Source organism: Manis javanica, chromosome 17, assembly GCF_040802235.1.
Source record: "Manis javanica isolate MJ-LG chromosome 17, MJ_LKY, whole genome shotgun sequence".
Taxonomy (NCBI): Eukaryota; Metazoa; Chordata; class Mammalia; order Pholidota; family Manidae; genus Manis; species Manis javanica.
This window is the reverse complement of record NC_133172.1, coordinates 54894610-54966698: the sequence shown is the minus strand read 5'-3', so window position 1 is coordinate 54966698 and position 72089 is coordinate 54894610. Positions and strand designations below refer to the sequence as shown.

General features: G+C 40.1%; 1 long non-coding RNA gene across 1 annotated transcript; it reads right to left on the bottom strand.

Moving 5' to 3' along the window:
• Positions 1-31195: 31195 nt before the first annotated feature.
• Positions 31196-53504, bottom strand: LOC140847068 (uncharacterized). The gene is made up of 3 exons (XR_012126692.1): positions 53212-53504; positions 50638-50733; positions 31196-33078 (listed from the first exon to the last, which is right to left on the bottom strand). It is a non-coding gene; the product is annotated as an uncharacterized lncRNA (long non-coding RNA).
• Positions 53505-72089: the final 18585 nt, after the last annotated feature.

The following is a 72089-nucleotide window of genomic DNA, read 5'->3' as shown; positions in this document are numbered from 1 at the left end:
AATTGGCCTCCCAAATCCATTACTAGTTTCTTGAGTGAATTAGATGAATCTGTTTTCAATTTACATTGATAAAAGAGAAACAGTGGAACAATATTTAAAACTGAATCCAAACTAAAACTTGCTTTCCTATTCCTCTATGTAGCTTATAGTATATAGCTTAGAATATATTTCTGCAGTTTTTGAAAATTTCTTGCAGGTGTGTAGTATTCAGTCATTAATAACAATTGAAAACTTTACTTCTGTTTTATCTGAGAATATATGATATGGTGAGAACATTAATAATCCCTTATTTTAATTGCAGTTTATTTTGATTTTGAGAATTCTGCTATATCCTTCTTTTTCAATCCATAATCTTATAAATCATACAAGAGAAGGCTGGGGAGTTAGAATATTTTAGTATCACTACAAAACAGAATAATAAAAATTATAGGACTAAAAGAGATGCGAGGGAACATCTATTCCAATCTAATATGTTTCAGTGTGTCATCATTAATTCAAAGAAACCAAATTGACTGGTGGCAGAGTTTATTGGCTGAAACCATCAACCTATTTACTTTTGCAAAATTAAAAATAGAGAATATACAAATACATGCACATTACATACATACATGTATATTCATCTTAGGTATTGACTTATGTTGAGAGGTTGCATCTCTTTGTTACACAGCCGTTGTGCAGCAAATTCCATTTTAAGCTCTGATCATACCTGAGTTCTCTTATATATTGCATGTTTCATGTTAGTGGCTCTTATTTTAGTCTTGATTGGTTGTGTGTCTCTATTGTTGTAGTCAATTTGGTCCGCTGTAACAAATTACCATAGGCTGGGAGATAAAAACAAACATTTCTCACAGTTCTGGAGGCTGCAAAGTCCAAGATCAGGGTCCTGGCAGGTCCGCCGTCTTGTGAAGGCCCACTTCCTGGTTGGTCTTCGTGTTGTATCCTCACCTGGTGGCGAGGAGAGAGGGGAAGCGAGCGCTCCCCTGTCTGCCCCTAATGAATCCCATCATGAGAGCTCCACCCTCACGCCCTGATTAGCTCCCAAAGGCCCCAGTACTCCAACATTGGTGGTTAGAGTTTCAACATGTGCGTTTTGGCGGTGGCACAAACATTCAGTCCATAGCAAGTATCTTTTTAAAAAATGCTTTCAGCTCGAAACTATTTTTTCTGACAGTTCTACAAAATGACTATCCCCAGGCGTGGATTCCTGTTTAGAGTCCTGGTTGTGCCGACCATGTTTCTTAGCAATAAATTTCTTCATGTGGTTTTAGAATCTGGGTGTGGAGGCATATTTTGTATAGGAATTTTCATGTTTTGTTTCAGCTTTTTCCCTCCCTCTCACATTCCCACCCTTCTGTGGCACTCATCCTGTCTGCGGTGTTTGTGACCGACTCCTCCGGGCCCTTTCAGAGCCCTTTCCAAACCACTTACTTCATTGGTCATGTGGAGTTATTGTTTCAGAAGCCCCTGGAGTCCTGGGCAGCCCACCCTCAGGGCCAGAGAGTGGCTTCACTCCCATTGTGCCAGAGCCCCTGTCTTGTCATTGGCGTCCCTGTCCCAGACGGTGTTCAGCCTCCTTTAACAAGTGCTGGGTGTATTCATATCCTTTTGCTGCTACATAGATTCACACAGACATAAGGGCTTAGACAACAGAAATTAAGTATTTCACAGGTCTGGAGACCAGAAGTCCAACATGGGTCTTACCAAGCTAACATCAGGGTGTCAGCAGGGCATCATTCCTTTCTGGAGGGTGTAGGGGAGAATCTGTTTTCTTGCTTTTTCCCAACTCTGGAGGCTGCCTCCTTCCTTGGCTTGTGGCTCCTTCCGCATTCAGAGTCAGCAATGAATGGCCCAGCCGGGTCCTTCCATGTCACATCACTCTGACACCGACCCTTCTGCCTCTCTAGTCCACATTCAAGGACTCTCTTAATTACACGGAGCCCACTCAGACCATGCAGGACCATCTCCTTATTTTAAGGTGGCTGATTGGCAACCTTAATTCTATCTGCGTCTTTAATTCCCCTTTGCCATGTAACATACCCAGAGGTTCCAGGAATGCGGATGTGGATGTTTTTGAGAGGCCATTATTCTGCCTGCCACACTAGGGTACAGGGTCCTTTATTTATTTATCATTACCGGGGGTCCTGTAACCTACCCTGGCTTCAGCTGGGTGCCTGGTTCCAGTGATGCATCTCCTAAGGAGCAATGCTGGTCCCACTGGTCCCTCTGGCTGCTTTGGCCTCTGGAGACCAGCAAGCTGGGGTGCTCATCCTAGCGGTTTGGATCATGACTATCCTTGTGATTTTCTGTTTTCCTATTTGATCTTCCCTCCAAGTCTGGAGCACTGAGGATTGTGAAGTCTGTGTTTGCCTTGTCAGCCCGAGGTGGACGTCCTCTAAATTCTAATAGTAGCTCAGCCTGGAGCCCTCAGATGCATCCTCACAAAAATTTAAAATACTTGGCAATTGTCAGACAGGAGCAATGAATGTTGTATTAGTTTCCTGGGGCTACCAAAACAAAATAACACAAACTAGATCTCTTAAAACAAGACAAATCTATTATCTCTTCAGTTCTGGATGCCAGAAATCTAAAGTAAAGGTGTCAGCAGAGCTCCACTCTCTCTGAATGCTCTAGAGGAGAGTCCCTCCTTGGCTCTTCCAGCTTCAAGTGGCCGGTGGCATTCCCCGGCTTGAGGGCGCATCATCCAGTCTCTGCCTCTCTTCTCTCTCTGTGTCTCCCCTGTACCCCGTGTCCAAATCTCCCCCTCCTTTCTCTCATAAAGACACCAGTCATTGGATTTAGTACCCATCCTAATCCAGTATGATGTTATCTTAATTTGATTATATCTGCTAATACCCTCTTTCTAAATGAGGTTATATTCTGAATCCAGCGCCCATATATCAGGGGTTAGGAACTGAAGATGCCTGCTGGAGGAACATAACTCAGGCCGAAAGAGATGTATTTTTCTTTTTAGTTCATATGCCGTTTAAAGTTGCCATTTGTGCTGTGGGGGTGAGAAGTCTGACAAAGCCAGACCACCATCGGTGGGCCAGGCTTCTGAACTCCAGGGCCAGTGAGACCACCTCGGGTAGAACCAGCCTCTGTTTTATTCAGAGGCAGTTCCCAAGGTACCAGTGGGGTAGGGGAGGGATAATCACAGAAGTTGTGAAGTTGTGAAGGGAGTCCCTTACCCCTTCCCTGTCCTCCTCTCCCCACGCCAGTGTTTCCCAGAGAGTAGCTCAGTAAACACCTGCTGACCAACTGGGTGACTATCTGCCCTAATACGCAAGATGAGCTCAGTTTGTGAGGTGTTTCCTTTTGGCTTCCGAGATCTGCTCAAAGCAGAGGCGAAGTGGAGCTAGCAGTATTTGCTAAAGCAACCGTGTTTGTAGATTCACACTGCAATGAAATACTGTCTCAGAGGGAGGCTTTGTGGAGTGCAGCATGAAATAAAGGAAAGCACACAGAACGAGAAGATGTTCTGAAATTAAATAGAGTTGGCTCTACCGTTGGTGGGGAGGAGACATTTCTAAGCATGTTATTAAAGGTGAACACTGAAAAAAAAGTCTCAGTAGATTCGACTGCCTTTTTATACTTCATTGTGTCAAAGAAGATTATTATCGCAGTTAAAAAATAAAGGACAAGGCAGGGAAACAAAAGCAGCCGGGAGAACTGATGTCTCCTCAGCTCTGAGTGATGCAGTGATAAAATAAGCTCAGGAATTTTCCCAAAAGAGAACTATCAGTATTGCTGTAGCATGAAGGATGCTCATTTTAGTTTACTAAGACATGATGCTTCAATCTGATTTGGTGAAACTAAACTAGTAATGTTTTTTTTTTTTGTGATTGCAAATTTTATCTTATCTTTTAAAGCCAGGACTGTTTGAAAATCAAGACTGTTTCTGAAAATTATATATGTATGTGTGTAAAACCACCTTGAATTGAATTTTTATTAAGGTGAGATAAAACAATGAATAAATATTCTTATGGGAATGGAGAGATTAAATCACGTTTAAAAAGCTATTTAAGCTGACTTGATATAAATACATTTCACCATGTTTATAGAGCTGCTTTTCTTTAAAACAAAACTGCAAAGTAATTATTTCCTTTAGCTCAGTTTGTGCGGTGTTTCTTTTTGGCAGAGAAACTCACAATCCCTATGGAAAATTTCTCAGCCTGTTTGCCTCCCATCTGCACCCATCCCTCGTGCTTTTCCCTTCTTTTTTAATTTCTTGCCCAGCTGCTTCTCAAGGAGATGGTGCTGCATTTGCAAAGCTTGTTCTGAGGTCTCCTCCAGCCAGAGCTGGTGTTGGGATCCTCTGCTTACTGTCCCCTTTCATCCTTGTTTTATTAGCGCTGAGCTTCCGTACCCAGGAGTGGGTGAGAAGTCTGACAAAGCCAGACCACCATCGGTGGGCCAGGCTTCTGAACTCCAGGGCCAGTGAGACCACCTCGGGTAGAACCAGCCTCTGTTTTATTCAGAGGCAGTTCCCAAGGTACCAGTGGGGTAGGGGAGGGATAATCACAGAAGTTGTGAAGCATGGTATTGTACACAAGTTGTATACATCTTAAGACTCAATGGCACACAGAAATGCAATCAAGATGTTACTTTGCCCTTAATATCCAGTAGTTAGTGGTTACTGTTTTTTCTTTGTTTACCCCCGGAATGCTATCTTTACCAAGGGAAAAAATCCAGAACCTTGGGTCTCAAATGGAAATCAGGACAGCCTGTGGGGTACCCACTGGTCCAGGAAATGGGAGTGGCCATTTTTATTTTGAAGCAGGGATGGGGAAAACTTTCAGAAATATTCTGATTTCCAGTTATACCCTGAACTTTCTGTTAAAAATCACTGCATAGAGTTTGGTACTGTATTTCAGGCATGTCTGTGTGTAAGAACTGATGAGTGGGTGCAGTGAACGTGTGGGTACCCTTGTTGTGACACCCACTGATTTTGGCTCAGGAAGTCTGGATCATACTCGGGGATTGGCATGAACCATCTTATGAATGAGGTATGATTTCCATGAACCATCTTATGAATGAGGTATGATTTCCACTTCTCAGATAAGATAACCAAGGCTTAGTGAGATTCATTTATATGCCTAAAGTCACCTAAATGTCAAGAGGTAGAATGAAGATTTCCCTCCCCTTCTGATGCCAAAGCTTGTATTACTAGCCTGTGAAACCTCCACAGTGCATGTAGAATTTTCATGTAATTAGTTCAGAAAGCAAGTGTGGTCTACTAAAGGACTACTTTGGCTGAGCCTTTGACTCTTGTACGCCCCTGAGCATGGAGGATGAAGCCCTGGGATGACCAGTGGTCGGCCACTGGGAGAAGGAAACAGCTTTTGCCTCTCTGGAAAGTGGAGCAGAATCAGCAGAAAATGAGGTGGATGGTGAACATGGAACTGTCCGTGGTCTGGTCTCAGCTGTACTATTTGGATCCAATCTAACAAACTTAACGGATCAGAGCAGTTCCTAAAAGTCAGAAACAGACGTGAAGTCAAGCAGCTGGTGCATGTGTGCTCCACTGCAATCCTCCCACTGTAAACTGCCAAGCCTCCCACTCTTCCTTGGGAAATCTGTGAGATTTAATTTCAGAGTCATCTTTGGCTTGCCTGTGGTCTAGGGGACAGTCTGCACAGGGCCAGGTCTGCTTCATAATTCTGATACAAGAAGATACTGCTCGTGTTACAGAGTAATTGTTGTGGGGCACACTTTGAAATGTGGCTGCGTTAATTTGCCTGGTGAGTCACTGAGTCTCTGAGAGGCAGGCCGGAACCTGCAGGTTTGAGTCTGGCACTGCCCCCTGGGCCTGATTCCCGTGTGGATCCTGACCTGGCTGACAATACACCATCTGGCCCAGTGGGAAGAGAAAGTTTTGAGGTTCCTGAAAATTTTAGTGAGTCTAGTTTAATGTTTGAAGCTTAAACATTTTGTACTAAGTCAAGAAATTCTAATAGGTATTAAGTACTGCTCTGGCTGAGTAACTCAAATATATATGTAAGATATTTCACCTCTTTTTGGTAGCAACACTTAGGTGTAATAAGGGACCTTCCAGGGCATAGAAAAATGGCAAAAGACAGTTTTTTTGTGCTAGGGAAAGGCATGGAACTGAAAATGGGGGCTATTTTCTGAAGGCAGTGAGCAGAAACCTGAAGAAGATTGTACAGAAAGGGAGTGGTAGATAGGAGTGGCCGTAGAGCGTGGGACGATGGATGGCCCAAACCGTGAACTGACACAGGAACACAAACCCCTGCCAGGGATCCAGGCCCACGTGAACAGACATGTTCCCCGCTTTGACAAATAGCCTGAGTCTTATAAATGAGGATGCTGTGTTGTCCTAGTTCTATGAAATCCACAGAAACAATTGTTCTAACTGTGCAAAAACAACAAGAAGTACAGTAGTTAATTTACTCACGCCAGGCCCACGGGGATGAGCAAACAGGCCTGCTCCATCTGGCACCATAAAAGCCGCCCCTGAGTAACCGGGTGCTGTGATCTCCAATCTCCGGCTTCCTCCTGCACGGCTGTGGCTTTATGAGGTTATCTACTTGCGTTTCGAAGGCGGTATCTCGTTCCCTTGTGATTTGCACAGGAACAAATTAGAGTGTTTATTTGGAGCTCTAAATCTTTATCTTTTAACTTTATTTGGGATTGAAACTAAAGAATGGAAAAACCAATTATAAAAAACCAGAAAAACCTAAATATCAGTAATTGTGCTCTGCACAAAGAATAGTATTAGAAGAAAAACACTTTCATTGAAATAGGAATCTTAATTAAAAGATGAAGTAGTTATGAAGATACACTGTTTTTGGTACTTGGAAAAAATTGATGTATTCTTATGAATGGCTGGGTTTAATATGCGCCTTTAATGAATTGATGGAGATTACCCAGGGGGATGATTAGTACGAGTTGGATGAGAGATGAGAGTCGGTGTGTTTTTGAAAGTGATGGCTGGTAGATCACATGTAAAAATGGGGAGGCAGTAAAGAACAAGACTGAGCTTTCTGGAATCAAAATGCCTGTGTTGTGTTCTTGTCTAAGTTTTACCATAGCTGGCTACTAAAGTTAGTCAGTTTGAGCCTTGTTTTTTTTTTGTTTTTAATCCCTCAAATGGGAATAATAACCCTGGTCTTGCTAATAATACCACATGCTAGGTCCTGGGGGTGTAATGCTGAGGAAAATCACATACAACCCTTGCCATCATGCAGTTTATAGTGTAAAGGGGAGGGGAAGAAATATAATAACCAAATAATTTAATGAAGGACTACAACATGACAGCTGACTGTTTTATAATCACAGTCTATGTTTAAAATTCTGAAAATCAGGAAATTGAAGGCCATTTTAAACCTCTCTGGAAAACCAACATTATTTCTTTATAGAGGCATGACTTTTTAAGAGGACATCTAAAGAACATACTTAAAATGGATACAAGAATAATGGTTTAATGCCATAGAGACTATTTCGCCTTTGTTTCTGGTTGTTTCCTCCCTTCTTCAATTTAATACTATGAATTAGTAGATTGGTATAAATTTTTATTCAAGATACTCAGAACTCAGAGTCCAGACAGCCTGTCTTGTACTCAGATAACAACCATCAGAACAGGTCCCACCATTTCCTATTGCGTGAGAGAAAAAGTAGGCGGGGGTTGTCCCATGATCCTGGCATCTGAGGGCTGCCCCTTTGATGACTTACAGCGCCGCTCATGGACAGCACTGGGCAGCAATCAAGACCAAGGCAGGTATTGCTTCTAAGTCCTTTTTTAAATTGAGCAAATTGTTCAACAGAGAAGTTGAAACATGCAGAGCAAAGGATCAGAAAATGAAAGCCTGTTTGTTTTGGTGATTTATTTAACCTAGTTTTCTCTTCTGTTAATGCTGCAGTTTTTAGAGATCTTATGTGGCTTACCAGGCAGGGTTTCACCTTTATTGTATACTAATTGCTTTCCTCATATTTAGGGGACTATTTCCTTCTCATCATCATCACTAAGATACTAAAATATGTTTGACTTAGTGACTTTATTAGGACCTTCTGACAACAGGTGTTTCTTCTCAACCCTGTCAGAAGCCAGCTTTGCAAATCACAGTGTGTGTCATGGTCCTGCTACGTATATTTCCCAGCGACTCTTCCTTGCTAGGCAGACATTGACATCAATCAATAACTGACTAAATTTATGCATGTTATTGCTGGCAAAAATTTCCCCATTCATACTTTATAATAGTCTCACACCATTTCTTGCAAAAGCAAATAGATGACTAGTCTGGCCACATTACCAACTTTCAGAGCATGGAAATAAACATTTTTTTGAAAAGTGACTGCAAGAAAGAAAATTCTAAGGCACACTCTTATCTGAAAGGAACCAACTGCAAAATCATGGCAAGCCACATTTGTAGAAAACAAATTCAGTGTGTCACTGAACAAAGCTTGTAGGAATACTCAGATATGCCAAGGACTCTTCTCAGTTGTTCCTGCTCTCATTTAAAAATGTTCTCCATGGTTTATTTCAGGGACTGTTTTTCAGTACTTCAGGTAACCTACAACGTCATAAATTTTACCTGAATTTGTTTAAAGTTTCTGCATTGCAAAAAATAGACAGGGGCAACAGGATATTCTGGTTATAACTTAACCGGTTCACCTTTAAAAGTCTTCATACCCTTCTGTTACAGAGGTAAGAAAAATATCTCAGCAGTTTGTAGGAAATCACAGTGCTCCATTAGTCAGAAAGTGCTTCCTTTCCTTTCAGCAGAGACCTGAATGTCACTCATTCTTGGTCTTATCTTTTCTCACCTTTGGCACCTCATAGATCAGAAGCCCCCCAGATAACATGCATCAGCATGCCTGGGGGGAAGCAGTATGAGCCTCCTGGGAATTGGTGCATGGAGTCCTCCAGAAGGTTTCTGTGGGAAAGAAATACTGGCAAAAGACTTTGGCTCACACCACTTAAATATATTTCAGGTGGAGCTTCTCTTTCTGTCTTTTTTCCAGATGTTTTCCTTCTTATTTCTGCATAAAGAAAAGCAAGAGAAAGAATTTGCCTTTGTCTCTGCTTCACTGACTTTTCATACAGACTAAAGCTTTAGTATTTATTGATGCTTATTATTAAAACATCTGCTCCACAACTAAGCTCCAGATAAAATGTGGCCCTTTTGGAAGATGCAAGAATAAAACTTACAGAAGAAAGCATAGGAAAATAGCTTCATGACCTTGAGGTAAGCAAACATCTTCTATAATAGGACACAAAAAGCACTAGCTTTAAAGGAAAAAGTCACTCAATTGAATTACGTTAACAACTTCCATTCTTCAGAAAGCATCATTGAAAAAGTGAAAAGACAAGCAGTAGAGGAGACATTTGCAGTACATCTACCTGCCAAATGGCCTCTATTCAAACTACAAAAAGGATTCCTAGAAAACAGTTAGAAAAAGGAGACTCCCTAAAAGATGTGCAAGAAACTTCAGTACTTTATAAAATAAAGGATTTTATGTATTCAATATTTAATGGTTACATATTTAATATTCAAATGGCCAAAAGCATGTGAAAATAGGTTCAATATTTTTTATTCAGTGAGGAAAAAAGTAAGTGGAACCATAACATGGTATCACCATATGCTCACAGAATGGCTGAAATGAAAAAGACTGAAAAATTTCAGATGTTGGTGAGGAAATGGAGCAACCAGAATACTCATAACACTTATGGGAGGAATGGTACAATCTCTCTGGAAAAACTGACAATACCTGATAAAGATAAATATTTGCATCGTGGCCCAGCACTTCCACTCCAGATACGTATACCCGTCTTCACCAAAAGACATGGATAAGAATGTTCATATAAGCATTATTTGTGGTAGTCTCTATCTAAAAACAACACAAATGCATGTCAGTACTGTAATGGATAATTGTGGCGTATTTATTCAAAGGGACATTACACAGCAATGAAAAAGCACAGTGTGGATGGATTTCACATACATTGTGTTGAGTGAGCGACATCAGAGAAGAAAAGAATATCTAATTGTATGATTCTATTTACATGAAGTCCCAAATCAGGCTAACTTAATCCATTATGTTAGAGGTCAAGATAGCAGGTACTTGGTAGAGTGGTGACAGAGGGTCCAAGGGTTTTTGAGGTGTGATGTATGATAAACTTTCTGTTAATTCTGAAAAACTAAGAGAGGAGATAAAAGAAATCTTGAAGATAAAAACCATAATATTTTTGGAAATCCATGTAGGCTTAATAGAGGAAAAAAATGTCAACTACATATTTACATTTTTAAGAAGCTAATTAAATGAAGACTTTTCATTTTTTTATGAGAACAGAGGGAACACTTGGCTAGAAACAAACAGTTCATGATGGATTTGCCTGTAGTTTCTTGGAAAATTAGTGAAGTGGTGACCCAAGATCAACATCTGGGCCTTAAGCAAGAGACTCTGAGACTCTCAAATTCTATATTAGTTTTTCTTCTTCTAGATTAGTAGCCCATTAGATTTGTTGCTTTCTAGAATTCAGATATGTTAAAATTTCTTCTAATGCTTTAGGCCATTGTCTGCGTTCTGCACAGAGGGCCACTTTTCCAGCGTGTCCCTTGACAGACCTCAAGGTCTGCTTCTAGGCAAAGCTGTGGGGATGTAGCGGCTGATTGTCTATGGTGAGACAGAGAGAAGAGGCTAACATGACTCCTGGGTTTCTGGGCGAGTCATTCAGGTGGGTGGAGGTGTCATACACCAAGAGGGCAGGGAGAGGAGGAAAGGCTTGTGAGCTACATGAGTGTGGCATTAAGTGTACCAAGTGCCTGTGTCCAAGGGGGCCGAGAACAGAGGCATTTGGGTTGTGTTGCAGAATATAGAGTAATTTGTAAGGAGATAAGTATTAGTACTGCTGATGTGATGACATAATTTATAGTTTACACCTCCAAATTCTATTTTCCAAAATATTTCCTGTGGCAGTGGGTGAACTCTTAAGCTGGTCTCCCATGTTGACCTCTGAGCTACTCGAACTTTAGGTGAAAACTTTGAATTTTTCATTTATTGCAATGATAGTTGATTTGTGTTAGAAACATCTGAAACAGTACCTCTTTGTTCTACAAAATATACAGGAACCAAAAATTTGCTGGCAGTATAGTCAGCTTCATTAGACAGAATGAAACAACTGGCCTTAATGATGTATGCTACTTTTTTAGTTAAAAGTCCTGTCCTTTAAAAAAAAATTAAGAATATGTGAGAATTAGAATGACAGATTAAATATGTATTAATTTTACTGTACAAAAATGAGAGGGGACTATATTATTATCTCAGGTATTTGAGTATGTTTCAGGGGTATTTTAAATTTGCTATCAGGGAAATAAAGGTAAAAGTTAAAATTAGGATTTGTAAACTCAGAGAAGCTAAAATGCATGAAATTCCTTAATGCAAACCTGAGCATTTACATTTAATATTAATTCAGTGATTCCAGTACATTCACTGCAAATGGAGTTTCTCTTAATCATTTCAGGTGAGAAGTGGTGCTAGGTGACCCTGTTCCTCCTTGGCTAACCTTGCCCTGTACTCGTGGCTTCTCTTCTCTGGTTCACTAGGTGACAGGTCATTCTTCATGCTACTGTGACTTACACAAATACTTAATGAGATCCTTTTTCTTTTATTTTTTATTTTTTATTTTGCTATCATTAATGTACAATTACATGAACAACATTATGGTCACTAGACTCCCACTATTATCAAGTTCCCACCACATACCCATTACAGTCACTGTCCATCAGCATAGTAAGATGCTATAGAGTCACTACTTGTCTTCTCTGTACTATACTGTCTTCCCCATGTCCCCCCCTATACATTATACATGCTAATCATAATGACCCTTTTTCCCCCTTATCCCTCCCTTCCCACCCATCCTCCCCAGCCCCTTTCCCTTTGGTAACTCCTAGTCCATTCTTGGGTTCTGTGATTCTGCTGCTGTTTTGTTCCTTCAGTTTTTTTCTTTGTTCTTATATTCCACAGATGAGTGAAATCATTTGGTACTTGTCTTTCTCTGCCTGGCTTATTACACTGAGCATAATACCCTCTAGCTCCATCCATGTTGTTGCAAATGGTAAGATTTGTTTTCTTCTTATGGCTGAATAATATTCCATTATGCATATGTACCACATCTTCTTTATCCATTCATCTACTGATGGACAATTAGGTTGTTTCCATTTCTTGGCTATTGTAAATAGTGCTGCAATAAACATAGGGGTGCATATGTCTTTTTCAAACTGGGCTCTTGCATTCTTAGGGTAAATTCCTGAGAGTAGAATTCCTGGGTCAAATGCTATTTCTATTTTGAGTTTTCTGAGGAACCTCCATAATGCTTTCCACAATGGTTGAACTAATTTACATTCTCACCAGCAGTGTAGGAGGGTTTCCTTTTTCTCCACATCCTCACCCACATTTGTTGTTGTTTGTATTTTGGATGTTGGCCATCCTAACTGGTGTGAGGATATCTCATTGTGGTTTTATTTTGGATTTCTCTGATGATTAGTGATGTGGAGCATCTTTTCATGTGCCTGTTGGCCATCTGATTTTCTTCTTTGGAGAACTGTCTGTTCAGCTCCTCTGCCCATTTTTTAATTGGACATTTGCTTTTTGTTTGTTGAGGTGCATGAGCTCTTTATATAATTTGGATGTCAACCCCTTATCAAGTATGTCATTTATGAATATATTCTCCCATACTGTAGGATGTCTTTTTGTTCTCCTGATGGTGTCCTTTGCTGTACAGAAGCTTTTCAGCTTGATATAGTCCCACTTGTTCATTTTTGCTTTTGTTTCCCTTGCCTGGGGAGATATGTTCATGAAGAAGTTGCTCTGTTAATGTCCAAGAGATTTTTGCCTATGTTTTTTCTAAGAGTTTTATGGTTTCATGACTTACATTCAGGTCTTTGACCCATTTTGAGTTTACTTTTGTGTATGGAGTTAGGTAGGCAATAATCCAATTTTATTCTCTTGCATGTAGCTAGCTGTCCAGTTTTGCCAACACCAGTTGTTGAAGAGGCTGTCATTTCCCCATTGTATATCCATGGCTCCTTTATCATATATTAATTGACCATATATGCTTGGGGTTATATCTGGGCTCTGTATTCTGTTCCATTGATCTATGGGTCTGTTCTTGTGCCAGTACCAAATTGTCTTGATTACTGTGGCTTTGTAGTAGAGCTTGGAGTCAGGGAGGGTAATTCCCCCTGCTTTATTCTTCCTTCTCAGGATTACTTTGGCTATTTGGGGTCTTTTATGGTTCCACATGAATTTTTAGAACTATTTGCTCTAGTTCATTGAAGAATGCTGTTGGCATTTTGATAGGGATTGCATTGAATCTGTAGATTGCTTTAGGCAGGATGGCCATTTTGACAATATTAATTCTTCCTACCCATGATCATGGGATGTGTTTCCATTTACTGGTATCTTTAATTTCTCTCATGAATGTCTTGTAGTTTTCAGAGTATAGGTCTTTCACTTCCTTGCTTAGGTTTATTAGATCCTTTTTCTTTTAAAGTTGAAATCAAGGTGATAAGCTATAAAAGTGCAACTTTGAAAAATACCACAAATTCAAGTTTCAGAAGCTGCTGTTTCATAGGTACCCCTGCGAAGGACCATAGGTCATATTTTTAATGATGTATATTACTGTGAAGTGTTAGGCCTGCATTTATATTCCATCAAGATGCAGAATATTTGGTCACCATATTGTACAAGCATAATGTATTTCCGGTCACAATTGTATTTTATGGCAGCATCCCATTCCAATTTTGCATTTTCAGAAGATCCATTTTTCTCAGATGTTCCTTCTCTAAGCTACATAGCAGTAATTCATATAAAAATCATTCCCAGGCTGGTTTTGTTTTATACAATTCTATTGTCCTAGAATACTTTTGTATTCAGGATAAAATAATAGCAATTATAATGAAAGAATCTTGATCTGCAATCAGAAAGATTGTTAATTTCCTTTCTAAGTGACCCACTGATTTGAACCAGCAGTTCAAAACCTAAGTCTTGGGAAAAAATGTGCAAAATGGTTTTGGGTCTTTAAAAAGAAAACTATTTTAAAAAGAACAAACTGTGATTGATTGCACATTGATATAAACATGCACATGGGGCTAGTTCTGCCGTCCAGAGATGGAAAAATTCCTGTTGGAATCACAGAAAAATAGATGCATTTAAAGGGAGCCTGAGGCAGTGGATGCAAGAGGATTGAGGATTGGGGAAAGAGCCTGAATGAATTATTCGAATGTTATTAGAAGTGTGTGTCTGGGATGCCCTTTTGAGTAGTTTATTTTAAAGAAGTACAGCCTGTGGAATCTGAGTTTAAAGTCAGCAGGAATCAGTAGTGTGGCTCTGGCCTGGACCTCGCAGAGCTATGTGGGCTCAGAAATACGCCTGCATTCCTGGGAGTCCTGAAATAGGTGGGTGTTATTAGGTAAGAAGAGCACAGACCTGAGCAGCAAGACTGAGATCTAGTGCCACTCTGTCAGCAAGAGCTGGCTGGACTTGGGCAGGTCACTTCACCAATCTGGGCCTTATTTCCCTCTTAAAAATGAGAGGGGTCATTGCTATGTGGTCTCTAAGACAGCTTCCAATTCTGACATTGTGGGACCAGGTAGGGCTGACATTGACCTGGGAGGAATGGTTTTGTCAAGTGAGGTGTTCAAACAAAATCATAGGAAGATAGAATGTTAAGTAAATAACAATAGCAACAGAAATCTCCACGTGTCAAGGCCATCTGCAAACACCGTCCATTCATCTATTCATCAACAGATAGTCACTGGGCAGTCAGCATGCCGAGGACTGTGCTGGGTACGGGCCCTAGCTGGGTGGAGGCTGCACACAGTGGCTGCAGAGGTGAGAGCTGGACATGCGATTAGGTGGCTTGTTGTGAAAGGTTAGTGCAAGGTGCTCTCGGAGTTAGGAGGGATGTGGGAGCTGAGAGTAAGAGTAGGTGTTCCCCAAGGCGGGGTGGCCGTGGGTTGGTCATGAGGGTGTAGGCAAAGAAGATGTCTATGAAAGCCTAGAGGGGGAAGACACTGTGCTGAGGGCCAGGCACTCAGAACTAAGTTCATTGTGATGTAGGGAAGTGGTGAGAGATGAGAGCAGAAAGATAGACACGAGCAGATCTAAGACTTGGGGTTTGTCCCTGGGCTAGGGGAGGTGGTAGGTGTGTGGGGCAGGGACCTCGGCCCTGTGCTTGCCTCTCACTTCTGGCCCCTGGGGCACCCGGCATCTCTCCAGCCTCACTGTTGTTCCCTCCTGTGGGGGAGGGATGCCTGCCTTGGAGGGGTTTGCGTGAGGACGGGCAGCTGGAGCCAGGCAGGTGGAAGGGGTGGAGCCCAGCTGCCTGTTCCGCCCTGCGCTCTGGGGCCTGGAACAGAAGCCTTCAGGTTTGCAGCTCCCTGGAATCCCAACCTCAGTTCTACCAAAGTTAGGACCATACTTGGGGCATAGGAAGTGGGCTGGTGGATAAGCAGGAGTCCAGGAATCTAGAGCCCTCCATCTTGTTTTATTTTTAAAAGGAGCATATGGTAAGATGCCTGAAACATGTGTAAATGTGCTAAAGGGGAGCCAGAAAGATAATTTGAGGCTGTTCCGGGTTGAATTGTGCCTACCCCCAGTCCAGATGTTGAAATCTTAGCCTCCAGTACTTCACAACATGACCTTGTTTGGAAATTGGGTCATTGCGGATGTAAGTAAGTTAAGATGTGGCGACACTGGAGGAAGGTGGGCACCTACCCCAACGTAATTGACGTCTTTATAAAAAGTGGAAATTTGGGCACAGACACGCACATGGAGAATGCCATGTGAGATAGCAATGGTGCTTCCACATGCCAAGAAATGCCAGATTGCTGGCAAACCATGGAAAGGCTAGGAAAGAGACCTAGAACAGATCCCTCCCCTTAGCCTTCAAAATGAACCTACCTGCTAACACCTTGATCAGACTTCCAGCCTCCAAAAATGAGACTACATCATTTCACTTGTTTCAGCCACCCAGTTTGTGGTCCTTTGGTAAGACAGCCCTAACAAATGAATATAGGGGCAATTCACATAACTCAGAGGTTTACTGTTTTATGGGGTTATTTTTTGTCAAATTGCTTAAATGTACAATAAAAATATAAACATATGCCTCTGATGAGGGTGCTGAAGTGTTCTGGTTTTCCAGCTTTTATAAGAACATAAGATGGGATATTAATTTAATTCTTGGTGGGGGACCAATACTTGTATTGGTAGGATCAACGGGCACATAAATGTTAAATGTGAAATAAATATTAGCATGATTTTTGAGCTTGAAAATAGTGGTATCAGGGCTACTTCTTTGCACATTTAGAATTCATATTAGATAGATATAGATACGCCTGTTTATCCCTAGAGGAAACTACTAAGAAACCTTACTACCTACAAGTGATTTTGTTGATATTTTATTAAGTCTTTGGGAATATAATGGTGTGAAAATCAGCAGAACGAAAATTAAGTTTCCAGCTTTATTTTTGACTCATTAGTGACCTAAGGGCTCCCACTGAATTAATATGTTATACTCAGTTTCTCTAGATGCAAGCTAGAGATTTAAAATGACATGCTTTTTTTTTCTTTTGATTTTATCAAAAAGATCAAGGATGTCTTTTTTTCTTGATTGCAAAATGGTATCATTTTGTTTACACAGCATAATTCAAAAACAACATGTAGATATGGGGTGGTAGATGCCCAAAGAAGCAAAATGTGCCCGTATAACTTTGTGATAAATATCACAAACTAAGAGAAGTGAATCTAATTAGGCACTGCTGTGTGTTAAAGATGACATGTGTAATTATGACATGTTCCAAATAAGCTGGAATAATCACCCTTGAAATCATGAATGTAGAAGTAAATTCACTTATAAGATTGTTAAAATCAGATTAATTAGGGAGTATTTTACCTACAATAAAATGCACCAACAATATATACAATTCAATGAGTTTTGAAAAATGATATACCTATATAACCACTGCCAAAATCAAGACCCAGAATATTTCCATCACCCAAAAAAGTTCCTTTTTGTACCCTTACATCTTCCAGTTCTAAGAAATCACTGATGTGCTGTTACTATAGATTAATTTGGCTTCTTCTAGAATTTCATGTAAGTGGAATCGTATAGTATGAACTATTTTGTCTGGCTTCTTTCACTCAGCATGATGTTTTTGAGATTCATCCATTTTGCTGTGTATACCAGGAATTCCCATTTCATTATTGAGCCAATATTCCATGGTATAGACATGCCACATTTGTTTAGCAGTTCACCTATTGATAGAAATATTGGTCATTTCCAGTTATCCCACTTTATGTATAAAGATGTATGAACATTGTTGTATAAGCACTTTAATGTTTTCATTTCTCTTGAATGATACCTAAGAATGGAATGTTTTCAGTGTACCATTTTTAAACCTACTTCCCTACCTAGTTAAATTCAAATAAGTCTGTGAAAATTATTGATGACATGCTACCTGTCAATATATTAATATATATATAATATATATATGCAAAAATAAACAAGTGGGACTTGCAACATACCAAAAACCTTCTGCACAGCAAAGGAAGCCATCAGTAAAATGGAAAGGCAGCCTACTGAGTGGGAGAAGATATTTGCAAATGATATATTTGATAAGGGGCTAATATCTAAAATGTATAAAGAGCTCACACGACACTAAGAAAAAAATTAGCTAAAATAATCTGATTAAAAAATGGGCAGAGGACCTGAATAGACATTTTCACAAAGAAGACATAAAGATGGCCAACGGACACATGAGAAGGTGGTCAATGCCGCTACTCCTCAGGGAAATGCAGATTTAAACCACAGTGAGATGTCACCTCATACCAGTTAGGATGGCCAACATCCAAAAGACACCACAGTGAGACAGCCCCTCTCGCCAGCCAGAATGATTAATATCAACCAGACAAGAAGTAACACATGTTGGCAAAGATGCATTAGCTGATGAAAATCACATAGTTCTGGTAGAACTTTTGACTCCGATTGTTTATCCTCAGCCTGAATGCTGACACCTACCGCAGAGGCTGAACACCACAGCGAGGGGAAGGTATATAACTTCAATCTTACAGTTGACCTCAAATGGTGCCGTAGATTGAACAGTTTGCCTTGGGAGACTGACCAGCCCAGCACTTGGAGTTGGTACAAAGCTTTTTGTCTTTTCTTTTAAAAATTATCCCCAATTTTATCTTCTCTACACCAGGTGTTATTTTCCTGTTGCTCAGGTATTACTGATCTCTGCTAAACTGAGGGAACTTGGAAGATTCCAGGCCGGCACATGATTATATGAAAATAGACGATTCTGTCATTGCACACCCCTCTGGTCATAGCTCCTGCTGGAATAGGCATGGGCTAGCCCTTCGGGTCTTGGACTATGATTTGCCATAATTAGCCAACTTGGTTAAAGACAACAAATGTTAAATGTATCTTCAGCTAAGGTGAAAAACATTGACGGGATAGAGTCAAATTGTATTGAAAAAACAGGGAAGATTCCAGTTAGCTGAAAACAAATGCGTGTGTGGTAGGGAGAGGATGTGAAAGAATGAGAATGGTATGTGTGTTTGATTCATAGATTTGCTTTTTATTTTTTTCTATCACTTCACTTTTTGAATGCTATTGATTGTGATTCAGAAAATATAGATTTTTCTTTCCTTTCCAGAAATGACAGTAAAATAAGCAGCTGCCATAATGTATGTTTCATTAAGGTAAATGAGATTATTGATGTACGCTAAAGTAGCAAATCTCAAACTTTTGGTCTCAGGAAAAATTTATGGTTTTAAAAATTATTGAGGACCCTCAAAGAGTCTTTGGGGCTTATACAGTGTTGTTTATTATACTAGAAATTTGAACTAAGAAAATTAAAAAGTATATATATTCAGTAATTCATTTAAAATAATTAAATGAACCCATTGTTTGTAACATCAATTATATATCTTGTAAAAATAATTGTTTTTCAAAAATAAAAAAATAGAAAAATGTCAGCGTTTTAATTTTTGCAGATTGCTTTAATGACTAGTTTAATAGAAAATAGTTTGATTTCTATGCCTGCTTCTACACACAGTCTGTTGCGGTGTGTTTTGGCTGAAGTGTGTGAAGAAAATCTGACCTTGGAAAGATATGTATTTGGAAAGGATGGAGTATTTCAGTAGCCTTTCCAGATAATTGTGGACATTCTTTTTTAATACTATACCACACCAAAGCTTGACAAGTGGTAGTTTCTTGAGGGTTGCTTGTAATGTGGAATCTGAAAACACAATTAACTCTTTGTAGCTTGTTCCATTAAAACCCTTTGCGCTGTCTTACAAACTATCTTTTACTCATACACGTTTTTGTAACACCATACATCAGGCATCTTCGAAATCTGGGCCCATTTCATACAATACCAAAAAATCATGATTGTTAATGACATGACCATTCTCATCAAGAAGTCTTTAGTTTTTGCTAAGTTGTCAAGCCCATGGTATTAGACACGAGTTTTCTAAAGTTCTATTTTTTTGCTAGAGAGTTTAAATTTATCCTTGGTAACAGATACTGTTGTTTTCCTTAAAGTAACAGCTCACTTTATTCGTTTTCAAGAAAATATTGGCTAAACATTTATATTACTCACTTCTTTCAAGAAAAATGAGGTTTCATGAAAATGAAGCTACTTCACCGTGCAGTCACACAAGTGTTATTCTTTGGACAACCATCATATTTGGGCTTGCAACGTAAGTGCTTTATATGCAATTCCCATTTTGTCACAGAATTATAAAGAGTTGTGTACTCAAGGGTCAAAATTTAATAAAATGTAACTTCACTAAGTAAAATATATTGCCTCATCAGTGACATTCTTAAGTGAAGCTGGAGTTTTAAAAGCTTACTTCAAGTGTGTGGCATTGAAAAATTCCTATTGTTTGGTGCCCCCGCCTTGACTGGTGCTAAAACTCCAGAGGATTTACTTTTTTTTTTTTTTTTTTTATTGTCAGTGCCAATAACAACTTAGTGAAAAGTCAGGTAACATCTTTAGTGCAATAGTCTTACTCTCAGAACATCGTGGCAGGATCATGGGGATCCCTCAGACTGCAGTTTGGGAACTGCCACGCTGTAAACAAGGATGTCTGTGTGCCCTCACAGGCACTTCTCCTCTCTGTGGACTAGGGTGTTTTGCACAAAGTTGGGGGCCTAGTAAGTGGGGTTTTACAAACTCATCTGTTCTGTGGTTACACAGATTAAATGTGTGTCTGGCATCAGAGAGCAGTTGGGGTTCAGGACTGCAACAAAGTCGCATATGCCCCACCTGGAGGGAAAACAGCCACCTCTCCTTTCTGGCCCATGTGACCACACAGAAACCTAGTGCCAGGGTGGCCGCATCTGTGTTTCAAAAGACACCACGAATTTGTCTTCTCTGTAAAATTTTATGATTCTTAAAACATGCCTGATGATTAAGTATTTGAACTGAAAACATTAGCCAAGTACAAAGAAAACCCTACCTCACTCTGAATGTGGCCTGCAGTAAACCGCTATAGTACATGTGCCATGACTACTTGTTAAATAAGCGAGTCAAAGTAAGAGTGATAAACTGAAGGGCACGCGGTTCACAGCCTCTGTGCGGATCATGGTACTATTAGCTGGGATTAGGGCCACCGATTCCTCAGCTGTCCCAGGTGGAGGAGGAAGGCGCGCACAGTCACCAGGGCTGGGAAAAGGTACGTTCTTTTTGTCATTAGCTCAGGTTTTAGCTGTCTCGGGCATAGGACCCAATCATGTTAGTGCAACATAATAGAATGTTTCCTTGTGCATCAGGGTAGAAAAGCCCAACTCAAAATGTGAGAGATACTGAAGAGCAGCGAAGGGAATACTGATAGTTGGAGATGTAGCCACACATCTAGAATTTAAAGAATGCTGGGGATGACCTTTGTAATAAAGCTAGAAAAATTGAGTAATAATGCTCAATTCTTAGATTCACTGGATTTATCTACCTTAAATGACCGACTCACAAATAATCTATGATCTATTGACATTGCTCCAGGGCACACTATAGGCCAGTTTGGTATCAGGCAGTTCAATTGGTAGGATAGTCATAAAAACTAGCCATAAAAAGCAAAGTATTTGATACAAATACACTGATCATATTACAGGTTTTTTCATTAAATTCACATTCAGTAGTAAGCATTTTTTATGTTCAAATCACCATGTGAGATGTGTGGCAATTAAAAGTTGATGAAGATACAGACTTCTGCTGCTCAGTATTTATTCAGTGGTGAGTGAGAGTCAGAAATGCACTAGAGGTAATGGACGGTGCTAGATTTCATTCATCTGTAGTGTGTACAGAGCGCTTGTTCTTGGCTCCGTGCTCTTCTAGGCATTAGGGAAAAAGGAATGAACAAAACAGCAAACACCCCTGCCCTCAAGGCACTTACATCCTAGTGTCCTCTGAATAAAAAGAAAAGTAGCATAAAGCAGAGGAGAAGGTCAAAATGACTCCGCTGGAAGGATCAGAGTTTTTAAGCAGGTTGTGGCGTTTGGATTCCAACCCATGATACCGACAACTTTTATAGGTGGAAATGAGGATTTGCATGGGCGGTGGGGGCCTTCTGAGTGTCAGAACAACACTCATGAATATGCAAATCCAGGGCGTCTTCAGAGAATCAACTGTGTGGTTGAAGAATTAACTGCATTAGCTTCCCAAGCTATATCATGATACTATTTTTTATATAAAATCTAGAGCTATAGGTTGACTGTTAGTGAGTTTGCAATCTCAGAATTTCCAAATTAGAAATTATACCAACTATGACAGTGAAATTACAGCTGTGAATGCATTCCAGCCCAAGGTGGGAAAATACTGGCAACTCCATAACTATCAGTCGATAATGAAACTTAACAGAGAGTCAGTTTTGCTAAGATTTTGATTGGATAATAAAATATAAGTAATTTAGAACAACAAACATTTATATTTCTCATTCGTATTTCATTTTAGCGACTGCAACTTAGCTGTGCCTACGATCTGTTATGTCTTTAGCCAGCCAGGATCCAGGCTAAATAAACTGTCACTTTTTGGGACATTTTGTACTCATGGCCTAGGGAAAAAATATGGATGGGCAAAAGAGCAATGATTCTTAGGCCTTCTAATTGGATGCGGGTGCATGACTTCCATTACATTCCATTGGCTAATACAAGTCACATCACCAAGTCTGTCATTTATGGAGCAAAGAAATCTATTCCTACCACTAGGAGGCATTCTAAGTTACATGGCAAAATGGTCAGAGATAGACTAGTAACTAATTGGAAACAGTAATATTGCCTCTTGCAATCATTCTTACATTTGGTAATTATTCTCATATATACCCTTGAGATCTATGGTATGTAGGATATAGGGTGGACAGAACTGCTTACTTAAGTATAGTTTAGAAGCAAAATCCAAAAGTTCTGCACAATGATACAACCAAAAGAAATTTGTTGTGATTACTAGACCCAATTCCAAAGACACTTTTGTCCTAGAAATTTATATAATCAGCCAGTTAGATTTGCAGGCTGCAATTCATTCATGAATTCAGAGAAGTACAAAGCCCATGAAAGCTCCAGGTTCAAGATGTTCCTATTACTTGGTCAAATTCTCCTCACAGAGATGTGTCTTCAATACATTTTTATAGACTCAACCAAGAAGAATTTCTTATACTTGTCTGAGAGCACAAAATATGCACCTTTTCTGAGTGGGAAGCCTACAAGGCCATTCTCTGCACCAAACCTGAATAAAAATTGCTTTGGAGCATTTAAAAATCCAATACTGAAATTTATCTAGCGGTGCTAAGCACCGTATTCACTTCTCAAGAGCTCTCAGGTTTCTGTAGTCCAGGGCATGGAGGACAAATTCTCATTTTTTCTTCTTCACCGATGCAGAAGGGTCTGGATAGAGGCCCTGTTGTCATCCATGACTCCTCTCTTTAATCAGATGAAGCATTTACTGATACACCGGCCACATTTCAAAGTCTTGGGATTAACTGCTCCTATGACCCATCTCTTTTGATATTGAATTTTTAAATCCAATCATCAGTTTAAAGCAAGAAGTACCCATCTGGTCTTAAACTAGATGTTGCTCTTTCTTAGTTGCAATTCCTGAAAATGCCATTCCCAGCGTATTTGACCAAAAGAAAATCTGGGGGAAACCTAGTCATTTAACAAACAGATCTCTGTATTTATTTTGAAAGCTTTTCTGCAGAAAGAGACTGCACACATCTGCTGTGTAGCATCCTTTTGCGATTCTTACTTCCCAGAAACTCTTAAGAAACTCTTAGGGTCCCTCTGGTCATGTGTGATTCTTTTGGCAAAATATAATTTAAATAATTAGTGATGTTTGCTACCCCCTCCCCAACTTCCATCAAGTAAGGATTTGTAAGTTGTAATATTTCTCTATGATACAGTGTATTTTAATTAAATTCAGAATTCTGTGTAAGATTGAGCAAATTGTGTTCCATTTGAAGAATTAAAGAATTACTCAGGCTTGCCAGCATGATCTAAAATTCTAATTCTAAACTCTGCTATGAATGCCAGATGCACAGGATTCTTATTGTCCATCAAATACCACCTGGAAGTGTTTATCACAGCAGAAGGAGGAAGCTCCTAATATCTTTTTGGAGGGAGACTTTTATTAAAATTGGCTTCTTTTGATACTGTCCACATTTACAATAAGTGGAATCCATGAAAGGTCCTCAACTCTAATCAGAAATGCAGAACTGATTACAGTGTTTTCATGACCATATGAAAGATAAAACCCTCAAAAGATTTTGCTTGAATGATAAATCAACTCTTTACACACGAAAGAGGAACACAGAAGCAAGTAGAAATTTGGCAAAACAGCCTTATTTGTTACCAACTGACTCAAAAGAAGATAGTTCAAAGATATTTTCTCCTCTTGGTGGAATACCAGCTGATTTGGGCCAGGAAATCCTTTACTAGTCGAGGCAGAGAAGAGCACATTAGAGATCTTCAGCAACAACTACTTTTCCTGGCGTTCTCTTCTGTGTTTCAATAATAGTTAGAAACTGGTATCAGTGTTTCTTTGGATTAAAAAAATGGTGAATAGAATTATGTCTTGATCCTGGAAGGAAGTTTGATGATTTGTATCCTGTTGTGAACGTGGGGCCTACCCACCTGGAAGTGTTTATCGCAGCAGAAGGAGGAAGCTTCTAATATCTTTTGGAGGGAGACTTTTATTAAAATTGGCTTCTTTTGATACTGTCCACATTTACAATAAGTGGAATCCATGAAAGGTCCTCAACTCTAATCAGAAATGCAGAACTGATTACAGTGTTTTCATGACCATATGAAAGATAAAACCCACCCAATTCACATCTATAATTGATAACCCATCCCAGTAGAAAGGGGGCTTTTCCAGCTTTCCTTAAAATCTGTCCCTTAACATAGACTTGAAATTAGAGAAATCAAACAAACGAAGCCAACTTCTTCCTCCTTGTTTCCTTCTGTGATGGCATCAAAATAGCTGACGTCAGAATTGTGTCTGCTTCCTGAAACTGTCTCCTTCCCTTCCCTTCTTTCCTCCTTCATTCCCTCCCTTCTTTTTTTATTTTTAGAAATTAAAAAAAAAAATCTACCAAGTAGTAGGCAGTGTTCTAGCATTTGGAAAATGCCAGTGAACAGAACAGACCAAAAGCATTGCCCTCCTAGATAACGCATTCTGGTGGATGGAGATGAGGAAAAGGTTGCGCGTAGCAGCTGCAGTGTGCAGGTACTCAAACAGATCGGTTCATGGGCAGATGCTTGCTTAAAAGTGAATTTAGTGGCTGTCTTCTTGCCAGTTGGGTGTTGTATCTAGTTTGCCTTCTCTCCGTGTGCACCTTACTTATTTCTTCTTGTCTCATGGAAATAAAGAGCAATCCTTCATTATGCATTTTTGTTAAATTATTCAGCAAAGGCCGTGGGTAGGGGTGTCATAGTCGAGTCCTTACTCAATTCACTGGAATGTGCTTTTTTGTAAGATGACAGAAGACAGTGGAAGAGGTCATGGGATGTTCAAGCTTAGTACCTAAGAGGGTGAGTTTTATAGACGGACCTCCTAGATTTCAGTCTCTGTTCCTCTAAGCGGGATGCTCTTGGGCAGAGCAGCCAACCCCTTAGCCTTCACTGCTTCTGCTCTGAAATGTTACTGGTAGTATCTGTAACCTGGGGCTGAAGTGATGAGTAAAGAGTGTATGTAAAATACTTAGTACAATGACCCCACTTAGTAGCCCCTCAAGTACTGTGGGGGTTGTGGTTATTGATTGACACTGGCCATATTCCCTCCCTCCTTCCCTCTGTCCTTTCCTTCCTTCCTTCCTTGTCTTGAGAACCCTGGATCCTTTCTTACAATAGATGGCCATATCCATTTGTCATACAGTCAGGTTTCCTTTTTTTTTTTTTTTAAATAAATCTTTTGTTGTGGAAAAATTTGCAAATAGAATAGAGAAAGTTTCCATATACCCCCCACGCAATCTCTCTTAATGTTAGCGCTTGCCTTTCCCAGGACATCAAGACTAAGGAACCAATGTTGGCACATTACTAACTAAATTCTAGACTCTATTTGAATTTCACTGTTTTCCCACTAATGCCCTTTTTCCATCCCAAGATCCCAACCAGGATATCACATTATATTTAGGTGTGATGTCTACTTAGTCACCCTGGTTGGTGACAGTTTCTCTTGTTTTCCTTTTTTTTCATGACCTTGACCAAGTTTTGAAGAGTACTGGTCAGGCATTTTGTAGTATATCACTCAGTTTAGATTTCTTGTTTTTTTTTTTTATGATTAGTCTGGGGTTATGGATCTTTGGGAAAATATCACAGAGGTGAAGCTAGCAGTTAGCACATGATCACATGAATGATAACTGTAATGTTAACCTTGATCACTTAGTCAAGGTAATGCTTACCAGATTGTCACATTCCTTTTTTAACTTGTGGCATCATCTCACTTCATTGGGCTTATTTCTGGTCCCAACTCAAATTTATTAATGTCATTTTTTTTTTCTGCTCAAGCATAGTTTGTTAAATGCCAGGAAAATGCATGTTCTAGAAGAGGGGAGAATGTGATACTCCAGAGCAGGGTATGTGCACACATATCAGGCCATCTGGACAGAATTTAGTAAGAAGAATTTGGTAAACTTTAGGCTGGATTAAAATGTCTGCAAATATTAAATAGCATATTAAAAGTAAAGGTACTGGTCATACATCTTTAACCGCATCAATACTGGGGACAAATTTACTAGCTGACCCCGGGCCCCAATTCCTGCTGTGCCAGTCTAGGCACCCAGTGCTCAAAGATGGTTCTCTGCCAAGTGCTACGTCTCCATTTCTCGCTATATGTGCTGTTGAAAAACTGCCATGGAGACATGTGGACAATGATTTCAAGAGTAACTCAGGCTGTAGCAAGTGGATGGGGGGCCTGGTCAGCATCGTCTCATCTGCTGCCACTTCGTCATCCCTAACCTTTGGGCTAATGGATGCTTTGGGAGAAATGCTGAGCCTCTTGCTCTAACACAAAGATGCAACATCACTGTCTTTGAAGGTGGAAGAGAGGGAAATCATGAGCCAAGGAACATGGTCACCTGCAGAAGCTAAGGAAGATGAAGAAATGGATTCTCCCCTACAACCTCCAAAGGCACACACGCTGCCTACACCTTGATGTTAGCCCAGTGAGATTCATGTTGTGGTTCTAACCTCCAGAACTATAAGATGATGAATTTGTGTTGTTTTAATTCACCAAAGTTTTGGTAATTTGTTATAGCAGCACTGGGCAACTAATTCCATGGGTAATGATTGAGCTCAGTTATACTCCTCTCCCCTCTATACCCAGCAGACTAATGGAGTCATGTTGTTAGTTGTAGTTCCTTCTTCTGAATTTAGGGGCTTGATTTCTTTGTCTGCTTGCCTTTGTGTCTTGATGTCTTCCTTTCAAGTAATAGATTTCTTTTCTGCATTCCCCTCTACTTACCATTCTCTGCTTAAACATTACCTTTGGTTTGTTTTTAAAATTCTTTTCTTTTCTTCATGCGGGATATCAGTACACACAGTTGGGTCAGTTCAATTTACCATGTTTGTCAGTCAGGGAAACAGTATTGTTAATTGGTCTAAGTCTTTTTTGTTTTAATTCCTCTTTTTGACATCTTTACTCTAATTGCCAGTTCCATTCTTTCCTCCCTGTCTTATGTCCCCAACTCACATTATGTCTAATGTCCTTCTAATATGTACGTATTATGTTGTGTTGTTTGAAAAATATATATAAATTGATTTTAGTTTAGGTCTCATTCTGAATCTTGCTTTACTCAAAATTATGTGTCTGAGATCTCTCTGTATTAACAAATGTAGATTTATTTTATTGCTTTTACTGCTACGCTATTTTGCTTCGTGAATTTGGCAGATTTCCTTTCCCCATTTCACTTTCATGGACATTTAGTTTGTCTCCAACTTCTAGCTATTAGAAACAAGGGTGAAATGCACAGAGTTGTAAACATATATGTATTTTAACCTTGTCACCTGTCGCCACAGTGCCTCCCAGAGTATCTTACCAATTTAGCTTTCAGAGAACAGTGTGTGAGGGTATTTATTTCCTAAGTCTCAATAGTAGTGCTACTTAAAAACATGTCGTAGGAAATGTGGAATTTCAATATTTTCATTTCACTGATTACTACTGAGATTTCTAATATTTCTTTCTATGCTTATTTGCAACTTGTCTGTTTTTCTGTGAAATGTGTGTTCCCATTTTCTGCCCATCCTCCTCTACTGTGCTTTTTATTGTTGACCTTTAGGACACTTTTATGTAGTATAACCTTATTTTTTTATACATTTTTTGACAAATATCTTGCCAGGCAAGGCCTGCTATTTTAATTTGATTGTGTCTATGGCATTCTTCATTGTAACATATTGCTGATTTTAACATAGCCAAATATGAGTTTTTCCTTTTTCTATTTCAAGGGTTTCTTTTTTTCTTCAGACTTATTTAAGAAACCTGTTCTTACCCTAACATCATCCATTTTTTATCCTGTAGTGTCTTCCAATCTTGCAGTTTCTTTTCACTACAGGTTTAATCTAAACTTTCAACATGTGAAATACATTTTTACATATTGTTTGAAGAGGGATTCACTTTCCCAAAATGATGCATTTCCTTCTCTGCTCTACTTTTCACATGCTAAGTTGTCATAAGCAAGCCCTCCATTGATAAAAGTTCCATTTTTATGTTACATTGATGTACTGTTTTTTTATTCTGGTGCCAAATGCCCACTGTTTTTAATTGCTGTGAAATTGTGGGTTCTCTGTTTGTTTGAGTTCAATGTTTTTAACCTATTTTCAGAGTGTTACTCAGACAATCATTCTTCAGGGTCAAGTATACTAACAGTATGTGAAGTTCCCAAAAAACACAGTTGGATTTTGTTTGGAATTGCATTCAATTTTAGATTAACTGGGCTTTCTTAATTAACTCACATATCTATAGCATGGCATCTTTCCCACACAGACATGGAATATCTTTGCATTTATTAAGGTGCTGCTTATGTCCTTTAATAAAATTTCAGAATGTATATCATAACTGTTTTACACAATGCTCGTTGTTTTCTCAATATTTTTAAATGAATTTTGCTACTGTGATTTTTTAATTTTTTTTACTACATTTTGTCATTTTTTTTGGTTGATGGTGTTCAGGATGAACTCTGTGATCAGTGACAACGCCTTGCTTCTTTCGTAGGAAAAGACACCCGGACTTCAATGCTATGATGATGTCCCCAGTGAAATGCCATCTTTACTTTTGAAAAGCCTTGCATGTTGATTAGCCATCAAGAGTAACTGTATTCCAGTTGTTGTGCATCACTCCTGAAAGAAAATTAGCTGGCTGTTTTCCTTTTAAGGAAATAGTCTCAAGATATATTTTCATTTCTTCTAACTCTGTGCCCAAATGTAAATTGGGAAATTGCTGACTCTGGAAGAATTTTTACCATTAAGAAATGACAGGAGAGACTTTTGGTCATTGTATGGATTTTGAAAGTTTGTCAAAGTTCATCTATAGGACTACTTCCGTGAAATGAATTTTAGGAAAGAACATTTAGCACTGTTCTGATTTTCCATGAATTACTTAACTTTTCTCCTTCTCTGGTCAATTTTGAATGCTCATTTTAAAATCAAGAATATTGCCCATTGTAATCAAAATTTTAAATTGACATATGAAAAAGAAGTGTTCTATGTTTTGTCTGGACAGATAAAAGAAGCAAAACTAGATATTTCTGTGTATAAACAAAATGTGTGCAATTTTTTAATCAAATGTGCTGCATGTTTGTGCATGAAAAGTCATGTTTAAGCATTTTCATACAAAATGAAAAATGTATTTTATACAAAATGAAAAAATACCAAAAAAAAAAGAAGTGTTCTATTTGCCAGGACACATGGGATTTTTAAGCTGCTTTATTATTGATTCCAAATTTTTGTTGCCAGTGTGAGCTGTGAAAAATGCGCTCACTGGTCTGAACTTAGTCAAAGAGAACAGCGGAGCGAGACTTTAATGGCGGTTTTGCAAGATTGGGTGTCTGGTGGGCAGGCACGTTCTGGGGTTACAACAAGCAGTTTATTCCTTAGCACACGAGTCCCTCCCCTGGTTCCTCATTGGCTGAGTGCTACAGGGTTCACATTCTTTCCCAGAAATCACCTAAGCAAGTTATAGCTATATTAGGCTTTTTTTTTAATGTTTGTCTTAATTTTATTGACTGGTTTAAAACTTTCTCTGCATATTTTTGAAGTGACGCACAGTCTGCTCTTTCTTAATCTCCCTCCTCCTCCCAGCCAGAGGGACTCCTTGGTACTGACATGTAGGCTTCTTGTTAATACCCTTTTGTTTAAACGTTAATTCCTCTGGGAATAAATCACAGTTAGTTTTATCCTATTTCGGACAAAGCCAATAACATAGTCTTTATAATGTCAGTTCTTTAAAACTGTTGAGAATTCTTCTGCGATCTCTTCATGGTCATTTTTTAAAGATGTGTTTGGTAAATGTGCATTTCTGTTAATGCCAATTTTTAAGTTATGATACCCAAATGTTATTGTTATTTGTTTTTTTTTTTTGTCTGCATATTGCAAGAGTTTCTGGGAGGACTGTATTAGTATCTCATAAACTTATGGGTTTGCTTCTTCGTATATCCTTTGAATTTTTGCTTCACTTCTTTCAAGAATATAAAGTTATTCTGATGTATGTGACACTAAACTTGAGATCTCTCATGTAATACGAGGCAGGAAGAAACTTAATGAAAGAGGTTGGGGTGAGAAAATGATAAGTGTCATCACTGATTTATTATATGAGTATATATCATGCATTTTTGAGTTCATAAAAGGTGTAATAGAATTACCCTACCTTCTGAGCTACCATTTTGGGCTTAGAGGACAACATCAATGCTGAAAATGATTTCAAAATAATATAAAGCTGTATAACCAAAATATATAGTTATTTTGAGGGAAAATTTAGTATTGGATAACAGGAAAGGGGAAACATGATTCACATTTGTAGTCAGTAGTCTAGGCTTTGAGAGAATGGTAGGTTATGAAACACGACCTTGAAAAAGGTAAAGATCCTGGACTCGTGGAGAGCAGAGATGAGGTGGCCACAGACATGGGGAAAGAACAGAGGAAGGCGTGAAGCCAGAAGTGTGAGTTCGTTTAATTGATGCCCACATGGCTCAGCATCTAAGCAGAACCTCAATCCAAGAAACACAGCCCAGGAATCAAAGAGTTCATTGAAATTAAATTAATTTCTTTATTTTTTTTTTATACAAGTTTTGACCATTTAGTTAGTTTTTAGAAAGTGTGTTGAATAGAAAGGAAAGTGAATGAAATCCAAAGGTTTCAGACTAAGGTTAGGAAAAGTATCATGGGGAGGTTGAGAAGGTTGGGGATGGTCGGAATCATCTCTCACAGAACCTTTGAAGAGGAGACAGAAGTCTTTTCTTTGAAGAACTACTTTAAATGACTGTAAGTGAAAATTAAGTCCCAGTAGTAAAAGAATACACTTTCCACCTCTAGGCACTGTTTCTGGGCAGCTGCGTCTGGGGAGGTCTCTGCGCACTAGATGAAGCGCTAGGAGAAACCGCAGCCTGGATGGGGGAGGCTGCCTGACTCTGGACAAGAAAGAATTCTTGAACAGGTCAGGTCAGTGTAGGGACGGAAGGAATTGATTAAAGCGAGAGCAGCAGGGAGTGGCAGCTGCCTTGCAGGCAGCAGAGAACAGATAAGTGCAGAGGAAAGAGGGAAAGTTCTCAGCCTAGGGCACGTTCCCTTGCCAACTCTTAAAGCCAGGGTCACCTGGCGTCCTGTGTCTGCTTGGATCTGCACAGCATGGGGGCCAGCCCCTACCACCCCAGGCTTTGGGGGAGCCACAGAGCCCAGGATGGAGTGAGATTATGTTCTGAGAACTCCCCAAAGAAAGGAGATTTTCAGGCAGGCTACTAAAAGCAGATCATGTAGCGGTAGTTCCATCCAGGTCGCCCAGGCGACAGAAACATGCAGACCCAACTGAGCCCCTAGCAGCCCCTTCCTACTTATTAGGAGCAAAGCAGATACAGTGAAGACTTGGATATAAAGTGAAATAGCAAAGACACAAAACCCAAATGACTGTGAGAAAGCTTTATTTGAAAGTACGCACTTAAAGGAATGTGCGCGTCCTTAGAGAGGAGGTGCACTGAAAGGTTGGGGATTCCGTCTTTTAAGGCCTTCAAGAATGCGGCAAAGGGCAGAGGGGGTGCTGTTGGGCGTAGGCTTGAGTTGTGGTCTCAAAAGATGCTTATCTCTGGTGAGAGACACCGTGTCTCCTCTCCTCTATTATCAGTCCTCCAACTAATTTTGCTAAATAAACCCAACACAAGGGATTTATTTGTCCTGCTCTCCAAGATAGTGGTCACCCTCAAGCAGTGGGGCCATATCAGGTAAGATTGCCTGCCCTGCCTTAAGGTAGGCTGTTGGGTTATTGTCTGATTTCCAGAGAATATGCTAGGAATTTTACTTCTCAACTCTCTGCTTTTTAAAATGGAATCTAAGCCTTAAGATGGGGTCCCTTCTGTTCTTACTATACTGTTTATATCTCAGCATTTTCATCATAGGCAGAAAAAGCTAATCATGATGCTTGTCCCATGTCCCTTCCCTACCTCAGCGCTACAGCAACTCTTTTAAATAGAACTCTTGCGTCCTGTATTTATTAAAGAAAACAAATAGTTAAATAGCTCTTGCAAATAGCAAACTTATCACTGAAGTGATTTTGATAGATAAAAATCAACATATGTGGTGGATAAGCTCCACTAATTCTAGTCATTTTTCTTGTTTGACTACTTAATCTTAACGTTATAAATGCTAGGACACTGTTGAGATTTTTCATACTAGTACAGAAAAGAGGTGAAAAAATCCTTTTCAAATACTTAAGAGTCCAAATAGGGGACTATGCATTTGCAAAATTAATTTCACGAAGAAAAATTGCCAAATAATACAGAAAAGCTTCAGTTATATCATCATACTGAAGTCAATTTCTTTGCTTAATCCTGGGATAGCAGGACCTTTACCCACTGTAGAAAATGAAGATGTACAAGCCACTGTTTGTAAAAGCCAGATGGTGCCGAGTTCTTTTTAAAAGGCCGGGAATATAACCCTCTTCTGAAGGATGAAAGTGTGTAAACACCACACACATTTTTCAAAAGCTAAACGTTCTTCCTTTTTCCGATTGGATTTTCTCAACTTCAAGCTTTTTGTCTGCTGCCAGATGCCAAGTCTTGGAAAGAGAAAAGAAGCTAAGAAGTTGGAACGACCAGACTGGTCAGCTGTACAGTGGCCCCCCGCGGCTGTTGTGGCTTTAAATTCCTGGCCGGATGCAGGTGTAATTGGGATGCGCCCCCACTGAGGTGTTGCTTCCAAGACTGTTTGCTTCATTAGAATTCACTTCTGTAAGGTTTTTGAAATTGCGATTTCCCTCATAGAAATCTCTTATGTTTTACTGCTTCGATGATGAGCGGAGATTAGCTTTGCATTTGCAAAATTAAATTACTTTCCCAAAGTATTTCTTAATTTTCATGCAGATGCCACTGAAAATTCCAAGAGAGTGAAAAGTTGTTAGCTGCACTTTAAATACCAGAAAATCTCTGTGTGGGAAGGAGAAGGGAAGAGGGTAAAATTACTTTTATTTTAAAATTGAACAGAGGGGTGTTCATTCTACAGAATCCACATCTGGAGATAAGTACCTAAGGGGAAAACACTTGCATAGTTCAAATTGTGAACATTTTTAGCATCAGCATTTGGATCAATATCATCTACTAAGGAAAGGCAAAAGGAATTAAAAATAAAGTGTGAGCAGTCACACTACCAGGAGAACAGGATCCTGAGTGCATTTCATGCTTGTTTTTGAGATGAGACAGCAGTTTCATAGGTGAGTGGAGATCTGTCATGATAGCTCTGATGTCCTTCCAATACCACAACCCATCTCCAAAACAGCATATTTCAGGAACTCCATAATGTTTTCCCTTAACATGATACTTTCATCAAGGAGGAAAAACGTTTCTTCTACCCTCTCTAGGTTCAGTGACTGGAGCCTGTGAATTAAACTGACAAATTTATGTTCATTTGTTGATAAAAGGCTTACTTGTATGCACACAAAAGCCCACGGACGAACTAGCTGACTGGTTATTCATGTTATAATAAATGAATGTCAGAGTTTTGAAGGGTGAACTTTGTTCATGATTCAGGTTATTTATTAGAGACCATATTTCTAAATCATAATGAAAATCAATGGCAGTATGAACATATAAAATTTTCTTTACATATTATTCGAAAAACAAATCTAATAGGTCTGGGGCTTATACACCAGACTTAAGAGAAAGGAAGGAGGGAGAAATGGCTTCTGTGGGAAGAACAAATAGGTTGTCTCTAGGAAAAGCAATGGGATGGGTTTTTAGGAGAACAAATGGGAGATAAAAAAGTTTGTGATAATGTTTTTCTATACAGATAATGACCGGTCTTTCCATGTCTCAGGGTCATAAAACTCCCCCGGAGAGTTTACCTTTGGATAGCAGATGTAACGCAGCAGAAGCTACCCTGAAGAGGGAATTTAAGGCAGTTCTCATTTCTCAAAAGTTTCTGTTTTTAGTCAGATAAGGGAAGCTCTAAAAAGGCTTCTTTCTCCATATGTTGAATTTCAAATATCTTCAGCTTAAAATAATCTTCATACCAGCTCTGGGGTTCCAAGAGAGTATCCCCACAGTTTAAGGAATTCAGGTTTCTGAAGATGACATTTCAAATGTGCTAAAGTTAGTCTAGGATCCGTTAGACCATAAGATACGGAGAAAGAAAAATGGAGAAGTTATTCTTAATCCTTTTAAGCCTGTGGTATCTCTCTAAGTGAACTGGCTGCCTTAAATGGCAAAAAGGAACTTAAAAAATTTTTTCAGTAGATGGTCCACATAAATGGTTATCTAGTTAGGTACCAGGTTATGAATAACCCATATGCTATTAAGTATTTGGTCAGTCAGCTAACACTTACTGAGGTAGGTGATTGACACATTATAACTTCTGAGTTTGACTGAGCCTCTTGTCATTTGACATTTTCTGGAAAACATCTAGATCAACAGCAAACATAGGCAACTCGAAGTCTTAATTGAAAGATTCGCTTCATAGTGAGCATATAATTATTGGGTACATTTAGATTTTTAGCCACATTTGGCCTCTATGTGAGAGAATGAATAGATTCACTGTTCATGTTACAATAAATGAATGTCAGAGTTTTGAAGGGTGAACTTTGTTCATGATTCAGGTTATTTATTAGAGACCATATTTCTAAATCATAATGAAAATCAATGGCCGTATGAATATATAAAATTGTCATTACATCTTATTGGAAAAACAAATCTAATAGGTAAGGTAAAAATCAAAATCTTCTAGTATCTTGTACATTGATAGAGCAAAATTAATGGCTTTAGGTTTCGTGGATTTTTTAAATTGTTATTTATCAAACTAAACCTGGCAATACTGTCAAAATAAGTCAACTTTGTTTTCTTTCATGGTTAAAGCTTCATGTTATTCTGCCCTGGAAGAACCAACAGCATGCGCATCTTCTAATAAATTATCAAATGTCTTGCTCCATTGCAGTTTGTACATTCTCAAGGGCTTTTCTGGATTGAAAATTAAAGTCTCTCTTACCCATCGTGATATTTAGTTAACGGGGAGTGGCGCACAGGATTACACTGAACTTTCATGAGCATATCGTGTTTCAAGTACCCAGGATTCTGGAGTCAAATAGGAAAGCATCCAAGTGATGTCACACTATTTTAAGATTTGTCCAGACACCCCTGAGGGATATAGACATCGTTTATCTGATGTGTTTGCTGGTCTGTGGCCTCTGAAACCGAACGACCTGCTTTCTACATAAGACTAGAACCTCCAGGAAGACGTAGAGTCCACGTGGGACCATAGTGCCAATTTCCAGCATCTACTGCCTGACCCATATTATCCTTTCTCATTGGAAATTAATTAGAAGAATTAGTGGAAGAAAAATAACAAAAATGTGACCTGTGACTATATAAAAAGAGGAAGTCATTGTGTTGAGAAGAAAGTGTGGAAAGAGCATAATATGAAGAAGCCAATATTTATGAAGATGGTATTTATAAATTCTAAACAACACCATGACTTGTTTTCCCTTGAGGTTTTGAATTACTACTTAAATATCTATATATTCTTCTCTCTTCCATAGGATACATTTTTACTTAAAATGGATATGGCAAGACTAATTGAAGAATGGATGTATATATTAACCATGTTTCTGAGTCTTTGACATCAGAGGCCTCACTGACCCTGGAGAGACTGCCCATCCCACGTCAGCCAATTCCTGGAGAGAGTAAAGACTCCCGCAGGAGTGCACCTTTTATCTGCCCTCCACAGCCCGTACCCCAGCCAGCTGCTTTAATTGAGCCCCCACAGGGTTCTCCCAGTCTGGATGACTGTCCACCTGCCCTGATCCCCCCAGGGCTGGGTACCAGGCAACTAGGGGCAGCCCCAGTGCTTCAGCGCCTGCTGAGATCATTCAGATCAGCCAACCCGAAAACCGCCTGCCCTGCTTCACCTGTTTCTTCCTTCAGAAACTACAATAAGGGCCCTTGCCCACATTTCCCCCTCACTCCCTCTGCTTCCTGACGTCCCCCTGAGGCCCTGACGTGGCATGACATGCCCCTGCCTCTTGGGAACTGTAACAAACTGTCTTTTCTGCAGTGGTTTTCTCCTGATCTTCTGGCTTCACCAGACAGCTGACCATGAAAAACATAGGTTTGAGCTGCATGGGTTCACTTACATGTGGATTTTATTCAGCAAATATATTGGAAAATTTTCTGGAGATTTGCGACGTTTTGAGAAACATTTTCTGTAGCCTGCGTGTGAGAATGCAGTATATAATACATACAATATACAAAATACATGTTAATCAACTTTATGTTATCGATAAGGCTTTTGTAGTCAAGTTTTTGGGGTATCAGATGGGTTGCTCAAGGGTCAGCTGTATGTGAATAATATTTTCAAATAATATTTAGAACAGTTAAAAGAGATAGATAGTGTTGCTATTAATTTTGAAGAGGGGAAACTAAGCAATCAAATACTTTATATTGCCCAGTGTCACTCAGCAAATTAAGTAGTCAAGCTGGGATCGATATCACAGTTTGCTCATTTAAAAACAGGTACCCAGAGCATCTTTCATTAACTTTTTCTCATCTTTGAGCTTTTTGCTTCCTATGCAGCTAAGATGATGTCCCCTGCTGCTATTAGTGAGTACCTTCCCCAATCTCCCAGAATTAGATAGCCTATAATACTGTTTTCCTGATGTATAATCCTTGTGGGATGGATGGGATAGGATAACGCAGGCTAATATTTCTGAGGGCAGAGGGCTTAGCTTTGTGAGGGACAGACAGACGTTGTGGAATCTCATCTCACTAGTCCTAAAACATGTCGGAGTTCTGAAATGGTCGCTTGCACCTCTTCTTCCCATCTGAGTTTGGAAACGGCTGAAAGCTAGAAACACGAGTCGACAGATGGAAACCAAAATACGTGCTTCACTACAGATCAAAGGTTCCCAGAGCAACTTGCAGCAGCCCCGTGGCCTCCCTGCAGTGCCCTCGGAATCTGGCGAAGTGACCCATCCTGCCACAGGCAGCAGGACAGCATCGGTCCTCTCAGGACATGACCCTGGATGGAGGAGGACGTCCTTGTGCTGCTGACAGGACAGGGGGAGTCAGGCGGGCCACAAGTTTACCAGATTTGCAAGGAGAGCATGAAGAGTAGGGATGAGAGGCGCCCACTGTGGCATCGTAAAGCCAGTGGAATTCTTACTTTTCCAGTAAATAGTCATGTGATTTGGGGAGACCATTCAGCTCATCTGTTTCTCAGGTTCCCGTCTCTAAGAGCTCATTTATAATAAGAACTCATAGGACTTTTGATTACTTAATGATAGAATATTAGCTCAATAAACACTACATAAATATTAGCTATTATTATAATTAAGTTTTTTTTTCAGGCTATTTTCAGAACTAGGTTCCATTCTGTGACACAGTAATTATAAACTAAGAAAAAGAGCAATGCTTCTCTTTGAAAATGTGTCTTCATTATCTGTTTATGTTCACAGACGGAGAGCATAAAAAACATAGTAAAATTAGCCATAAAAGCCACTCATCCTCTGTCATGTGAGACACTCTTAAGGAGGGAGCCAATGCATATACACTAATAAACTTAATTATAGTTATCCATTTATACAGATAACCTGGGCGATCTTTCCTAGGAATTTTGATTTATTTCATGCACCATGTATTACAGTGATCTACACCAAAGGCTTTGTATGCATAAATTAATAGTTTCCCATCAGCTTTTATTTAATTGTACTCTTACTAAGAGTTAACATTTTTTGAGCCAAAACTGAGGGCCAGGCCCTGTGCTGCGGGAGTTCCTTCAGCCCTTCCATGATCTCAGGGACTGGGGATTGTCTCTATTTAGCATGAGTTTCCTGGACGCTGAGGGACTTGCCTGAACACAGACAGCTCAGAAGTGGGCCTTAGGATGTAAGCCCAGTCCTGACCTGCTTTAGAGCTAAAAGCCTCCCCTACACTTAGAGTCACAATCAGGTGACTCTCTCTTCCTTTTGACTTTTCTTACACGATTCTGCCATGCAGGAGTTATCCTTCATGAGCATTAGGTCTATCTCATGACTTGTATTCAGATTTTCATTCCATTTCTTTCCAACCTAACGTAAGCCTTCTCTCTAGAGACTAGATTTCAGAGATCTTTTAGAAATCAGAGGTTCTAAAAGTGCCATATCAGCAGTTCTGCCATTAGGAAGTGTGCCTTTCACACTGGAAAATACACTTCTTATGTCAGGAGAAGAGAAACCTGTCATTTCTATTTGGTGTAAAACTCCCACAATAGCATATATCAACTGTAAGGTGACTTCTTTGGGGAAATTCTCTAAAGAAGCTAAGCAGATGGTAACTTTAATTGCTCAGAGAAACATTGCTATTTATTGGTATAATTTAATTTATTCTTCTATGAATCATCTTCTTAGAAACCTAAGGGGAAAAAATGCCCAAACATGCTAATTCAAAGAACTCCAGAATATTCTTCCCTAGAAGTCTGAGAAGCTACCTTCTCCAACTCCATTTGATCTAAGACAGGGGGCCTTCTCACTAAACACACTTGTTAGCCTACGTTGGCTGTGGCATTTCTGACAAGAATTCTAATATTATTTGAAATTCTAGTTAATTCTAGTTTGGTTGTTATTTCTATACTGAGTGAAATAAAATACTGCAATTTATGCCTCTCAGAGCTTTAATAGCAAACTTGTAGGCATGTTGATCTGTCCCACATTCTCCTTTAAACTAGAAGCCTGAGATGTGCCATCACTATCATCTTGTCTGCTGCCTGCCATCATCGTAGACCTGGATGCCAGATACTCATACTTTCATTGGACATAGTATATTCATCACCTGACATCCATAGCAGTTATTGTCATCTCCCCAGTGGCTGGCTTGGGTTATGATAGACATTCATATTTATGTCAACATGTACGTGCATACGTGTGCATAATTAATGCACTTAGGCATACAAATGTACTTAAAACTTGTACATTTCAGTGTACTTAAAACTTGGTCTGATTTTTTAAAATTTTCTTTGAGAAGAAATCAGAAAGCAAAGATGCACATACTTATGTTTAAAGTGTCGTTCTACCACTTCCTGAGCTCACAAAAATCTTGGCTTTAGAAATGTAAAATGTCACAGCAGAATGTAAATCGGATCCCTCTGACATCTTATTCTTACCATAGAAGAATAGAAGAATAAACACAAGTGTAGGGATTAAAGAAGCTTGGGTTTAAATCCTGTATCATTGGTCACTATGAACTGATACTGTCATTTTTTATTAGTAACTGCATCTTATCTAGCTCTGTGATGTGTGGTAGTAGTAAAATACTTGAAGCATTAGTAGCAAAAATAATGACAATGGATCTTTCTTCATCACTTGCTATGTATCAGGTTCTTCTTTAGCACTTTATGTATATTATCTCAATTAGTCCCCCTAACCACCTGAAATATAGGGACTTCTTTTATTCTTGTTTCCAGATTAAGAAGCTAAAGTTTAAATACTATGTCTAATATCACTTCAATAGGAAGTGGCAGGGTCTAGGGATGGAGCCTAGAGTTTGATATCTAAGTCCATACCTTTAACTACTCAGCCTATTACTGCATTTCTTCAATTTACCAATCAAAAAAAATGGAGGTATAATATATTATCATAAAGATTAAATGTATAGAAACTCAAAAAAATACTGAAGAACTAGAACAGTGTTCGGGATATAAACGAACTTAGGTACTACTAGGTCACATTGCATTTGGAAGTGGGTATTGCTACCAGTGACAGAAAACCTGGGTATGATCAATTAAGCAAAGAGAGGTTTAGTTTTCTCACATAACAAAAAGTTCCGGAGTTAAGCAGCCACTGGAGTTGGATCAACAGTTTAAGTACATAAAAGCTGACATTTGTATGACTCTTTTGGTGTTGTCTTAGGTTTGCAAAGTAGGTGCTTTTGCTTGCTGCAGGTATTGTATCTGACTTCAGAGATGAAGGGATAGGGGAGAGAGACACCAGTGTCATCTCTCTCTCCAGTCAGGAAGATGCGTCACAGGTCTTTATCCTGTGGGAAAGAACTGGGTGCATGGCCACTTCTCACTGCAAAAGAGGCTGGGAAATGCATTTCGATGCTTTATATTTTCCCAGTATCTGTTGGAGGCAGAAGAAGGGAGTGGGTGTTGGTGGTGTCTTTTTATTCATTTCAGGGAAACATCAATTTTTTTCCACAGCCCCACCTTTCCTGCTTCTGAAATTCTTCCCAACACTAGGTTATTTTCAGCTGGGAAAATATGCTGGGCTGCGTGGATAGGTAAGACAAGCTGCAGCCAGGGAACATAGCTCCTCCGTTAGCCAAACTGGTGCTTGGCATGAAAGTGAGACAAACCAAACTTTGCTGTTTGAATTTTCACATTTCAAACCGTGAACTTGGTAAATAGACTCTGAAACCCTGAGATAGTAAAGAGCACGGTGATAATTCATAGAATAGCTGTTAGATACGCAGGACCTGAGAATATGATAGATGATTAAAATATGGCATAAGTAGTTTTAATTGTATTCTGCAGTTTAATAAAATAGAACATGCAAAGTGAAGGGCTAGATGAGTTCTCAAACTTGGGGTGGAAAGGGATATTTATATTTTGCCCTAAGGGTGGTACTGTTGTGTGAATGGTGCTGTTTTGAAGTTGCATCAGAGAATGACCAGTACCATACACTTAGCTCTATACTTGAAACACAAATTAATAAAATATGTATTCTTCCTACAAAATGGTTATAAAAGGTGGGAGGATAATTTTGCTGAGCTACAAGTAGAAGATGAATACAGTGAAGGAACATAATAATGGCTCAGAGGTGCTTATTCAGTCCCTAGTGTGATTAACTCTAAGGCCTTGCAGGGGAAATGTTATTTTTAACTGGAGAAGATTAGCATACTTGGCAAGTAAGAAGAAGTAAGGAGGGAGGCTGTGGAGAGGGAAGGATAGAGGATATATCCTCCCGGTAAAGCAGAATGGTGTGGCTTGAATTCAGGGTGAGAGAAAGAATTCATTCATAAAAGAGAGAATAGAACTGGGGAGGCAGTAAATGACTTGCTAACTTTATAAATCAAGGTTTTCTCTTTTTTTGTTGTTCTGGTAATGATAGTTGCCAGATTTTTATTTGAGGTGAATTTGGAAATCGTAATTGTGGTTTTTAGATACATAAATTAGTCATTTGAAAGACATGTTGAAGAGCCAAGGGTTTGGAGAAAGAGTGACAGGTGAAGGTTATTAATATAGGCAAGAGAAACGGGACGGATGATAGTGTAAGCATAATGAGTTTAAGGTAGAAAATGTTTCTCTGATTTTTTTAAATCAGAAAACTGAAAAAAAAAAATGATTGTAGGAAGACCTAAACCTACTCAACAAAATATCCTCTGAATTCCTACTCTCTGCAAGGCATAATGTTATTAATAAAAAAAAATGGGGATATGTCTTTCAACTTCTTCACATGACAGTTGGGGATAAAAAAGTATATGAATGACTTCTAGTAATGGCTAAGTAGCTTGTATTAGACTAACCCTCCTGTAGAGAGCAATTACAACGCTACACAAACATGAGAAAGCACTGTTTGAATGCACTGGAGAATGACCAAATGCCATCAGAAATTATAGGATAAATGATCTTTGAAAAAAAGGGAAATGCCATGAATATGATTTGTTCTACCAATTATTTTTTGCATGGGACCAAGACCTCTAGAAGAAAACCACAGTCTTACTCATTTATGTACAGAGAAAAGGAGTTTAGGGCTTCTTGAGTGGCTAGAATGTGAGGTGAGAAATCCCAGAAGGAAGAAAGCCATGAAAGGGAAGCCCCCATATCCTCATCCTATGCACTTCGCAGGTACAGGGGAGATGTCAAAGTTGCCATGAAAAAGAACAGTGGAAAGCCTGAAATAACTGAGCAGGGATTTTAGCTTCTATTCACCTCAGGAATACTGAGTTTGAAGTTTGAGCCCAGTCAAGTTAACTGTTGCTAAGACAAAAGTCATCACTTCAAGGAAGGATCGCAGATTCCAGAATCTCTGTTAACACATCATATACAGTATCTTGAATATTATAAAAAATATTAGACATGTAAAGAAATAGGAAACTGTGACCCAAAATCAAGACCAAAAAACTGACACATATGGACTCAACCCAAGATAACTCAGATATTGCAATCAATAGACAAGAATTTTATAATAAGTATTTTCAAGAACTTTAAGGGAATGAAGGCCATACTGAGGGATTAGTAAAATTTAAGCACAGCATTACAAAGTATAAAATAGAATGAATTCCAGAACATAAAAGTAAATACTGGAGATGAAACATTTCCTGGATGAACTTCACAGCATTCTGAAGGTAGCAGAAGAATTGACCAGTTAACCTGTAGATCTAACAAGGAAATTATCTGTTCTGAAGAGCAGAGAGGAATCAACATAATAGCACCTCACTGAGATCATAAGGCAGTTGTGGTAATATCTGTGACAATACCACAAATGACAAGGCATAAATGGAACTCTACTGCTACAGTGCCTTCGTACTTTATAGGAAGCTCAGACTGTGGTAAGTTAAGGGAAAATATTGTAATTCCTAGATGAGTCTTTGACAAGCAAATTTCCATAAGGGAATTAAACCATACAGAGAATGAATGTAGCTACTATTTTCTCAGTTGGCCCAAAGATGGTCCAATGACAAGTTGTGTCATTCTAGTGCATAGATAAATTGATTTGTTACATTCAGTGATATTCTTGGCCTTGACTTTCTGATAGTTGCACACAAAAGAAAGACCCTAAACGATCAATATCAGGGATAAAAGAAGAACTATTGCTATAGATTCTACAGGTATTAAGATAATAAGCAACTGTTATAAACATTTTAATGACAGTAAATCTGAAAACCTAGTTTGAATAGACACATTCATAAAAGCCAGAACTTATCAACTGACACAAAATCAAATAGAAAGCACACACACGCTGTAATAAATTGAATTTGTTCTGAAAAACCCTCAAATACACACATGTGCACATATAATGCACACTTCAAGCAGAGAGAGTTTCACTAGTTAAATTCTATCAAACACTGAAGTAAAACATAACACCAGTTATACAAATTCTCCTTCAAAAATTGTAAGAGAAGAGAAGACTTCCCAACTTGATTCATGAGGCCAGCAGTACTGTGATATCAAAGCATTACAAGAAAAGAAAATTACTGACTACTATCTCTTATAAACATAGCTGCAAACATCCTTGATGAAATATTGGCAATTTGAATCCAGGAACGCATCAACAGGATAATGCATGATGAAAAGTAAGATTTATCTCTGGCATGCAAATTTGATTTGCATTAAAGAAAATCAATCTATTTACCATTTTAACAGACTAAAGGAGAATTTTTCCTCAGATCACCATACCTGTCCTCGTAGAGAAGAAAAATCTTTTCAGAACAACTAATAGCTTGTTTATACTTCAGGTTGGGAATCCTGTTGTGAAAACAGCTCTATGTAATTAATATGGCACTGTTAAGTTTTAAGCAGTGCTGTCTTAGGGACGGAGACAGTGTTTGGCTTAAATTGAAGGTAATTACACCGTAGCTTATGATATGAGGGAACAACTATTTTAACTAGAGGTTTAAAAAAAACCTGCTGTGATTTTACGTTAGTTCTATTAAAATTATTCATGTATTGTACCATATTACTGGGAGTCATGGGGAATCTAAGATAACTGTCATAATTTTGTTGGCCGTTTCACAAGGTTCTTTCAAAAGCCGTTAATCTTTTCCACCTATTAGAGAACCAACTCACAGAGAGCTCTTACTTTAATTTCTAAGGTTGCATTTGGAAATTGTGTGTGTGTGAGTGTGTGATCGGAAAGGATTTGCCTATTAGTGAAAAGAAAACAGAAAATTAAAAATTTGAAGCTATAAAAATATGATTCACAGTCATCACATACTCACAGAAGCCATCTTTGCTTTCTGAAGCACTCAGATGCATTGTTACAGCATGTGACCTGTTTGGTTTGAGAATTAGTAAGTTCAAGGTGAAATAGCTGATGGGTGGCAGGGTCTGAAGAAGCCTCACATGTCCTCATTTCTAGGTCACTGCTCTTTTGTCCAGGCCCTTCCTCCACCAGAGTTCTATTCTGGATTGCATTAAAGTGGACTTAGAAACAAACAAAAGCATAATGTGCCAAAATAAAGATGGTGGTGTCAAAAATGTTTTTAAATGGTGGCACAAGATAGACCTCTTGCAAATATAAATACCTATTAAACATTTTTATTTTGGAACAGAGGAAACTATTAAATTTCCTGATCATGAACAACATAAAAACGGTACATGAATCCAAGATGTATAGATTAATTAAACAAAAAGTATAGCTGGAAGGAATTAAAAAAGGACTGTAGTAGTATCACAAGTTACAAAACCCAACACTGGGCTTTTCCTCTTTCCACTGTTTATTCTTACAGTATATTTAGTATATGTCTGGGAATTCAATTGTATTTCAAAACTTGTGTATGCCTGATACCAAAGAAGGTGCTTTTTGAATATATTCTATCACATTTTTCCTTTAAAGGAAATCCTGCAGAATTATGTTTTTTTAAAAAATCAAACCTAATGATGGTATTTTTTTTTTAAGTTTTCACTATCTCTCCATCTTCTATCATCTGAAGCTCACATTCCTTAGCGCTCTCCTGAAGGCCTGTCATGAATTGGCCTCCCCGACTGTTTACCTCTGTTTTTCTCTCCTGCTGTTGCTCAACATATTGTCACACTTCGGTCCTGCTGACCTGTCGCTCAAACACCCCGCCTCTAGGATTTGGCTTTTGCTGTCATCTCTGCCTAGAATATCCTCACTTCCCTGCCTAATTAATTTACTAGTGTTTAGATAATATTGCGCAAATGTTTCTTTCCCTAAATTCTCAGGCAGGATAGATAAATCCCGCCTCCCTCTGTGATTCTGCAGGGGTTTCTATGTCTCACTCTAAGGGCATATGCCACATGGTAATATATTTATGAAATTGATTATTCCATGTGGTCAGAGATTGGCAAACTCAATTTCCCCTCAGCTGATTCTTGCAAATGACGTTTCATTGGTGCCCAGCCACCTCCATTCGTTTTCATACTGTCCCTGGGCCATTTCATGCCACAGAGGCAACACAAGTAGTCGCGACAGAGACTGTGTGGCCTGCTAAACCTAAAATATTCTCTGCGCCTTGACAGAGAAACTTTGTCAACCCCCGTACAAGACTGTGACCTTCAGGAGAGCAAGGACAGAGATTGAATTCACATCGGAGTTTTCGACGGTTTGCTTTGTGACCCCAGCAATTAATTATCTGTGGAAGCCACACTGTAAGTAGTACATCACAGGGGTTAAGAGTATAATCTCTGAAGTTCAGCCATCCGAATTCTAACTTTTTGGCATTCTAGATGTGACACCTAAAATAAATTGCGCCATTCATCTGTGCCTCAGATGCTGGAAGAGCATCACAAGTTACAAAAGCCAACCCAACAGCGAGGTGCTATTTCTTTCCTGTAAAATAAGGATAATAATGCCTTTCTCACATGTGAGGATTAAATCTCATGATATACGGGTAGCCCTTGATTTAGTGACTGATGTATATCAAGTACTCAGTACACACTAGCGTTACTATTATTAATATGGTCTGTACCATGTGTAAGGCTTTAATAATTAGGGACTCTGGGCCTCATTTTCCACGCATCGGGTAGAAGAGTGAGCTTCCTAAGTTCCCTTGAACTTCTGTAACTTTATGATGAGGGGAGTCCGTGTGTGGTTCTCAGGGCTGACCCGCGCTTCCTGGGGTGCATGTGGAACAACGGGAGGGAAAAATACAGCACCCACTTGGGCAATAAGACCAGCTGACCTGAGCCCAGCATCCGAAGGACCCTCAGAGCCAGAGAGTCGCCATGGAGGAAAGGCTTTTGTGCCCCGTGAGGCTGAGGCTTTATGGCCTGAGCTCCTGGAGGACCAGAGGGCCACCTGTGACCTCTAAGTCCTTTAACCAAACTTAATGAGCCACCCAGGAATCTCTGAGAAAGTTTTAAATGCATCATTCTGATGAGATTATAAACCTAGAGTCAGCTTTGATGAATTTTTGCTCTGTCTGATCATTTTTCTTGACATTATTTTCCCAATCTGTAAGTTTCGCAGAGAGGTTTTTAAAAAATACAAGTATAAACCTTACACATCAGAAAGTGACATCGGCTTTGTATTTTACTTTGTTTCTGGAGAAGTTTCTTTTTCAGCTTTAAGTAATCAAGGAAGATAGACAGCCTCAGATCCGGGACCTTTCAGAGAAGGGACAAAATGCGGCAGAGGCATTGAGAACAAGGATGAGAAAATCATGGTCCAGGACCTCTGAGAAATTGTGCTGTCAGTCAAATACAGTGACCTGATATTTAACTCCAGCCAATAGCAGACTCCCTTCCCTAGGGAACAGCGAGGACCTTGTAGGCTGAACATGACAGAGAGCCCTGAAGACATATTCCTAAAAGGTTATTTCACATATAAAGACAACCAGTGTCTGCAGCGAGGAACCCCAAAGACGATTAACTTAAATGCAGACCCTTACATACAGGAGAAGTGCAGCTAAAGAGGAACATAGGAAAATATTTGAAGCAGATTGGTTAGCAAAATTGAGAATATCTGGGTAAAATACCTTCTCTGGTCACTTCTAAATTTTGATCCTTTATGGCCAAATTACCACCAAATAATCTGTTGGCTTTGGTGGCTTGATTGTGAGCTGACTCACCTTCCTCACACTGTGAAGTTGTTTTTTTTTTAAATCAGAGATTACACTTCATGCATCAACTACACTTGTTTTCCTTTGAGGTTTGTTTGTTATATGATAGAGGATCGTGAAAGGCATCATAGGGAGAGATCTAGTTTTAATTTTTTTGTCATTACTTTTTTGTACGCAACTGCATTACTTTTTGTGGCACTTCCTAGTGCCTGTTAGAGAACATTACAGGCATTTCCAAGATACACAAGAATTTTCTGAGTCCTTTAATTAAAGAGAAATGAATGGGTTGGATAACTTGAGCAACACGTAGAACTTTATAAATTAGAAACGGACAAACACTGCTGCATCATTTTAGACTACACTGTTGGCAGATAATAATTACATGTTTTGTCTGTTCTTTTTTTTAAGGGCTGTGAATTTCAAATGATAGCACTCCTCTCACCTCGATGTGAGAAATTGAGTCTCTGTAATCAGCTCAAGTTATTCCTGCTTTCCTTGTATCCCATTATTTAAAGCATACTCTTTTTCAGTAGTTAATTATTATATATTATCTTCTCTGTAATTATTTTTTCTTTTTCTGCCTCACTTATTTTTAGATGTCACAATTGCACTTGGTGGAATACCAGATAAGAATACATTTAGTCATTGCGATCTTGCCTCATTACTCTGCCCTTCCACTGCTCTGAGTCATTTTTTTGTGAACTTCTTGGAACTCCTTCCAATTTGTGTGCTTCTTTGTGTCCTTTCAATGAGCTAAACTCAAAGCCAGGGCAGCCGCTCACAAAAAGGCAAGAAATTCACTGCCCTGAAATGGAGAGCTAATTCACAGCACACTTTTGGTGGTATATACTTGTTAGAAAACCCCATCACTGAGATCTCTCTCTCTTCAAAGCCTTAGAGGCTGGGTTTTTAAATTTCCTGGCCATGCCACCATGTATAACATGCTTTATTTTCCCTGGGCTTCACCATAAGTTTTCTAACTGAAGTGAGAACCAGAAGATGCCCTAAATTTCTGAGCTCTATGTGGTATCTGGCACTATTAAATTAAATTAAATTGTATCCTACAGCATGATTTTGTATGTCTTGATCAACATTCAGGATCCACTGCTTAGGACAGTACCTGACACATCTCTGCTGCAAAGATCCTAATAAGGCTGAGAGTACAGGGGTTGATGTGGTCTTCGTGACGGGGATGTGATGTAGAGATTACTGTTATGTCAGTCAAGGTCCAGTAAGGAGACAGAAGTCACATCAGTTATTTTACTAAAGAAAAAAATTGACTTTAATTGTTAACTAGGTGTAACAAATTGTACTAAGTCACTGAAAAGCCAACAGAGAAAACTCAACTACCCCAGGTAGCCATTTCAGGAAGCAGCTGTCACCATTCAGACTGAGTCTGGAATTATTAGAACTAGAAGCTTGAAGGACAGTCTGGTGGGGCTGACAGGCAGGCCAATGAAGAGGTGACATTGCTTTGCTGACCGTGATCTCTGATCTCTCAGGAGGGGCCGCAGGGGACCAGGATTCTGGGCTTTGCGGCCAGATGTCCTCTGAGCGGGACAGCGGTGATGAAGCTGGCCCTGGAAGCACTGTGTTTCGGATGTGCGTGGGGATGAGCTGCTGCTGCCAGGGTCATGCTGACTGGGGCAGGAAGGGGACAGGCAGCCAGAGGAAAGGGCAGCAAGCCGTCAGCAAGGAGTGGGCCCATCCTTCCCCCTCCAGCCTGGCAGTCTCTCTCTGGTGCCTGCTGTTGGCAGAGCCCAACAGAGAAAAGCCTGCTGAGGGGGAATGTGGTTGACAGAATCCCAGCCCAGCCAGTCTCAGTGTAACTGTCCTTCTTTTACAGGTAAGATTCTAAGGCAGAAAGCAGTTAAATAATTTGTCCTTGTCCACAGCTTTCCAGGTCCACACTTATAAGAGGACGATAAGAAGCCACATTAGTGCCATTTCCCAGTAAGTCACATAACACGGTCTGGGGGTTGTGGAAACAGGTATTATAAACATTGCATTTGTTATATTTATAAATATTTTATGTATGATAAATATATAGAGAAGGCTTTTCAGGCATCTTTGCACAGCTCAAAAGAAAATACTTTTCCTTAGGTAAATTTTTGAAAGATTTCACTTTGTGCCTCTGCTGAGTCACAAAAATAATTTTATCAGAAGAAATGAATCATTCTGTTTAAAAAAGAATTCTAACTACTTTTAATTTTGTATTTTATTTTGTACTGTTTTCAGACAATATGCTTCCTCGTATGGGCGTGTATTTTAGGACCATGTTTTTAAACAATTGTAATTACTTAGTTTAAGAAAAATTATTACACTGGAAGGACACAATTTAGTAGCATCTCTGTCACTGACAGAGCCATGAATCTATCACCAGGTGCTTACAATTGTAAAACATCCCTTTATATTCAAGCAGTGTACAAGATAATTGCACAGAAGCAATTTTCTGCTACTAAATAAATTTTATTTATATTGATTTGGCCATTTTTAGGTCTCTCTTTAGTGTCTGCTGTTGACTAACATCTTCTGTTGAAAAATACTTGCTAGATTGAAAATAAGAGGGAGTGTAAAGAGAGTGTAGCAGTTTGTACAGTTGTACAGTTCAGTGGCAGTTTGTATAACAGCTTAAAAAGACAGTCCTTTCAGGAATGGGGAATGCAAGCTGGGGCTGTGTGCTTCACCATTTTAATATTAATCATGATGACTCTCATTAACACAATGATTGGCTAAAAACAACCATGTGGAAAGTCCAGTTTTCTCAAAATCTGCATTATGAAAAACGATGTCTCTGGTTGATTTGGGTGATAATCTAGAGTTATGTGTCTAAGATTATATCAATAATTCAAATACTTTTAAAGAAAAGATTAAAATGACAAATGGGCATAACAGGCAGTATAAAAGTTATGCCTATTGCAAGAGATTCCCTTCTCTCGGGATGATAGAGTACATCAGTCAACATTTACAAAATGTTAGTGAGCATTATTTTAAAACATGTGACTCGATCATTCATGTGATGAGATGAGAGTTTATTAATTAAATTCTCTGTTTTCAGCACCAGTCAACCCTGGGGAATGCAGAAGGTAACCAAGACAGTGCCAGCTACACGGAGCTGCCAGTCAGTCATGGAGACAGCAATTTTACTAGAAAACAAGTTGAGAGCAAGTGAAGGCACTTGTAAGTCATGAATCACAGTTGACTTTTCCTAGTGACCAGGGAAATAACCCAAGCTATGGGATCAGGCTGCAAGTGAAAATCTATTTCTATTTACTTTTGGTGAGGAGGCTCCGAAGGGGATTGGGGCCCTTCCAATCGTCACCCCAATACCTTCCTCCAGAGTGACTTCCCTGGCTTCCCCGACACCCCTTTTCCTCCCGTCTGCCTGCCTCCGTGAGATTGCCTTAGACGTCCCGTTTTGATCTTCCATCTGGCTCTTTTTAATGCTCGAGTGCAGACTTGGTCACACACTAGGTCGTGTTTTCTGTTCCATCTTTGAGCACAGAGACGGATCTGTCTTGCTCTTACGGTCTCTCACCCTCATCTAGTCCCTGCTCAGAGACAAGCCGGATGACTTGTCAGGATTGGTCCTGCCTCCTTCGTCCATTCTGTGTGCTCTGTATTGGCTATTTTGGTTGCTCAAGGAGCTTGCATGCAGCATCTGCACTTTTGACAAAAGAACCAGCTGCTTAGGCAATACTGTGAAAATCAAATGTAACCTACCTCTTAAAGGTCAGCATTTCTCAAGAATGGAACCTGGACTGCTCACTCGTCACTAGCAGGGTCTCCTTCCAGTCCCTTGCAGAGATGCAGGTCAATCTATAGAAGAAACGAGCATCAGGCATAGGTAGGGGTGGGTGAGGGCAGGGCTAGTCCAGGTCTTGGTCAAGAGCCACTGTCTTTGTCCAAACATTGATGTTTGGCTTGGCGTCTTGCTCCCCTGGGAGGAGAAGTTCACAGCTCCTGGTCTCAGGCCAAGCTTGGTGTAGAAAGTGAGTCATTATGGGAAAGTAGTGAGCCTTTCCCAGGCACACCCTGAGGGGCTCCAGGGTCATCTGGGTTTTCCTGGGTGCCCAGAATACTAACCCCTGGACTGAATACCATCTGGGGCTCCTTCATGTCCGCTGGGACTCCTGACTGCGCTGTCCGTGAGGTCTCCAGTGCTTGCACTGCCCTTCTTCCCCGCTATGCCCAGAAGAGACATTCTAGAAGATTCTTGAGTCATCTGGGGGGCTGAGTCCTGACCCCATCTTTCCCTGGGTATGGCTCATAGTGATTTCCTTCCTGCCCCTACAATTTTTAAATATCATAATGTTGTATATAATAATGATGACACTAGGAGTAATAATTGCTTAAAATCAATGAGAGAGAAGAAATGCCATTATCAGCAATCCAAAGGACACCAATTGTTATAGGACATCAATTACTGGAATCCTATTATATCTGAAGTGGCTGTTCACATGGAACCACAGAGAATAAGGGACAGGCAGATGTAACTTCTCAAATATGGGCCTTTGCCTAAGTCTTTACACTCACCATTTTTACCACTTTGTGAATAAAGGAATGATGTCATGGATTATATGGATAAAAAAATTAAGTATGGCATGGTCTTACCCAGCAAGCTTTTAAGAGCTTTGCCATTTGGCATCAGTTGAACAGAAATTATTATTATTTAGCTAGGGAAAAAGTAGGAAAATACATGTATTACACACATTACCCATTATCTATTTTACTAAAGTGGATAGGCTATAAATATCGTGAATGGCTGGGAATGATCTTTTGAAAAGTAGTGTCTACTTTTGATCAGTGACAAACCAATTCAATACCAGTAATTTAAAAAACGAAATAATACCAAGGAATAAGGTACTTATTATTATTTAGAATCTTGTCAATTTGCATCGACAAAACACATCTTTGTATTTTCACAAATAAAGGTGAATATAATCCGTAGATTGTTGGTTTGTATTAACTGAAAAACGACGACAAAAAATCCCAAAGCTTTAAAGAAACAAAAATATGTTGTTCTTTCAGTGAGGCCTTATATCCTTAATCTTGCTTCAGATGGAATTTTTATATGGCTGCTAAACAGCACTGAAAATAGGATTTTTAATGGTGAGACTCACAGGCTCTTAACTGCATAATATGGTGAGCAGTGCTATAACTTAACGCTTATAGGGCTTTTGTACGTTATAGAATAGTTTGTTTAAAACTGTTCTAATGTGTTTATAGCTCTTTTTCCATCGAACCTGATTTAAACAGTGCCTTATCAAGTTTTACTGTATACACAGGGTGGAAATAACTTACTTTGTGTATTTCTTTAGCTGAAATTCATAAATCAGATACTGCAATGCAACTGCAGAATTGTATTGGATTTATAATAAACTTTAGAAGGCTTGAGTCACTGCAGACTAATGGCAAAGCACCCTTCCTGGAGTTAGTCAAGAAAAAAATAAAGAGAAAAATAAAGGAGGGAGAAGCAAAGCGAACCACAGAATAAATGAAGTCACAATTTTAAGACCATAGGTCTTGCTCCAGAATCCAATACTGTGAAACTTCCCATTGCACGTGGCATTTTTTTCTTGATGTTTTCGAATATAGGGCTCTTAGACCAAATCAGGCAACTGTTTCAGTCTTGCAGGGTTAGAGTTCAAAGAACTTTCTGCCTGTTGCTTGTTTTACTATTAAAGACCCTAAATGTTTTAATGTCACAAACCACAAATAGTAAGTCATCAGTTTTGAAGCTCAGTAGTTATTAGATTATGACAGCAGTTAATAAAGGGATTATATCAAAGCACATTTAATGGCTGCCTGGAAAGCTTTCTCCACAGACTCAGCCAACCCCACGGCACTTTAAAAATAAACAATTGGGAAGGTTTATCTAATAGAACACTTGAGATGGTCAGGACATGAAGCAGAGTGGATGTCTCTGAATTCATTTATCTTTCACAATGAACTAAATTAAATTATCAGAATAAACTAAGGCTGGTATCTATTGAACTATGACCCAGTGAGTCAGACTGAATTCAAAATATTGGGATTGGTGTCCAAGACAAATAATGATTTTAGTGATTACATTTTCCTAGCAAAACTGTGATTCCAGTTCTATAAAATATGGTATAAAAAAATAGGACACACTGTTTTAACTTAGGACAGTTGCAGAATCCTAGGGGGTTCTTTCTTTACTTTTTCATACTCTCCAAATATTATTTAAGACCACTATAAAAAGACACATAGGATAAATATTAGAGAGGAAATCTTAGGAAATGGAAGGTGAAGATAAGAAAAAGTTAGGGATACCTCTGGTAGACGTACCCAGGTCGGTGCTGTTTAGCGGCCGTGGCCCTATCCCGACAGCTCTCAGGCCCCTTTCCTTGCTTCTACCTCCCTCTGCGATGTCATCCTCTGCTTTTTCAATTGCTGGCTGCTTCTCATGTTGCAGGACTCAGCTTCAATGTGAGGGCTCCATGGAGTTTGTACTTTTTAAGCTAAGGGTGGCTTAAGTAATTAAAGGGCAAGGGAGTTTGAGGTTTATCAGCATGACCCAGGACCCAGATCTGCTCGTCTCCTGTTGGTGTCCCCATTAGTGTCCTTCTATGGGGTTGTGTCTTATGCCCAGGCCAGAATGACTCAGTGTCAAGGGCACAGAATTGGCAGGATTGGCTTAGTGTCCCCAGCAGTGCCTCCCGGGGCTGGGGGCTGAGCCTTCTCCCTGCAGGGCACCAGGCTGTGCACACTGGAACACAGGCAGACAGTGGAAGATGAGGGAGCAGCTCCCTCCATGCACCCTCTGTGGCATCACCTGACTCACTCCTTTCCTGGCACCAGGAATCATCTGTATTTAGTGTATCAGTTTTGATTGTTTAATGTCCCTAAGCCCCACGCTCTTCACTGTGTATCTTTAGTACTAAGCACAAAGGAGATGATCAGTAAATATCTTTATTGAACAAATAATTATAAAAAGGGAATTATGCAATTCACAGTATCATCAAACATTAATCTTTTTACTTAGAAGAAATGAAGCCATCCCTTGAATACAAAGATCTAACATTTTTTTTAGCTCGTAAAGGAAACATTATGTAATAATATCCTAGTGAGGGTATCTTGTCCCCAAAGTCATGAATCACTGTGTACAGTTGACCTGATATTCACTACAAAACAACTGTGTACGAGTCAGGCTCCGGCGGGAAGCGCGTGGCACATGCGGAGTGAATTGAAGAGACCAGGTGTGGAGGTGAGCGCAAAGCAGGCAGTGGTAATGGTGAATCACCCGGGGTCTGGTCTCAGGGGATGGCTGTTACTGCGCCACGGCCCGAGGGGCAAGCAGGAGCCTGTTTGGAACTCAGAGCTTCAGCAGTGGCAAGACTGCTCCTGACAGGGGCGACCTCCAGGCGGACAGCCAGAGCTGGACTGTGGCTGCCAGGGAGGGCGCAGGAGAGTCCGTGAGCCAACTCGCTCTCTCCCCCCTTCAGATGATCAGAACCCAACTGGAAGCCCAAGGGGCAGGTCTGCCCATACATATAGGTGTGTGTGTGTGTGTGTGTGTGTGTGTGTGCACATGTGTGTGTGAGATCTATATTACATATATATATAATATATACACACACATAAACAAAATGGGGGATGGCAAACAGAATTTCCAGCTCAGTTCCTCTATGTTTCCACTCAAAATCCATGATTGCCTTTTGCTTATTGTACTTCACTTAGTTAAAAACAAAACAAAAATAAAAACCTTACACTTACATCCCCAGCATAGGGGAAACAAAAAATTCCCATTCACTACTATATATTCCCCTTAACTGCTGCTGTATTTCAAGGGAAGTTAATGTAGTCATAGTCTCACCTGGAAGCTAAATTGTAACTTTAATCACTGTCAGTATTCTGGTAACAGGAAAATATGGGAGAAAGAAATAGCTGATTGCTGCAAAACACGGCTGCTCGTGGCTCTGCTTCTGGAATGCTATTTACATTAATAATGAAGAGTACCCATCTTTCGCTATTAATTTCATGTTCTCCTTATCTTCTTGCACCTCGGACCTACTTCACATGAAATTCAAGTGTTAAGTGGTCTTTGTTCCTTTGCTATAGTTTTCCATTGACCTCTGGGTATCAAGATGCATGCCACAGCCGTATCGTGCCCCTTCCAGGGATGTAGTTAGGGGTGGCTGAGCAGTGCGCATGTATTAGATCCATTCCTTAAGCCATCGGCCTCATTCATTCACAATTTCCCTTCAAATTTCTCATTTTAACCTTTTTGACTATAGCTGCCCATTGATGAAAGAATTAAATTAACCAGTCATGTAGACTGTTAATACCATTCCCAGGTGCTAAAGTTAATTTGTTAAACCCCAAATACCAAGAAAGTGCGTGCAAATAAGTAAATTTAGCCCATAATTAATATGATACTCCTTCCTTCATATACTTCTGATGGTGACAGAGGGACCTGGAGATTCTGAGGTCTCATCCTCAAGTATGCTTCACCTAATGACATAATCCAAAGTGTCAGAATCCCACTTCTTCTTGGCCAAGGCATTTCTTTCATGTAAGAGGCCTGCAAGATGCACGTTTAACTCCATAAGGCATCCATGGTTGAATATTAGCCTGTAAGGGTTGCCAGGGTGCAATCCCCACTATTTTGAATTAAGTCAGTACTTTAAATCTCTCTCTCCCCTTGTACACATTCCCCAGGGCAGTCAGGAATAGCCTTCCTCACAGTCTTTGTACGCAGTACTGTTGCTTGTAACCAAGTGCCAGCCTTACCATCCCCCTGATCTCCACCCACACTACCAGCAGTGATGCCACCGCAGGCTGCAGAGTCCCCAAGGCCCTTTTCCCCTCCAAGGAGGAGTCGGCGGTGTGGATGAGCGTCATGAGCAGTCCTATCCTGTCATCCCGTTCTGGGGGCTGTGCTTCGGCAATGCCTCTCGTAGCCATTACGCTTACGGGTTCCTGCAGGAGACAGACAGCCAACCAAAGAGAGTCTAATGATGTGCTATTGAACCCCCAAGGGACTGGCAACTACTGGAAGCTGTTGCATCCATCAGGCCTGAAGGACTGTGGAGAGGAAGCAGTTCTGGAGGGAGGGAGAAGCCGTAGCCAAGGGGGAGCAGCCACGTGGCAGGAGGTGAGGATGCAGGCAGCCTCTGCTGACACCGTAATCTGGCAGGCGGGGACAGGCAGGAAAACACTGACGTTTTTCTTCTCCTACAGCTCATGTTCCTGTATTTCTCGCTGGCTTCATCTTGTTGGTAGCCAGAGGGTAAGAAAGCCTGGGAATTGCAGCCTGTTGATTTCAGGCTCGCAGGCCACAGAGCAGAGAGAGCAGAAAGGACGAAGAGGAAAAACGGATTTTAACCGGAACACCTTGTTTATTCTTGATTGAAAGTAGGAAAAGATGAATAGGGAGGAATAATATAATTATTTCACATGTTTCTGAAAGCACTGCATTTGTAAAATGAGGTAAATATGTTTTTGTTTCTCATTTTATAAAAGCACTGGCTTTGCAATTATTTATCTCATTATTTTTCTAAAAGCCCTACAGGGAAAGGAAATAAGCAAGTTAGAAATAATGCTGCTTTGATTTTTCTAAGGAATTGAAACATTTGCTTTTCGATCATCGTAGATAATGTTGAGGTTCGGAAACATGGGGCATTGAAATCATTGTTCAGAATTTGCCGCATCCAGCGGATTTCCTGGTCAGTGACAGCCATTCTAAATGGCAAACTGTAAAAAGGAACTTCAGCCCTTCCCTGATTGAACTGGTGGACACAAAGAAAAGGCAGACGATTCAGGAATGAGACCTAGAGGGGGCAGCCTGGCAAGGGGAACACATGGGGCCAGTGATGTGGGCTGTGAGTCCCAGCTTCGCCGATCGCTAGCTCCATGAACTGGAAAAATTATCTAAGTCCTGAGTCATAATCGACTCATCTACAAAGTGGCAATAAAATAATGATCCTCTTTATTAGAGAATATGAACTAAAGTAAACACAGCACAAAGTGTCTGGCTTAGCACCTGCAACACAGTAGGACCTGAACCGAAGCACTGATTTTCCTCTGGCTCCTTTTCATTTCTCCTGACCTGCCTTAAAAAGTTTAGGAAGCTGGTAGGGGAGTCTGTTTCTGGAAACTAGATGAGGTATAATATAAGCAATATATATATTTATATATGTTTATCAACACAGTCTTCCAGAGTGGAGTGGGAAGGAAAAGAAAGAATGTATCTTACAAGAAGGCATTCAGGACAAGAGGACACACTGGCTTATCAGCTCCTGTTCCCCCTGCATCACAGGCCACCAGAGCCTCAGAAGTCACAATAATGAAACAACACGAAGATGCTTTAAGAATACATTATAAAGATGACACGGCCACTTTTTGGTACAGACATGTGGTGGTGTTCCCTTGCTAGCCGTTGCATTTAAACTTGGTACAGAGTGAATGGAAGAACATAAAATTAGGGTGTCAGATAATGAAGGGCTATCATGGCACACTTTAATTCCTTTTTTGGGAGGAGTGGGCATGTTTCTAGATGCTGAGCTGAGAAAGGGAATGAGAGGGAATGAGAGAGGGAGAGATTGCTGTGTATGTTGTCATTTAGTTCATGGTAGGCCTGGCAAATTTTGATACATTGGTGAATTCTGTTTCTTGCCCAGGCTTTTCTCCTAATCTTTCAGGGCCTTATGAATTTTATAAGCACCACGTAGGTATTTCTATGATACCAAAATTTGATTGGTAATAGAATTCCACCAGAATAGAAGTAGTTTTAAACCTAAGTCTACTAAATAGCGAGTTAAATAAAATTCATCCTATTTGAACTTCCTGCCTAACATCTGTTATACTTTCCAAGTTGTTATATTGAACATTTAAAATTTTATTCTTACATTCATCATGTATCTGTTGGAGACTTTCCCCTCACACTGAACTGCACTGCGGGTGCTAAGTGACACGGAGAAAAATAATGTAAGAGTGTTGCCTTCAGAATGTGTAAATGTAGTAACTTAATTAAATCTACCCAAACTATGCATTTCACATATGCCTTCCACTAAAAGCTGAAAGGTAATATATATTTTCAATCTACTTTAATTTGATAAGGGAAAAACTATAATATCATTTTGTATGATAAATACCTACCAGTCCTTTTGCAATTTCTTACTGAGGAGAAATGTACTGAGCTTTTAGAGTTGGTATGTTTAGATTGCTAATATTGTTTAATAACTTAATGTCATGTCTCATGTGAAAGAGATTCATTTGAACATTTCCCCTGATGTTATAAATTCAGTCCTATTTTACAGCCTCAATGAGTTTTATTTTAGAATATAGAATAAGAATTTTGTTATAGAATATAGACTAGGTCTGCTGTAGTAGATCACTGCTCTTTTTGATGCAAAACTTTGTTATTATTACTATTACTATGGAAGCATGAGTTACAAATAAAATTAAATATGTTAATTAGGAAATTGGTGCATTTCTTGGGACATACATGAATGTGCTTTTAATTTTTTTTTCTCAGAAATGGTGCAAGTTTTACACAGTCTATTCACTGTTCACTGGCTAAATCAGTGAATAGCTGAAGTCAGAACTTTCACTTGCATATATTAAAAACAGGATCCCATTCAGTATAGAATTGCACGTTGAAAATAATCTTTCCTTAGAACTCTCAACCCATTTTCCAGCATGGTTTTGGTATTTCTTTGGAGAAATCTGATACCATGTTCATTAATTTTCAGTCTGTTTGAAGGTGAAGTCCTGGCCTTCAGAAGATACTTCTGAAATTTTCTTTTTTCAAAATTTTGAAAACATTTGAAAGCTTGCTGGGTTTGGGTGAGCCATCTCAATTTGGAAATTCATGTCAGTTCTGGGGAAATTTATTGAAAGATTTTTTTTTTGAAAATTTCTTCCTCTTATATTTCCATTTTATCTTTCTGGAAATCCTGTTATAAGGACTTGGACCTCTTGGATATGTCTTTTAATTTTCTTATCTTTTCTGTACTATTTCCCTCCCTTTGATGTGTTATTGCTGCTGTTTTCCTGTCTTCATGGAGATTCCCTTAAGTTTATTTTTCAAACTTCATTTTGAATTTTTCATTTCTATCATCATATTGTAATAAGCTCTTTTGGATCAAAATCCAAAGACTCTGTAGTGTCCTTTGAATGTTCTTTTCTTGTGTTCTCCTGTTCTTGTTTCATCAGTACAATACCTTTTCAAGTCTCCTTAAGGACACCGATGATAGCCTTTTTTAAAATACCTGCTCTGAGCACCGATTTCCCTGTTTCCTTGTTTTGGCTTTGTGTCTATTATGGTAGAAGTTTACTTCAATGCCTGCTGATCTTGCCTATCTACTCATATTTATGAGAAATTTACTCAAACACTTTTGGAAGCTCAGGAGTACAGATAGCTTGGTCATCGTCCTCAATGGTGATGCAATGGAACTATTTCACAAAGAACCTCTAGCTGTCTGCATCTGGGCTTGGTGTGTATCCCAGTGTGGCTGGAAATTCTAGGACTGATTACTTAATCATTTGGTTGATTCATGGAGACTTACTCTTCAATGGAGACTCTAACCTACTCATTTGTTGTATGTGGCTTGGGCCCTGGAGCCCTGGAGCTTCTCCAGAGTTCAAGGGAGGCAGTAGATTATGGAGGAAGTCTGAGGCTCGTAACTGGTCCTTCTGTTTCTAATGCGTCCCTGCACCCTAGTTTCTAGATGTTACTGATGTTTCCTTTGCCTTAGCTTTATGGGACCTGAAGCACAAGGTAGCCTTCTGGGTGCACTGGCTTTAAGTAATGATAGTGTGTTATTTCTCGTAATTATTTGGGCAGTCTGTGTTCTTCTGCAGGCTTTGCACATACGCCCGGAACAGTGATTGGGGGGGGGTGTCTTAGCTAGAATAACTGAACTGGAGTCTATTCCTCTGTCTCCATGTGTCTTCCGTACCTCAAGATACTAAAGTACTAAAGTGGTCTTTCTCACAAGGTGCGGGCCCCAACATCCAAGTGCTTATTAAGCCTCTATTTATTTTATATTTGCTGATGTCCTGTTGACCAAGCAAATCACACGACCATTCTCAGAGTAAATGGGCGCGATTAGAGTAACGATCTACCACAGTGGGTGCACCAGCTTATTTCCCCACCAGCAATGTGAGTGTTCTTGTTACGTCAGAGCCTCCCCAGTACTTCATAGTTTCCATTTTTAGTGGTTATGCCATTTTTAGGGAGTCTGATATGTGTATACTGTTTTCTCATTGTGCTTAAGTTTTTATTCAGTGTCAGTGAATGATACTAAACAACGTTTTGTATACCTGCATTAGTTTCCTATTGTTGATGTAACAAAGTATCACAAATTCAGCGTCTTAACACATATATATTATCTTACAGTTTCGGAGGTCAGAAGTCCTAACCAAGGCGCAGCAGGGCTGCATCCCTCTTAGAGGCTCTAGGGGAGACTGTTCCCTTGCCTTTCCAAATTCTAGAGGTTACTTACGTCCTGTGGCTCCTGGCCTCTTCTTCTGTCTTCAAAGCCAACCCTACAATATCTTTCAATATCTGTCTTCCTCTTTCTGACCTCTGCTTCCGTCATCTCACTACCTTTTCTGAACTGGACCCCTTCTTCCCTCTTGCAAGGACCCTGTGATTACACTGGGCCCAACCAGATAATCCAAGAATCTCCCTCCTTTAAGAGCCTTAATTTAATCGTATCAGCACAATTCCTTTGTCAATATCAGGTAGGATATTTATAGTTTCTGGGAACTAGGGCCTAGCCACCTTGAAGGACAGGACATTATGCAGCCTACCACAACATGTTTAGCCTCTTTTGATATCCTCTTTCATAAATCATACTTGCCTTTGTCCACTTAAGTTAATCAAAATAATTTTGAAAGATTTATTTGCACAGACCATATTTTTAATCACGTATTTTGAAAACACTGTTAAAACGAGAAACTTAATGTAAATTTAGGGTAATAATAATTTGGTAAAAGGAAAAATTCAATAACAAAACAAATAATCATCCTAACGGTTAAAACTGTTTGTTGGACCTAACTTTAAACCAACTTGCCACTATCTATGGCTTCCTACTTAAAATAGCCTGAAAGGGTAGCCAGTGGAATTCCATGTTCCCTTCATTCATCAGCACATGAGTTTATTTCTCTCAGCAGAAATAACATAAGCAGTTACAGGGCAGGGATGGAGTAACCTGGGTCTGTCCTGGTCTTTCTTCCAAGAAAAGGGGATGAATGACTGTTTACTGACTGAATTAATACATGACTAAAAATAATACTGATGTTATTTTCTGCTTTACCACCTTGGTTTCTTCTTTGTGACTTGCTGTAAATATTCAGCTTTCTTCTCCTTACTGCAAAGTAAATATTCTCCCTTGATCTTTGTCTTCATACCTATGTCAATTCTTACCTTTCAATTCCTGCCACATATTTTCTCATTGTAAAAAAATTGTACTTTTATGGGGCTCAGATACTTATTCTTAAAACATATTTTGTTAAGTTCCTAGAGAACAGAATTTTTCCTTTTTTTCTGGATCTTGTATTATAACTCGCACTGTTTACATTTCTTAGCTTTGTGTCTAGGAGCTCAATGTTCGTTGCATCTGCCTATCATCTCTATCCATCTAACTGTTTATCTGTCATCTATCCTTGCTTTATTTATTATTTGTTTGTTTGTTTTGGTATTAATATACAATTACATGAGTAACATTGTGATTACTAGATTTCCCCCATTTATCAAATCCCCCCCCACATGCCCCATTACAGTCACTGTCCGTCAGCGTAGTAAGATGCTGTAGAGTCACTACTTGTCTTCTCTGTGCTGTGCTGCCTTCCCGGTGCCACCCCTACATTACATGTGCTAATCGTAATGCCCCTTATTCCCCTTATCCTTGTTTCTTTTAATACATTTTTGCTATACGTAATAAAGTTTTGAATTAATTTATAATTAACAAAAATCATCAAAATCAATCACGGGACCATGCTTCCTTGATCATTTTACTGGAAATGTTTTATGATCATTTTAGTGGTGAGAAGATTCAAAGGAAAAGGGCTTGGTTTTGCTCTCCTGAGATAAAAACCAAGGCTCTTTTATGGGAGCACATCAACTGGTCTGGGCAGAAATGTCCCAAGTGTCGCCAGGGCATAATTTGCATTAATATGTGAAAATCCTCTCATGATCATATTTGTATCAAGCTGCTTGGGATTTGTGCAAAACCATGAGGCCGACAGAGAAGCAAGCAAGGACAGATTGGGTGGAGAGTCTCAGTTATTGAAAAGGAACATCTTCCCATGAATGTCATTGTCCATTTAATTTCATGGTGTCATGCAAAGACCCTCATGCATCCGCTGAAAGCAGAGCCTTGCGGGGAATGACATTTGGGGGAGAACCAGCGTGGGACCTGACCTGAGGCTGCCGTGTCGGTGTTTGGCAGCTGCAAGGAGAACAACTGTTTGGCCGCAAATTACTTGGTAGAAAGCCTCTAGAATCAGCAGAGGATTGAAAATAGAACGATGGGATGTGTTTCTATGGCTTCAGAGAGAGAGAATTCAGTCCTCCTGGCTGCGGGGATAAATCTGCAATGCCAGAGCCTTTCTTAGTGCTTATATGCTGCAGTGTCAGATGACAGCCAGGATGGCCAGAGATAAAGAAGTAGTTAATTCTGTTCTAAATCACTCTGCCAGTCACGCTCTATGACCTTGCATATCACTTAATTAAACTATATCTGAATTGGCTCGTAGCATAATGATGCTATACCTCCCTCACAGGACACATTTCAAGGCTATTTAACTATGGGATGTGGGACTGATAATCTTGACATGACTTTTCCATAGAGCAGGATCCTCCGTCCAGGGTTGACTGTTATCTAATAAACTTTTGGTTGGCTTCCTAAGCTCTTGGCACGTATTGGTATTTATTTTTCAGAGTATTGTCTCCTGTGACTAGAAAATACATTTCTTCATTACAAAGCCAAGAGTATTATTCCCTTTACCTGTTCTGAGAGTACAGCTGGTGATTGCCAATGTATCACAGACCCATGCTTCTCAAAATTTAATTTGCAGATGAATCACTTGGGATCTTGTCAAAAGATAGATTCTGATTCAGTAAGTCTGTTGCAAGAGGCTCTTTCATTCTTTCTACCTTTGTCAAAAACACAAGCCAGTGGCACCAACTCCCCAGTCTTCTACCCTTCTTCTAGCGGTGGTAGCTCCCCACAGTCCACTTGTCCTGATCCAGGATGGCCAAGGCCATGGTGGTGGTTCCTCCTGCATTACAGTGTGGACACTTCTTGGTGTCCCACTGATTATTTTGTTGAGGGGAAGAACCTGGTAGAGATTTAGTCAAATTCAAAGCATCTTGTCCGCCAGCTGTGATTCATAGCAACCCTGGCTTACGACTTGGCCTCAGTCATTTTACAGCGTCATCCTTATCCCCGTATCAGAAGCAGAGCTGCTTCTATTTTTACCCCTCAACCTTGCTGTGCCAAAAACCACGATTTGGGCACTTGTTTAATTGCAAATGATCATTAGAAACAGGGACACGTTTTCTACTGACTGAACTGTTTTATCTTGCTTAATGAAACTGAATTTGATAATACCATGAAATACATTATTTTTATAGTTTATAATGATCAGCATAAGGTGATTAATATTGCTTTCTTGGGATTATTTCTAGTGTGTATATTAGAGAATTATAGGTCAGAACTTGTTCTCTTTCCTGATTTCCCAAGATTTGGTGATTACATGCAGCATTTAAATAAATTCACCACAGTGTAATTAATACTATTTTACATGGGACATAATTGGATTTTACATATTAAGGTTTTATAGCAGTATATGCATTCAATAGTCAATATGCTACGGTGTATAAAAATTCAGATCTTGAGTCAAGTAGGTTTCTGTAGTTGTCTTCCCTTAAAGATCGTATCAAAGTCTGGTAAGACGTGCCAGTCCTCTTAACCCAAGTAACTTAGTTTATTTGGACAGTTTCACTTTTCCCTGTGAAAATAGAGTTTGGAGCTTGAAACATGAATGTGCCTTTGCTTATTATCTGAGTCATGAGATTCGGAGTGTATCATTCGGTAATACATGTACTGCTTTAGGTATTTGCAGTAGAAAGTGATTTATAAAGGGAATTTGGCATTAACATTGGAAAGGCAGAAGAGGGCCTCAGAGCCTGAAGCTTGTTTTCAGGCTTATCACTACAGTTTTGGTCCAGAGAGTCAGGAAGTTCCTGGTGCTTCCCTGACCCTGATACGGAAACTAGGAAACCAGTGTTAATGGTCACTGAAGTGTATGAGTCACTGTAAGACCCTGTGGGGTACCGAACCCCATATGCACCATAGCCTTTGCTCACCAGATCTCAAGGAAGAATACTTTGTGTGTGTTCTTGCATTTTCAAAATCTCATGGGAGTGAACCTTGCTGGCAGAACATAAACTGAATCCACAACCTTGGAGTCAAAGGAATGTGAGAAACAACTCTCAGGTGACACCGAGAAGAACAAAATCATAGAGTCAGATAAATACTGGTTGCCCAGACTATTTATTACGCAGAGGGTGTGGAGTTTACTTATTGAAAGGCTTAAGGTTGTATGATGCTTGTCTAATTAGTATAACATCTCTCTTTTATAAGGAGGAAGACAAATCCTTTTTCTCCAGGAGCCCTCTGGGAAATCTCAAAATTGGACGTCAAAAAGCTTCCATTTGGAATTTGATCTTGAGAAGCCAGAAGGTTTGAATATCTGGTTTACTAAGATCACAGATTGTTATGAAATAATATTTAATTATCTGAATAACCTAAGTGAGAATAGAAGATTTTAAAGGCAAGTACAGAAGGTTACCTAGCTGTGAACAGCTCTCTGCATGTTGAGACTGGGTTTCCTTTAGTAGTTAAACACCTGCCAAAGTCCACACGAAGCACAGTAAATTATGTGGTAAGCCACGAAATCTTTGATTTCCAAGTAGATTACTCAAAAGGTAAAATGAAACAAAACAAAAAAAACAACGCCCCCAAAAAACTTTCACAATCTCTGACCAAGAGCAGAGCAATAGTCCAAGGAAACTTACTAGAGAGAAAAGCAAAGTTTAATTTTATAACCAGTGTACTTTCAATATAAAACTCATTCTTTTGAAAACTTAAATAAATCCATTCCAATATTAGCCAGCTTGACCACACATAAAATTCCTTTCCCAAGATTTCTTTTCTGTAAACCTTCTACAACTTTTCTTATATCCATTCAGATCTGGTCCTAGGTTTTTTCCTCTTTCTCATTCTGGAACAATTACTCATTTTTCTTTCCTTATCTAGTTTTCATATACAGTTGTTTCCTTTTATCTTTATTATTTCTAAGTAGTTTTAATTGCATATATTAATTCAAATTCTTAACCCTTAGGGTCCTTAATTCTTGGTGAAAACTAAGAAGTAAGCAATTGCCAACTGTCTCTTATACAAATATTCTACTTATTGGCAAATTTCTAAATACATTTACTAATTTCCAGAGGTATATGCTTCCTCATAGTAAAATTTTCACTGTGGCACTGACATATAACATAGTTGCAAATATCTTTAGGTCCTCTGCAAAGAGAAGTCGAAAGTGGATAAATGCATATTCAGTAATTAACGTTTCAGTATTTTACATAATTTGGAAATGATCTTGATAACCAAAGAGTATCCATCATTTAACTTATCTCAGTATAACTTTACATTTTCAAGTTACCAAGAAAATGTGCTATTTTTAAGTAGTAATAGCATAAAGCCTAATTATTGTTTAAAAGTTCCTTTATAAACCTTTATCTTGCTTATATCTATTAACTCACTTGTTCTTAACAATTATGTTTAGATTAGTCATGAAAATTTCATGAGACGTTAAGCAGGTAAACATCATCATCTTAAGTTATCTTCCTTGCTGACAAATTCTGTAACAGAGATCATGTGAGCTTATTTGACTTTTAGTAAATCTGGGTAGAAGTATTATATTTAATGCTGATAACTCTGAAGACATTCCTGTTTTAATTAAATCAACACACTTAAACCAGCTTCTATTTGCTAAAGATTATCCTAGATCGTGTGGACTTGTAAAACATTTGGGTTAGTTTGAATATTTCTAAGAGTGTCCCTGATTTGTATAAATACTCAAATAGAGCTCTGCATAAATTAATTTTGGCAATACCATTTGGAGGTAGAAAAAGCATCACATTTATAACATACATGAATATATATAAATAAATAGACAGATGCACATGGAGAACTTAGAGGTTTTGTTTTAAAATTTTACCTATGAGACAGGTACAATAATACAAAACTTACTAGTTGATAAAAGAACAATTAGATCTAAGTTGTGCTTCTGGCAGGTGGAATTAGTTAAAAGTTTTCTGCTCAGATAGCTAAAGCCTCTTTCTGATATTTGTGGAAGAGACTTTAAAGATTTTTCATTGGCCTGGTTTTCAAAATAGCCTCTCTTTTCTTTTCATTTTCTTTTTCCTTCTGATAAGAACTACCTTGGTTCCTGGAGAAAACCTTGCGGAATACTTACATCTTAAAAGTCACAGAGAAAGAATGCAGTTTCCACCATGAAGGGCTTTTGTTTTCTAAATCCAGATATTTTATAGTATCTGCACGCCTTTTTAGGTGAGTAAAGACTAGAACCGTAAGACAAGTACAGTTGTTTTTAATTCCCTAAAGAATTAGGTTGTAACCTGAATGATATGGAAGCTGACCCATCCAACTATGTTATCTTCATTTTACTTCTTTATAACAGGGAAGAAGACCTTCAACTAAGGTAGAAATCCAAAGATTCTTATGGTCTAGATTTAGAGCCGGGTGTCTTTGGAAAGTTTTAGTCAGTGTTTTCACAAAGGCTCGAGAATGATTTTCTTTCCTTCTAGGTACATAGTTTCATTCCAGTTTAGGGAAGAAGGTCTGTGAAAAAGTTCCTAGCAGGCTTTTAATATCAGCTTCTAATTGGCCAACTGATGTCCGTAGAGCTTTACCAAAAAAAATCCATTTAAATATCCTGTCAGCCAGGACAAAGAGTTAATATTCCTGGCAGTAATGAACAAGCCCTTGGACACCAGAGACATCCCCAAAGAGAGCACAACAGACATGACCTTCTGAAGATCCAGGGTCACTCCCAACGACCAAAGAAAGGAAGACGTAGGCAGTCCCTCTGAGAGCTGGCAGCGGTCGGCAGCGCCCCCAGCTGCCAGTGGAGTGCAGCTCACATATACGCCTGGCCACATCATCGGTCCCCAGACTGCTGGCCACGGAGCTGAGTTCTCAGGACACCGAACGACAAACAGGAAGGCAATAGCTGTCCGGGACAGAAGGATTCAACAACAAGTGGGAACCCCAAAATCAAATTCACAAGTCTGAATGAGCAAAGGAAAGAACAACACAAAATGTGACCTTTCTGTCTTGACTAGGCCCCACAGAGGTCTAGGAGAGCTGACACTCTCCCTGTGCTGGGGTTAAAAATCAAACACAGAGACCAAACTTGAAAATTCCCTGAGCAGACAAAACCAGTCACACAATCAAAGCATAATTTAGCTTATTTTGCAAGACAAGTGAGGCTAACTTGACCTGGGTCACTTCTTTCTTACAACTCTAAAAATCATGAACAAAACTTAAAAGAGTTCTCCAAAACTGATATGAAGTAAACACTAATCAATTCCCTTTCATTTAAGAAAATGCTAATATTGTAACCAATCACTGTGAGGGATAGTCACTGCCTCCATACCTTTTAGCTGCTTTATAACTTCATCTCTGAGCTTCATTCCGTTTTGATTTCAATGTTCCTGGTTTGCAAACTGTCTTGCGGTCTGTGCACAATGTCTGCCAGTTACTACTTAAGTGATTCGTTGATTTTGTTTCTCAAGTGAACACCGCCTTCTGCCACTTCCCCCCAGATCCCATCTGTAAACTCTGGAGTGAGTAGGTGACCCTGGGGGGGTCTCATCCTGCTCACCCGAAACCATAGAGGCGGAAAAATAATTTGCCCTCTCTACCCTTTATGGTGAGTACCTGACTGAGCCCTTTTTCTCTAGGGCACCTCATAAAGGGATAAATTTGTCTAGATGAAAAGTTCTCTACTGTGGCCACTGTAATTCAAGATTATCTTCGATGAGTTTAACCTGCTTGTTCAGTCTGGAAAGAAACTTTATTCACTCGAGGCCTCATACTGGCCCCGGTCCAGCTTAAGTCGGACAGTCCGTTTTTTGAGTCAGACCCACCTGACTCCAGCTGACTCGAGGCTCAAACAGGCTGGAAGCTCATAAGCAAAAGCTGGTGGGCTGGGGTCCAGGGTGCAGGAGGGACCTGCCGGCCACCCGCAGAGGCAGCGAGGACACCGCGGGCTCTGGGGCTCAGCAGGTACGTCCGCCGGGGGCTCACTGCTCCTGGGGCTGTCGGGGTCGCCCTGGATTCCCCTCAGATCAGCACCAGGACTGTTTAAAGATAAACTGAGGCCTATCAAACATTTTAAGAGTTTACTTGAGCAGAAATCGATTCGAATTGGGCAGCACCCCGTGCAGCAGAGAGAAGGGAGCTCTGAGGAGGGGCCCGAAACGCGGGACCTGCGCCGGCGGCAGGAGCGGGAACAGGGCGCCCCACCAGGCAAACGAGCCGGTCTGTTTTTGCAAAGTGCCTTTCCCGTAGGGGGTGGCGGGGGTCTGCCGGGCAGAGGGCCTCACCAGAGCTGATGGGGTGATTCCCGGCTGAGGGGTTCACGGTTCCGTTTGTGGGAGAGCGGCAGCTGTCGTCAAGCCTCCGTTTGGTGGTGTGTAGCCTACCTTAAACAAATCCCTCTGGTCTGTTTGTCTTGTTTTTAACAAAGACTAAGGCTGTTGACCTTGCTAGATAGGGTGGAGGTGACATCCGGGCCTTGAAATGGCGATAGTTTTCTGTGTTTATCATCTTTGTGCACGTGGGTTCCAAGTGTTTCTGTGGAGCTTGTGAGAAACACAGCTCGTCGGTTGTTGCTTCACTTCTGCACCTGTGGCTCTTGTTAACCATCAATACTTAAAACACTGCTTTCATTTGAAAAGGAGCTCAAATCAGTAACTGTTGAAAGAAGCATCAGGTGTTCTAGTGAATGTGTGTCCGTAATCTCATTAGAGTCTCAAAACAATCATGTAAGTGAGAGGTAGATGCGCCGTAAACTGTGAGGTTCCTCCTGCAGTGGGAAGAATCCCAGGATGACCCTCATGGACAAGGTCATGCGCGCTCCGTCCTCCTGCCTGGGGGCGGGACCTGCGACTATGCCGGCTGTCCCTTCATGCTTAGGTCATACTCCATGGCTCGGCTCACTGCCAGGGCCGTTCACCCCAGCACGCCTGACCTATCCAGGTGAGCCCTAAAAGGGACCGGGAGCTTCCTGGGAAGGTTCAAAGCGTGGGAGGGATTCAACACGAGGGATTCTCCCCTGCTGGCTTTGAAGCCAGAGGGACCACGTGACAAGGAATGAGGCTGCGTCCGAGTTGAGGGTGACATCCGGCTGACAGCCAGCAAGGGAGCTTTTCAGTTTCATTTGCATTATTGACATTTTCTCCCATCAGGTTTGGGAAACATTGCTTGTCAAGGACCTGCTAGTGAATATTTAAGCTTTGTAGCCACATACAGTCAGTCGCTGAAACTTATTTCCCCCCTCTCTTCCTTTCTTCTGCACTTTAAAATGTAGAACACTTTCAGTAGAAAGACTGAACCAGAACAGGTTATGGTCTGGTTTGCCAGCTGCTGGTCTAGACAATCAACAAAACATACACTAAATGCTGAATTGCAGTGTCTGCCAATTCCTGTAGTGTGAACACACCCGCCGTGATTGATTTCCAGCTGTCAACATGGAGCTTCTCCGCTGTCGGACAAGATGTGCAGTAGCCTCTCCTTGCATGGTGTTTCCGTGCATTAACAACAGGGGCAAATAACATAAGAACATAGACAATAGTGAGATACAGAATCAGGAAGGGTTGAGTTTTGAGTCTCTGCTGCCCTTCTTTTTAATGTAATTTGTTGTGAGTTTCTGTCATTTAATTTTAATGAAGACTCTGTTTGACACCCAGCTCATAGAGTCCCTGAAAAGCCAACACCTGGCTCTCACGAGCTGGCATGGGCCGCCTCTAGCACACCACCACTGTGCCCTTAGAGAGACGGGGGTTTCACTCCTCAGTTTTCCCTCCTGTCGGTGGGAATGTGAGCCCAGGAATATGATCAGGGGCCACCTCTCACCCTGCTGCACCCTGAGTGTGACATCAGTGATGGGCGAGCAGTAAGAAGGGAGCAGCGGGAGCTGCCAGGCCTGTGGAGGCCACACAGCTGGATTCAGGCCTCTTAGGATCCTCCTGATAGGCAGAAGGGAATCGGCTTGTGCCTTGGTTAAGCTACTCTTACTCTGGGCTTTGGCCACAGTAATTTGCTCTCCGTTCTAATTGGATATTAGAATTCCCCATTTGAGTGAGGAAGCTGGTGTGGAGAGAGGTACAATTACCTTCCCAGCATCACACACTGAAAGTCTCATGCTAAGCCTTTTAAACCACATCTTTTAACTCCACGGCCATTGTGCCTTCCATTACATCCTGTTGCTTATCAAATCAATCAGTGGATCAATAATCCCTCCAGGCCTCCAGGCTGGGGATTTAACAGAGGCACAAGACTGCTCTTGACTGACTGGTGGGCTGATCTCTGGGCAGGTTTTGTTAAGGAAGTGTTGCGGCTTGGAGCAGGCAGCCCGTGCAGGCCTGAGAGAGGGGCTCCCTGGGCGGGCAGGGAGGAGGCCGGAGGCCGGGCAGCGCCCCTCACATCTGAAACCTGATGAACACAGCCAGGAGCACATCGCTGTGCTGTGTGCCACAGGGTTTGCAGAAACACAGAGGGAATAGTAATCTTGTCCAAATATTTGCACACCCACATGTGTTCACTTCAATGTCATCATATTAATATGCTCCAGGACCTCTTGACTATAGCCTTAGAAAACCACGTGCACACAGAATCCGATTCATTCCTAACTCCGACACTGACACACAGACATGTTTGTAATCATTTTCCAATTGCAATTTTCTAGGTTCTTATACAAAAGTACATATTAAAGTTATGATATTAGTACTTTCTTATGCATTGAAACAGTTGAGAACATGGTGGCATCTCACGTAGCATGGCTTTTCCCCCAGTGAAGGCTCTTTCCTTGTTACATGTGCAAGAATATGTTGATACATCAAAGGTAATTTTGATTTTTTTCTCCTCAAAATAACTGCTTTCAGGCATTAGAAGTATCTTAACCTTCTCTGTGTATTTTGGCTTAGTTCTGGTCAGCCTAACTTTAATCATCAACCTCAGGGGGTAGATTAAGTTGATGTTCACTGTTGCTTCTCTGTACTCATCTCAGCTGAAGACAAATGGCTGGGGGTCACCACTAGTAAATACTATGATTTTTTATTCTGCTCACTGAGTTGTGGACGGCGCTGTACACCCCAATACCAGAAATCCTGGGCACTCCAGCCGTCCGTGTCCACTTCTGGCAGGATTGGGTTTTTTCAGGGTGCTCTGTTGGGTTGGCAGTTCACTGGTGGGTCTTCCCGGGTTAAACCTGGATGGGTCACTTTGGCTGCTGGTTCATGGAAAGAGCCCCAGCTTTCGCTGCCGCCTCCCAACCGCGGCGTCTTGCACACCACCTGAGGGCAGCACGGCGATCCCACCCTGCCGCAGGGTGAGCGCGGGCAGCTAGAGGGCGCCTGTCTGTGCCCTCCCAGGATGGGGGACCCGGAGGCTCCCGCAGGCAGCCCGCCCCGACGGGCCCCCTGAGACTGTGGCTTCTCCCCCGCTTCCGGGGGAGGGGGAGGTGCCAGGGCACAGGGAGCACCACGCGGCTCCCCCGAGCAGGTCTGGAATGCTGGGTGACGCGGCTGGGAGTGAGGAGCGCACTCCTAGTGGGGCGGACCCTGCCCAGTGGACCCAGGAGCTGACCGAGGGCCGGGAGGGCATGCTCTCTGCTGCTGCATGGCCTGCGGTAGGGGGCTGCTGTGCGCGCGGCCCAGGTGTCCCATGTGGCTGAGTGACCAGCTCTCTCTCTCGTGGCGCCGGACCCACCTGAGTAAAGCACCTTGTCTTTGCTTCCAACATTCCTGCCTCTCTCCTTTTCCCCTCACTTGCTTTTCCTGGGATTACATTTCTTAAAACATTAGCCCTTACCTGTTTTTT